Below are 71380 nucleotides of genomic sequence, written 5' to 3'. Positions count from 1 at the left end.
ATTGAAGGTGTAATGGTAAGAGTTCTAGATTTGGAGTCAGAGGATCTGAGTTCCAGTCCCAGCTCTACCATTACCTATCTGTGGGACCTTAAATCAGTCACTTAATTTGCTCATTTTGAAAACAAAGGTATTGGACTAAATATCTTTGAAGGTTGTCATTGTTGATAGTGATAGTGATAGGATAGTGTTGAAGACACTATCCTAGAAGGAGCAATTCCAGCTAAACAAGGGAGCAACTTATCCATCCCTATTGCCATTCTTTGATTGAACCTTGGTGAGACTCCTGGAAGGGAGAAAAGGACTCCCAGGGCCAGGAGTTATAAAGTTACAAAGGCTTTGGGTTATCCTAAGCATGGTGTTTTTTTTTTTAGCTCTTTTTCCTCCATGGACTCTGTGCATGTGTGTGTGCGTGTGTGTACATTTATGTACCCCCTGGTTTGTGGGGATTATTTTGTGATTACTATTCTCATTGTAACTTCTCAATTCCTTTTTGGAAAAACTAAATAATGTCATCTGGTAGATCAATATTGGGTAATATAGTAAATAGGAACTTGTGAGCAATAGTGTTAGAAATTCCAGCTACTCAGGATTACTCAATTAGAGAACCCGGAGGAAAGGAGTCATCCATTGCCCTCTGGGACCTAGCCTGCCTAGGTAAATGGATGTTCTTCTTTCCTTCCTTCCTTCCTTATCAGGATTCCTAGCTGTGGAGGGAATTGCCAGTGTAGTGAGTAAGGCCATTCACTCCTGGAGTGAAAGGAAGGTGTGATTTCCCATGGAGACTCAAGAGAGTTACTGAGCTACCTCCCACCCAGGAATGACCTCCGCAGGAAGAGGTGTCTCTAGAGGAAGTTGCTGTGAACCAAATAGAACAGGAAATTATAAATTCATCAACTTGATTTACCAATTGGTTCCTTATCCTGACCAAGTGTCTTTCCTTTTCCCTAATTTGCCAAGAGATTTCTCCAGAACTGCCACATTCCTGTTGAGAACTGAGTAGAGGTTGATGCTGTAGTGTGGAGAGGGTGAGAAGGAGAAACACCCAAATCAATGCGTGGCCCCCTAACCTTTTTGGAGCCCTTCTTAGGACAAGCCCATGGTCATTGTTGGGTGCAAACAGTATCATAAAACAGTAGTCACTCATTTCCCCAGAGAGGGGAAAATTATCTGAAGCCATGAGCACACATATGGTCCTATGTGGGGAATAAAGGCAACTAACAGCTGAGGATGGGGCTGTGGCTGGAATGGCTAGGCAAGAAGGTTCTCCTCCTTAATAGCATCTTATGGTGGTTTCCGTAAGTTGGTGGAGATTGCACAACTGTTACCAACTGCCATGCCGGATATGTTTTGCAACCCAGCCTTCTATGCCACGTGTAGTTTGGTGTGCCAGGGCCTGAGGAAGTCTGAGAGTGAAAAAAAAAACCCAAACCCAAACAACTTGACAGTTCTTCCAATAAATTCTTTCAAGCTGAGGATAAGCCCTTCAAATCATGTCATATGATGAAGTCCACTGGCCATTTTGAGGAAGGCGATATCAAGAGTACCACCCTATAGTTCAAGAAAGAGTTGGAAAAGCATCCCATTGACTGTTCTGAGGGGATAAGTTCCAGCAGCAGCAAAGGGAAAAGTACAAAGAGTCCCATCACTCCCAGGTAGATGTCAATTAGCTACAACAAAGGAAAAATACAAGGAGTTACATCAACTATTTTGAGGAAGGATATGCAAACAATTCTACTGACCATCCTGAAAGAGATACAGATTACCACCTTGGGGGAATGGAAGATTCAAGTGCTGGTCTCTTACCAATGGAGCAACCACATGTCAAGAAGTACTTATATCTATACATTTTTTCCAGCTATATAATTGATGATGTCAAGTGGGTGAATAAGATGAGCCATCAAATCTGTCCCAGTATTCTTTATAGAATGGCATTCACTGCTCTAGATCATACTTTTTGTGTATTAGTAATGCCATAACCTTGAGAATGGATAGATTTTGGATGATATTCATACTAAAGAAAAAGGAATATAGAATTTTGGGTTAACAGGAGACCAAAATAAGATCTTAGAGTTAGAAGGAACTTTAGTGATGATAGATGGTTAAGACCACAGAGTCCTTAAAGAAGGAAGAAGAAAATCATTTCATTGTGGGTGCCTTCTTTGGCTAATTAATTCTAGATGAACAAGGCAAAAAGCCATAAAGATCAAGAGACTTTAATCTAGAACTTCAATACTTCATGAGAACAGTTTCTCCCAGGAAAATGAGGAGGCTTTAGCATTAGTGAATATTAAGAATTTAAAAATACTCTAAAATTGGGATTGATAAGAGGGGATGCATCTAATGTTAGGAGAGACAGGAACTAGAGTCATCCTGGTTATGAGAACAGGGACATGGCATTCCTACTGTAGCCACTTTCCAGAATCCAATATCTGGAGCAGCTGGGAGGTGAACTTATAAAGAGGAGAAAAACCATAGGGAAGAAAAACAGCTCCTCCAAGGAGGTTAAATACACAATTGTTTTTCATGATGCTCTTCCTTCCATCTAAGAGGGACTACTATGTTCAAAGCTTTGTTCTAGATGCTTTGGGTGGTACAAAATGAGTGTGAATCATCATTATTGTCTTCCAGGTGGTAAAAGTCTAGCTGGGGAGACAAAAGACACACAATAAATGCAATTAAAGGATAACAGAAGGTAACCCGTTATTAAGGGCAAAGGTTAGGATACAAACAATAAATGTCATAAGAAATCAGAGAAATAGAAACCAATTCAGGAATATCAACTGCAATAACCTGGATAAACTTTATGGAGAAGATGCCAGTCAAACACTGAGTAAAAAAAATGTATTCACTGGCCCTTGAATGTTTTTTGTTCCTTCTCACATTCAAGCCTTTCATTTTTTATGCCATTTCTCTCCTCTCTAATTCTTTACATATCTAAATCCTCTCCATACTTTAAGACAGATCAAATATTTTTTTTAAAACTCTGACCTTCTGTCTTAGAATCAATATGAATAGAATCAATAAGAGTGGTAAGGACTAGGCAAAAGTGACTTGCCCAGGGTCACACATCCAGGAAGGGTCTGAGGACATATTTGAATTCAGATCCTACCATCTCTAGTCCTGACTCCCTATCACTGAAGCATCTAGCTGCCCAGACAGATTAAATCTTACACACCTTCATGAAGGCCTTTCCAACTATCCCATACAGAAGTATACTTTCATTCCTGCCTCTTGGCTTCTATAGCTTCTATTGTTTATGCCTTCATTTGGTATGCAACCTATAGCCCAAGGTCTTCCAGTCCCCGGGTGGTTTAGTCTGGGAGACTACCCTAAAAGATGAATATTTCTTTGACTCATTACTGTCCTCCACCAAGAGTTACTCTGGGAAATAACTGATAAGAGTTTATATCTAGATTTTCACAAAGGCGGGTAATAGAGTCCCCAGATTCTATACAAGCTCTAGAGGTAACAAATGTATATTGAGTTCAGGACAATTTTTATTTCACCCCATAAAGAATGAAAATAACTAATGTAAAAAACCAAAATTTCATGAGAGCCCTTAGGTAATTTTCCATCTGATAGAATTTTTTTTTTGTCCTACTGGGAGACATTTTACAACCAGGATACTAAAATCCTTCTGACAACACCATCCTGGTTAAATCTTTTCTCAGAAAGATGTTGAAATTGGGATTGCTAGGACAACACCTTGACATCCTGGTGAAGGCAACACCCTCTAAGGCTCAGAGGATCTCCATGTGGTTTGGACTCCTCCAGAAGAAATATCAGTATGGAGCATTTGGAAAGGCAAATACCTTCCCAATGCGCCTACCACTGTCTGAATGTCTCCTGGTAATAATGGAGAACAAAGTTCAGGTCTTAACTCCACATCCTGGCTTTAATTCCTTATTGATCCTTCAGTTTCAGGTACCCTATGGGTTGCTTCTTGCTCTCTCCAAGAGGTATATTTCACAAGAACTCTCTTTCTCTCTAATTAGAAGGCCAGAACTTCAAACTCTTGAATTTGAGGTTACTTTCTAAGTAACCCAGAAGATAGACCTGACCTTTATTCCAGTTTCATACTGCCTGGGAAATCAAAATGAATCCACACAGAAGCAGCGGGTTTAAGAATACTGTCCATGGGAGGGGAGGAAAAGAACATGATTTTTGCAATCCTGGAAAAATACTCTAAATTAATTAATTAAATAGAATTTGAAAACAAATAAATAAAATAAAAAAAGAAGTGTTAAGAACTAGGCAATGGGAATTATGTGACTTGCCAACAGTTACACAGGTAGGAAGTTGTCTGAGGCCACATTTGAACCCAGAACCTCCCATCTCCAGGCCTGCCTTCCTATTCACTGATCTACCTAGCCATCCTTATGGAAGTCTTTTTTGAAATGGGTGTGGAGCTGATAACACATAGAGGGTTTTAGTATTTCAATTTTCCCCTCTGTATGTTTTTATTATTTCTTTTATATTTTTTTGTATATGAGGGGGTTTCTTAATCAAGAAAGAAGTCAAACTATTTCCTAAAAATTCATTCTATTAGACAAGACTAAATGATTTGTTTGTATTTTCTATTGAGGGTGTATACATATCAGTATTTAAAAAAACACACACTTGTCTTTTGTCTGATAAATTATTGAAACACAAAGTGGTATTTTGGAAAGACTTATGGGTTTAAGGTCATAGAACCTGAATATAAATCCTGTTTTTGGCCCTTAATACTTATATGACACGGGGCAAGTCAAATAGCTTCTTCTTGCTTCGTTTAAACGTGTTATAAAACAAATAAAAACAATTGAACTAGATGATCTCTAAGGTTCCCTTCAGCTCTGAATCTAGGATCCTGTATGTTAACAAAGAGTTGGCATTGTTAGGAAACTGGTGGTGTAGAGCCACTAGTATTTTGATTTGTTCTTTAATTGTAGAATTAGAAACCTAATTCTTTGACTTCTTTCCTTGTGGACCTTCTAGTGTTCATTTTAATAAATGTAAAGAAGATAATAACTACATTCACTTTTATATCAAAGCCTTTGTGAGTGAGCCAATTTGGCTCCTGTGGCATTATGCCTGTGTTAGGACCACTACTCGGATTCAACAAGAAAATACCTGCAAAAGAGGCAAAATAAAGGTGGAAATGGCAAAAAAAAATATTGTCCATGAAATATCTCCTCTCAGACATGTTGGCAAGAATGTGTGCATTTCCATTTGTGTTCTGGCTACTGCCATCTTTGGGGCTGGGGATGTTTACTCTTAGAACTTTCTTCTTTTTTTATTTTTAAAGATATTTTATTTTACCACTTACATTTAATAACAAATTTCCATATAAGTTTTCTGAAGTTATATAATCCAAAATTGTCTCCCTCCCTCCCTTCCCTGCTCCTTCCTGGAGCTGGCAAGCACTTTGATCTGGGTTAAAAATGTATTAACATGTAAAATATATTTCCATATTCATTATTTTTGTAAGAGAATAATCATGTAAAACCCAAACCCCCAAACAAAAACCCAAGTAAACTAAAGTGAAAAATCTTATGCTTTGATTTGTATTCCAACTCCAACAGACTTTTCTCTGGGAGTGGATAACATTCTATGTTATAAGTCCCACAGAACTAGCCTAGATCACTATATTGCTGGGAGTAGCTAAGGCTTTCACAGTTGATCATTCCACAATATTGCAGTTAACTATATAATATTCTCTTGGTTCTGCTTATTTCACCCTGCATCAGTCCATGAAGGTCTTTCCAGCTTTTTCTGAAATCATCCAGTTCATTATTCCTTTGAGCACAACAGTATTCCATCACCATCAGATACTACAATTTGTTCAGACATTCCCCAGTTGAAGGGCATCCTTTCAATTTCCAATTTTTTTGCCACCACAAACAGAGCTACTACAAATATTTTTGTACTTTTAGGTCATTTCTTCCCCTTTAAAAAATCTTTTTGGGATACAGACTCAATAGTGCTATTACTGGATCAGAGGATGCATATTGCTATATAGTCCTTTGGGCATGGTTCCAATTTGCCTTCCAGAATGACTGGATCAGTTCACAATTCCACCAGCAACGCATTAGTGGTCCCAAATGTGCCACATCCCCTCCAATATTTACGATTTTCCTTTATAGTCACATTTGCCAATCTGATAGGTATAAAGTTGTTTTAATTTGCATTACTCTCATCATGAAGGATTTAGAACATTTTTTTCATATGATTATTGATAGCTTTGATTTCTTCATCTAAAAACTCTTTTTTTCATATCCTTTGACCATTTTTCAATTAGGGAATGACTTGGATTCTTATAAATTTTACTTAGTTCTTTATATATTTGAATAATGAGATTTTATCCCATTTACTCCCATTTTGTTGTTTCCCTTCTAATCTTGATTACAGTAGTTTTGTTCATATAAAAACTTTTAAATTTAATATAATCAAAATTATTCATTTTATATCTTGTAATATTCTCTATCTCTTGTTTGGTCAAAAATTCTGCCTTTTTTCCATAGATCTGACATACAAACTATTCTCTGTTCCCCTAATTTACTTATAGTATCACCCTTTACATCTAAATCATATATTCATTTTGACCTTATCATGATATAGTTGTGAATGCTGATCTATACCTTATTTTTGCCATCCTCTTTTCCACTTTTTCTAGCAGTTTTTGTCAAAAAGTGAGTTCTTATCCCAAAAGCTGGGATCTTTGAGTTTATCAGACATCATATTGCTGCAGTCATTTACTTCTAATCTTTTCCATTGATCCACCATTCTATTTCTTAACCAGTACCAGATTGTTTTGATGATCCCTGCTTTATAGTACAGTTTAAGTTCTGGTACTGTTGGGTCATCATCCTTCTTAGAACTTTCTTCTTGAGCCACTCCAGTATTATATATAATTCTCATGTGCTTCTGCCCTATACCAGCTATTTATGACTCCCAGTTGTGAAGGAATCTTCTATTTCCATCCCATCCCCACTCCAGGACTTAGGTTCACTTGTAACGAAGCTGCTCTCTGGATCTTTCCAGGAAAAAATAGAAAAAGGTACCTGGACTCACTTTTATTGGCAAGGAAAAAGGTGTATCCTATCAACAGTGTCCTTCTTCCAAGAGTCAGCCAATCAAGACACCTTGAAATAACCCCTAAGTAAGCGCCAAGGAGTGGCTACAAAACAACGAATTCCTGGGAGGGCAGCCCCAACCACTGAGAATTAACCAGAGACTCTTTTGTACTCTTAACAGAGTGACAGCAGATCTGTCCTGTCCAGTAAGGGAAGCATGGACAAGACAACCAAGCTTTCAAAGACTCACAAACATATGTGAGCATCAAATCGAATTGACAAGTCCTTTAACCTCTTTCAGTTAAAACTTTTAATCTTGGACAGCTGGGTAGCTCAGTGGGTTGGGAGCCAGGCCTAGAGACAGGAGGTCCTAGGCTCAAATCTAGCCTCAGACACTTCCCAGCTGTGTGACCCTGGGCAAGTCACTTAACCCCCATTGCCTAGCCTTTACCACTCTTCTGCCTTGGAGCCAATACCCAGTACTGACTTCAAGGCTGAAGGTAAGGGTTTAAAAAACAAACAAACAAAACAAAAAAACACCTTTTAATCTTGTCTTAAGTCTAATACTGTCACTTAGTGGAAGCATTAATAGAATACTAGGGGTGGAACTTTCTAGAAAACTCTGGGAGAAGTGGAGGGTAGCAGCTGCAGCTGCCCAAGCTCAGCCCACAAGACCTTTCCCCTTCCCACTAATTTTCTCTTTCTTCCACTGACTTCCCCCAACATCCCAAGCGATTCCTGAGGGGGTGCCCTTTCATCCCACCCAGAATGTGTTCATTATGTCATACCGAGAGCATTGCTCCCTGGCTATAGAAAACGGTGAGGGGAACCACTTATTATGATGTTTTGAGGGTAAAACCCAATACCTCTCAGGACGAACTCAAAAAAGGCATATAGAAAGCTAGCCTTGAAATATCACCCAGATGAGAGTCCAAATGAAGAAGAAAAGTTCAACCAGATTTCTCAAGCTTCAGAAGTGCTTTCTGATGCAAAGAAAAGAGACTTCTAGGACAAAGATGAAGAACAAATCATCGGAAAGGGTGGTTCTTTTTTTTTTTGTCAAAAGGATTTTTAAAAATTTTATTTAATTAATTTAGAATTTAGAATAATTTAGAATATTTTCCCATGGTTAAATGACTCAAGTTCTTTCCTTCCCCTCCCCTAAACCCCCTCTCGAAGCCAACAACTCCACTGGGTTTTACATACTATTTCCTATTTCCATATTATTGATATTTGCACTAGGGTGATCATTTAGAGTCTACATCCCCAGTCACATCCCCATTGACTCATGTGATCAAGCAGTTGTTTTTCTTCTGTGTTTCTGCTCCCACAGTTCTTCCGAAGGATGTGAATAGTGTTCATTCTCATAAGTCCCTTAGAATTGTCCTGGATCATTGCATCGCTGCTAGTAGAGAAGTCTCTACTTTTGATTGTGCCACAGTGTATCAGTCACAGAGGGTGGAGGCTTTGGTTCTCCAATGAATATCTTCGATATGTTTTTTGGAGGACATGGAAGAATGCAAAGGGAATGTAGATGTAAAAACACTGTTCATCAGTTGTAGGTGACCTAAGAAGATTTATATAATGGTGCAACAAGAAAACTGACTTTGCAAAAGAATGCAATTTGTGATAAATGTGAAGGAGGGGATGGTAAGAAAGGAGCAGTAGAATTCTGTCCCAATTATAGAGGTACTGGAATGCAAATAAGAATTCATCAGCTAGGACCTGGAATGGTTCAGCAAATTCAATCAGTTTGCATGGAATGCCAAGGGCATGGGGAACAAATCAGCTCTTAAGATAGATGTAAAAGCTGTAATGGAAGGAAAATTGTTGGAGAGGAAAAAATTCTGGAGGTTCTTATTGACAAAGGCATGAAAGATGGGTAGAAGATAACATTCCATGGTGAAGGTGACCAGGAGCCAGGACTTGAGCCAATTGTCATTGTTTTGGATTAGAAGGACAATATCAACTCCTGATAGTAGAACTATAGTCATTACTTCTCATCCTGGTCAGACTGTCAAACATGGAGATATCAAAGGTCTACCTAATGAAGGCATGCCTATTTATTACTGACCTTAAGAGAAAGGCATTCTAATAATTGAATTGGAGGTAAACTTCCCAGAGAATGGCTTTCTTTCATCAGATAAGCTATCTTTGTTGGGAAAGTTACTGCCTGAAAGAAAGGAAGTAGGGGACACTTTAGAAATGGATCAGGTAGAACTGGTGGACTTTGACCCATATCAAGAAAGAAGGCACCATTACAATGAGGAAGCTTATGAGGACTATGAGCATCATCCCAGAGATGGTGTTCAGTGTCAAACCTCTTAATGGGGAGCCAGTGAATACTTTTCATTGTAATGCTGGATTTTGTTTGCAATAGTGAGGGAGTGAAGGACTACAATCATCTTAACACACTCTCTACTAGTTATTTTTGCCGTAATAGTCAACTATAGTTGTGTTTTTAAAAGTTTTTTTTTTAAACTCTCACCTTCTGTCTTAGAATCGATACTATGTATTGGTTCCAAGGCAGAAGAATGGTAAGGGCTAGGCTATGGGGGTCAAGTGACTTGCCTAGGTCACATAGCTAACTCTATGCCTGGCTCTCAATCCATTGGGCCCCTGTGTTTTAAAAAGTTAATAAGGGGACAGTTGGGTAGCTCAGTGGATTGAGAGTCAGGCCCAGAGACAGGAGATCCTAGGCTCAAATCTGACCTCAGACACTTCCTAGCTGTGTGACCCTGGGCAAGTCACTTAACCCCTATTGCCTAACCCTTACCACTCTTCTGATGGCCAAAGCAAGGGATTTGTGGAAGGGTAACATCCTCAACCTAAATATTGAAGGTGAATTTGCTTCCAATCCCTTCCATTACCTGAATAATTCACAATGCAAGAAGATAAGAAACAGCTTAGGGACACAATTGATAGGGCATTAGCTCTAGAATCAGAAAGAACTGAATTCAAATTGAATCTCAGGCATTCTGTGTGTTCCTAGATAAGCCACTTAATCTCTGTCTGCCTTAGTTCAAATGAGGTAATATTTGTAAAAAATATTTAGCACAGTACCCCATTTACAGTAGATGTTTAATAAATGCATTTAAGAACATTAATTCATCTGAACCAGGGATTCACATGAGAGTTCCTTCTTAAGCATTTTTGATAAATATTTTATAACTATTTCTATTAGAACTGGCTTCCTTTGTAAGAAAATTAACATTGGTGTAAGAATATTAATAAACAAGCTATAAGAACAACATATTAAAACTATTCTGTATTATGAACAGGTTAAATTTATACTAGACATGCAGGATTGGTTCAATATAAGAAAAATCACAAAGATAATAGGCCATATTAATGATAAAAATAATAAAAACCACATGGTTATATTAATAGATATCTAAATGGTATTTGTCAAAACCCAACATTGATTTGCTCCAAAAACATTAGAATGCATGAGAATAAATGGACTTTTCCTTAAAATATATGAATGTAAAATTTCTATACTTGCAAAAATATTATATGAATGTGCTTTAATTCCATTGTACTGTAATAAGTTATAAAAGAAATGGGTTCAAAGAAAAAAAACTTGGGAAGACTTGTGTAAACTGATGTAGGTGAATTTAGTAGAACCAAGTAGAACCAAGTAGTAATAACTTTATAAAGACAAATAACTTTGAAATATTTTAAAACTCCATTCAATATAATGACTAACCATAATTCTAGAGCAAATAGCCAAACATGTTATTACTTTCTGACCAAAAGATCTGAGGAGATGGGATGCAAATTGAGACATGTTTTGGGGCATGATCAACAGGGTAATTTGTTTTGTGTGACTATGCATATTTGTTACAAGGGTCTTATTTTTCTTTTTAATGGTGGAGGAGGAAAAGAGAGACAATGGATTTTTCTTCATTGAAAAAAAATAAATTTATAATGCCAAAAAGTAGATAAATTGGGGCATTTCCCACCATCTAGAATCCACAGGATCACCTAACTCTATGCTCAGAAACAGTCAATTTGAATCCAAATCTTAGGAATTTTAATTGGGATTGTCTATGAGGCCCAGAGCTTCATGGGAAATGTAGTCATATCTCACTTTGCAGTTATGATTTATAGATCTATTTCCACACTTCATGTACAGATAAGAAATATAGAAACACAAGAGAGGATAACTTCTTTGCTACACTAAGTTGAGAGTTTCTTAAATTCACAGTGCACTCTAAGGCTAAAGTTTCTTTGGTTCTTTGGGAGAAGCTGTCCGTGGTAATTCTATTGTATTGTCTCAGTCCTTGGGGTTTCTGAGGCTCTTAGGAAAGGGACAAGAAGTGTGATACAGAGTATATAACTCCAGAGTCAAACTGTTTGCTCCTATTTTCACCAAGAACGAGTCAAGATACTTGGATTTTAATTTTGCCTCAACTACTAACTTTCTTAGACATCTTGGGCAAGCTACTAGGGCTCTCTAGACTTCAGTTTCCCTATAATTTTATATAGGGGATAATGTTAATAATAATATCTGTTCATATCAACAAACCAACAAGAACCACATGATTATCTCAATAGACGCAGAAAAAGCATTTGATAAAATACAACACCCATTCCTATTAAAAACACTAGAAAGCATAGGAATAGAAGGGTTGTTCCTAAAAATAATAAACAGTATATATCTAAAACCATCAGCTAATATCATCTGCAATGGGGATAAACTAGATGAATTTCCAATAAGATCAGAAGTGAAACAAGGATGCCCATTATCACCTCTACTATTTGACATTGTACTAGAAACACTAGCAGTAGCAATTATCGAAGAAAAAGAAATTGAAGGCATCAAAATAGGCAAGGAGGAGACCAAGCTATCTCTCTTTGCAGATGATATGATGTTCTACTTAAAGAATCCTAGAGAATCAACCAAAAAGATAGTGGAAATAATCAACAACTTTAGCAAAGTTGCAGGATACAAAATAAACCCACACAAGTCATCAGCATTTCTATATATTCCCAACACAGCTCAACAGCAAGAATTAGAAAGAGAAATTCCATTCAAAATCACCTTAAAATACTTAGGAATCTATCTCCCGAGTCAAACACAGGAACTATATGAACACAACTACAAAACACTCTCCATGCAACTAAAACTAGACTTGAGCAATTGGAAAAATATTAACTGCTCATGGGTAGGATGAGCCAATATAATAAAAATGACCATCCTACCCAAGCTTATTTATCTATTTAGTGCTATACCCATTGAACTTCCAAAAAATTTTTTTACTGACTTAGAATAAACCATAACAAAGTTCATTTGGAAGAACAAAGGGTCAAGGATAGCCAGGGAAATAATGAAAAAAAATAAAAAATACAAATGAAGGTGGCCTTGCAGTCCCAGATCTCAAACTCTATTATAAAGCAGTGGTCATCAAAACAATTTGGTACTGGCTAAGAGACAGAAAGGAGGATCAGTGGAATAGACTTGGGGTAAGTGACCCCAGTAAGACAGTATATGACAAACCCAAAGAGCCCAGCTTCTGGGACAAAACCCCCACTATTTGACAAAAACTGCTGGGAAAACTGAAAGACAGTGTGGGAGAGATTAGGTTTGGATCAACACCTCACACCCTACACCAAGATAAACTCAGAATGGGTGAATGACTTGAACATAAAGAAGGAAACTATAAGTAAGTTAGGTGAACACAGAATAATATACATGTCAGACCTTTGGGAAGGGAAAAACTTTAAAACCAAACAAGACATAGAAAGTGTCACAAAATTAAAATAAACAATTTTGATTACATCAAATTAAAAAGTTTTTGTACAAACAAAACCAATGTAACCAAATTGAGAAGGGAAGCAACAAATTGGGAAACAATTTCATAACAAAATCCTCTGACAAATTTATATCAAATTTATAAAGAGCTAAATCAATTGTACAAAATCAAGCCATTCTCCAATTGATAAATGGGCAAGGGACATGAACAGGCAGTTTTCTGCCAAAGAAATCAATACTATTAATAAGCACATGAAAAAGTGCTCTAGATCTCTTATAATCAGAGAGATGCAAATCAAAACAACTCTGAGGTATCACCTCACACCTAGCAGATTGGCTAACATGACAGCTATGGAAAGTAATGAAAGCTGGAGGGGATGTGGCAAAGTGGGGACACTAATTCATTGCTGGTGGAGTTGTGAATTGATCCAACCATTCTGGAGGGCAATTTGGCACTATGCCCAAAGGGCGATAAAAGGATGTCTACCCTTTGATCCAGCCATAGCACTGCTGGGTTTGTACCCCAAAGAGATAATAAGGAAAAAGACTTGTATAAGAATATTCATAGCTACGCTCTTTGTGGTGACCAAAAAATTGGAAAATGAGGGGATGCCCTTCAATTGGGGAATGGCTGAACAAATTGTGGTATCTGTTAGTGATGGAATACTATTGTGCCAAAAGGAATAATGAACTGGAGGAATTCTATGGAGTCTGGAACAACCTCCAGGAAGTGATGCAGAGCAAGAGGAGCAGAACCAGGAAAACATTGTACAAAGAGACTGACACACTGTGTGGACTTCTCCATTAGTGTCAATACAACATTCCTGAACATTCTGCAGAGGATCCAGGAGAAAAAAACACTATCCATAAGCAAAGGACAAACGGTGGGAGTAAAAACACCGAAGATAAGCAACTGCTTGACTACAGGGGTGGAAGGGACATGAATGAGGAGAGACTCTAAATGAAGACCCTAATACAACAACATGGAAATGGGTTTGAATCAAGTACACATGTGATACCCAGTGGAATCGTGCGTTGGCTAGGGGAGGGGCGGTGGGAGGTGGGGAGGAAAAGAAAAGGATCTTTGTTTCCAAGGAATATTGTTTGAAAATGACCAAATAAAATAATGTTTAAATTGGGGAGGAAAAAAAGGCTATCTCCTAAGGCTCAGAGTATTGGGAGTTTGGCCCTTCACAATAAACCTAGTTGGCTTGGAAAAAAAATAACAAAAAGTAGCAATAACCAATGTTATATATATAATATATATAATAACCAAAAAGGTTGTAGGATGATAGGTACACTAGTTTTGTTGTTGAAGCTAGGAAATGAAACAACCATTTTGAATAGTTATTTGGAAATATCTAAATAAAGTGACTAAGTTCTCCATAAAAAATAATATCTGTTGTGTGTCTCATATTGAGTTGTTTTGAGAATAAAAGTCTTGAGATTATGGCAATAACTAGCAAATACATTTCACATCTTTAACCTCTTTTCCACACTTTTTTCTTCTATCTCCAATTGCATTTCTATTTAGCTATCTCACCATTATATTAAAAAAAATCAACAAATATAAAAGTTAAATTCATCTTATACTCCCAAACTGGCTCCCCTCTCGACTTCTAGTTTTGACTAAAAGTCTGATTATGCTTTAAGTTGTCTAGGTTTTAAACCTTGAATTCATCTTTTATTTTTAAGTTGTCTCATTCCACACATCTTATAAGTCCTTAAGTCCTTTTTATCTTGCTTTTTCAATATCTCTGACCTTTTTCTTGTTCATTCCTATTATGAAATGGCCCTCATTCTACCTCTTATAGCTTGTTGCCCTATTAAAAGCCCTCTCATCTTGTCTTTGTCTCCATTCCTCACCCTAGTCCACCTCCACCTTCATTTATTACAAAGTAATTTTCTTAAAAGAAAACTCTACTTAAGTCATTCCCTTACTCAGAAGTCTTCAATGGTAGCTTAATGCTGACAGGGCAACCAGGGAGTGCAACATGGCAGGTCTGGGGGAAGCTAGACTGCCAGTCAGTTGTGTAAGTCCCCAGAATAGGCACTAAAGTTGGATGTGGAGAATGAAGTACCACAGCATGGAAGGAAGATGCTCAGAGTGCCAATAGTCAAATTCCTTTGTTTTTCATATTAATACCAGGCTCATTGTTGCCTCCATACCTTTACTCAGGCTATTCTCTATTCACTTGCCTTATCACCCATACCATTTTTTCCAAGAGCTGCTCAAATCTCACCTATTTGGGAAAGGATCTTCCTTGATCACTGCAACCACATTGACTTTTTCCTGCCCTGAACCCCTACAGCATATATCACAGCACTAGTGTATGACCCCTTTGGGAGATACCTAAATTAGCTTTCATATCTTGAACAGGCCTTTTCTCTCTTCCTCCCAACCCCCAAATTGTGGGCTCCTAAAAGGAGAGGAACTATGTTTTCTGTTAAATCAATCTGACATAGATTTATGGTCCGTTATGCCGGGCATTGGTGATCTAAAGATAAAAATCAAGTAGTTACTGCCCTCAAGGTGCTTAGATTCTACTGGGAGAAAATTAGTACATAGATGAGTCCATATAAAATGTAAAGGAAGCATATATATGCTAGTGTGTGTAATTACCAATGGGAGTGGGCAGAGAGTACTAAGGGATCAGAGAAGGCCTTCTTTATAAGAGGAGATCCATATCTGAACTGTAGTTTTTTTTTTCTTTAATTTAATTATTTAATTTAGAGCATTTTCCATGGTTACAAGAATCATGTTCTTTCCCTCCCTCCTATCCTCTAGCCCCCTCCCATAGCTGACTCATAGTTCCACTGGGTTTTACATGTGTCATTATTGATATTTGCACTAGAGTGATCATTTAGATTCTATATCCCCATCAACCCATGTGACCAAGCAAGTTGTTTTTCTTCTGTGTTTCTGCCCCCACAGATGAACTGTTTTTTGAAGTGTACAAATAGAAATTTGCTACACCTGAACTACATTTACCTATATAATAAATACTTTGAGTATTTATTAATTTTTTAATCTCACAGAAGGAAGCTAGGTATTCTAAGAGGTAAAAGTGAGGATGAAGAACATGACAGGTATGGAGATAATCTGGGCAATGGCATGGAATGCCAGTTACCAGGAGCAGCAAATAGGTTATTTTAACTGAAATATACAATCTTTGTCTGCAATAGGTTGGAAAATATAGGTTGGTTGGAGCCAGAATGTGGAAGGCTTTAGATGCCAAAATGAGATTATATTTTATTCAAGAGGGAAGAGGGAGCCACAAAAACTTCTTCTGTAGGGGAGTGACATCTCAGAACTGTATTTTAGAAATATTAGTTTGGCAACTATGTGGAGGAAAGATTTAATTGGTGTTGAGTGAAGATATGTTTGTATGAATGAATGAATTCATAAATCAGGTAGTGAACTGAACTACTTGACCTCTCTAGTCACTTAGAACTTGAAATTCTATTATTTCATTGTCTCCCTTACAGTTTAGCTCAAATCTTTACCCACAGGAGATCTTAGTATATATGAGTGATTAATGGGACTTTCTCCTACCTGCTTCTAACTGGCTCTCTCTACAAATTACTTTGAATGGCTCCCCCCATGAGGTTTCCTCAGTTGTTTAATTTTACATGTAGATTTCCACTGACCAACCTTCTAATTTTGTGACTCCAGAATACAGGGGAAATGTTATGGCCAAGGCTTCAAACACATGCAGAATGGTAGTTTCTGTTGGCTAATTTATAATAATCCACAAAGTTATTCTCTTTTGTTTGCTGCAAAGAGCTCTACTGGTCCTGTGGCTATTCCTGCCTGACCTTTGGAGCCTAGAGAGCTTATAGATCCTATTTACTTAGTCAGGAAATATTCTATGGGCATGAAGTCATCTTCTTGGAGGGCAGCCAGAGGACAGTGGCCACCTTCTGGTAGGCATAGTTCCCCTGGACATAGTGGGTGGTCCTGATGGTACCATCATAGTTGCTTGGCATCCCTTCCTTCCTATCACCCATTGCTGTCTTTCATTAGGTAACAAGACCCACCTGCCCTGGCAAGGAACATACAGCTGGAAGAACCATGGAAGATTTGGCATCAGCTGGGCAGGAGCTGAGAGACTGGCAGAGAGAATGGGAGGAATGCCTAAGACTTTTGGATTCCCAGACAGAAGTGTGGCAGCCTTGTATGAGAGCCACTGGCACATCAGAATAAGGAAAAAGGTTGCCTTTGAAATGAGATGAGGGTCAGAGGTGTATAGGATTTTGTCAGGAAGAGGAAGCTGCTTATAGATTCCAGCATGCCCTACCTCAAGCCTAGCACTTCTTCAGGACTTGATTCTCTCCAAAACCTGAATGCCTATTCATTGGCATTTCTCAATCACACCCAAGGTAGGCAAGTTGGCCTTGATAAGTCAGTTAGGCACTACCATCTCTTTTCAGACCTTGAGGGGACGGGCTTTCTGAAGCCATCAGACCTGCTCATAGATCAGCCCCCACAGTCATTATTAAGGAGAGAAATATTTGTGGAAGGGAGCTAACCTTCATCGCCACCAGCAGTAGCTGTTGACCAACTTCCATGAATAGGGAGATGGGCACAGGAGCCCTAAGAGTGGTAACTTCCTACCATCAAACCTGCTTGTCCTGCAGTCCAACTCTCACAGCCATCTTCCAAGGAAGCAACTTCTATGGAGAAGGGAATAGTCATCCCTACCAACTGTCAACCAGCTGCCACATACACAGGACAGACAAGCCTGAAAGAGCAAGGTAAGAGGGAGAGAGAGGAGACAGCACATGCTGGACAAGTCAAGCCATTGCCTCCACCTTGGCAGCCATCTCTCTTCAGACCCTGGGGGGCAACCTTGGAATCTGTATCTATTGGAATCTGTAGCTATTACTATCAATTACATTTTAGCCAAGTAAGACAGCTTGCATAGGATAATTTATGTTTCTATAGTGCTTTAAGTTTTACAAAATGTTTCCCTCACAAAATCTTGTGGGATAGGCAAGCATAAAAATTATTAACCTTACTTAACATTTGGGGAAAGAGAGGCTGGAAATATAACAATAGCTAGCATTTATGTAGCACCTTAAAGTTTGCAAAGCACTTTAAGTATATGATCTCATTTGAACCTCACAACAATGCTGGGAGTTGTTATTCTCATTTACAGATGAGGAAATTGAAGGTACGTGACTTGCCCAAGGTAACAAAGGTAGTTAGTGACTGAAGCAGGATTTCACATCTTCCTGATCCTCAAGTCCAGCTCTCTAACCACTGGGCTACCTGGGATCATGCTGTTAGTAAGCAATGGAGCCAATAACAACTCAAATCTTCTGACTCTAGGACCATGATTCTTTCCACTACAGTATACTGTCTCTCACTTGGAGGAGCACAGAAGCACACAGGAAAATCCATCCAGAAGTGCCAAATCCTCAGAGCTACACTGATTTGCCCATTAGAGATTTCACCTGGTTTTCTTATTCTTCCGCTTTCTAAAACAATCAGCTCTGCACTTGTAGCACAATGGGCCAGCCTATATCAAACACTATCCCCAAGGTTCTAGTTCTCCTAGCTTTTATCTAGCAGTCAGCCTTAGAGTTGAAGAAAGGCTGATGCAGTCCTTAGGGCTATTAGCTGTGGCTGCTGCTTTCTGACTGTATAGTTCAGCTGCTCTGGCTTCCTTAATAGGGTAACAAAAGGAGTTCAGAGGAAATAGAGATCACTGAGGGCTAGGGCAGCCAGAAAGGAATTCATGGAAAAGATGGGATTCAATTTGAGCCTTGTAGGGAGGAAGAGATTTAAAGAACTAGAGAAGGGAGGAGGAGGGCATTTTAGGGAAGGGGAACAGCATGATCAAAGGCATAGGGGTAAGGATGCATGCGTTGTGTTGTGTGACTAATTCCTCTAGAGGAATAGTGGAAGATAAGATTGAAGAGGAAGGGAGCAGCCAGATTGTGGATGGTCTTGACAGCAAGGGTAGAAAGAAACCCAGCTTGTAAAGGGTCAAATCCTAAGTCATGTAGCCCATTTACCTACCCTCTTAGAAACTGAGGCAGTAGTCTGATGCTACTGAATAAAAATGGTCTCTGTTTGACTAATTACAACGTTGGTTATGAGAATGAGAAATGCCCACAAGAACTATGGAGCTAGGAGATTGAACTTCCCTAGTCCAGCTGCACTGGGATATAAGATGAAGTCCCACTTTTGGAAGCCAGGAAGGGTGTCATTTTGAACCAGCAGTTGAGACAGGAGGTAGTTGTGGTCAGTTAGGAAGCAAGTTGGGTCAGTCAGTCAATCAGTCAGTCAGTCAGTGTTGGGGCAGTTGAAACCAGAAAAGTGAGGGACATAGGCAACCATAGACAGTAGATGAGTCATAGCATTTGAGAGGGCTTTGGCCTTCTGGATCAGAGAGGGCTGTGAAGGAAAGCGTATCAGGACCTTGGAGAGCTCAAGAAGGAAGCTCCGTGCTTTCTCTGGCAATCCAAAAGTCGATGACTACTTGATGAGCTCTGCCGTCTTTCTGGAAATCTGGAAACCCTTTTATCTGGGGCTTATTGTTCCTAGAACTGGGAAGTCATCCCCATATCTCCAAGAGCTCTTGGATTCTGGATTTCAGATGGGCAGTTTACATTTTCTTGGAGCTATCCATTAAAGACCATGCCACACTGGTCATGAGAGGTCCTCATCCTCTTCATCTCAGTTCATCCTCTGGGTGGGGACAAGGGCTCATTCTGAAGCTGGAGCCCTGCCTAAGCATTCTCTTGGTCAGAGATAAAAAGAAATGATTGAACTGAATAAACTATTCAAGGAGCAGAAACTTGTAGACGAACAAAGAATAACATTATTGCCAGGTCAAGAACTCTACTTTTCGCTTATCTAGCGCACCTTGGTACTTCTGTGTCCTTGTCTAAACTTCCTAAAAGTCCTATGGTGCACCTGTCTTCTAGCTCTTTTCCCAGTTTTTGCCCTGCTTACTAAGTTTTAGCAGGAACCCGCGCCTCCCCCCCACCCCCACCCCTGAAAGTAACTATATATACTTAGAAAATAGCTTTTCTTCAGGTATGAGAACTTGGGAAAATCATGCCAGGCTCAGGCTTTGGGGTATCCCACACTGTTCAACAATGATTCCAATGAGGCAGCTGGTAGGGAAGGTGGTAATTTTTCCAATTGACACTCAAAAAACCCCCAATGTTCCCCAGTCTATAACTCCCTCTCCCAATCACCAAGACAAGAGGAGGGTAGGACAGTCCCTCCCCTTCCTTCCTCCCCAACTAGGCTGGCCTTGTGTGATTTCTTTTTCCCTTCAAAGCTGCCCTTGTATTCACTCCAACCTGATTTCATTTAGATAAAAATGGTAGAGGAATGGGAGCAAGCAGGATGATTTGTACCACAACCTGCATTCCCCCTAGGGATGGTCTGGGGCCCTAAATTCCCTAGAGACAGCCCTGAGTCCTGACTCCATGCCCCACCCCCAGAAATAGCCCCAGACCTATACACCCTAAGAATAGAATTAGCTCTTTCTTTTCCCCTTGCCATCTCTCACTAGTAATTTTAAGGTTTTTTAAACTATTGTCTTATCCTTACAACAACCTTAGAGGTAGGGTCCATTATTATCTCCATTTTTAAAATGAGGAAACTAAGACAGAGAGAGAATAAATGATTTTACCAGAATCACACAGGGAGTTTGAGTCAGGATTTGAACTCAAATCATTCTGACTCCAGATCCAATATTCTATGTAGTGTCACGTAGCTGCAGCTATTTTTTCCCCTCTATGATTTTAGAAATTCTTCATTATTCTTTTAATTTCAAAGAGCTTTTATTGGTCTAAAGAGTTCCCATCCAGCATCTTATATTTAAAGAACTTGATTCTGTTTCACAGGAAATAGTACCAGTTCAAACCTACTTAATTTTCTTCCACTGAAGTCCTACTCTGATCCCTAGAGCCCTAGTAGGGGTGGCCCTGAGTTCTTAAAAGCTATTCTAGTAGAAAACAAACTGACCAAGTTATAAAGGCTCCAAATAGGGGGTCTAGTAACATAGTGTATGGCCGTCCTCCCAGGATCAGATCAGCTTCATCAGGTGCAGAATAGCTAATCAGCAGTTGACCACTGGGAGGTGAAATATTTGGTCACAGAACACTTTGAAAGCCAACGAAGTCACATAAGGATTGCAACCTGCCCCAGTGAAAGATGCAGCATTATGAAACTATAGATCCTTTAAATTTTTTTTAAACCCTTTCCTTCCATTTTAGGATCACTACTGTGTATTGATTCTAAGGCAGAAGAGTGGTAAAATCTAGGCAAAGTGGGTTGTGACTTGCCCAGGGTCACACAGCTAGGAAATTTTAACCCAGGACCTCCTGCCTCTAGGCCTGGCTCGAAATCCACTGAGCCACCCAGCCGCCCCCAAAACCACAGATTCTTGAAAGTTTTGAAGATCTAAGCATTAGTTTATGGTTCTGTCCTATTAAATACTAGTACTTTAAACATGAGCTACAAGACTAGTGTTACATGATCATTGTTTTCAAAGATCAGGAGGTCATAGATTCATGGATGGTGAGAACTGAAAAGATTATCAACTAGGGAATCCTGGGAGTTGATTAGTTCAGTTGTTTCCATTGTGTCTGACTCTGAGAAGATCCCATTTGGGGTTTTCTTAACGGAGATTTCAGAGTGGTTTGCTATTTCCTTCTCTAAGGGAGTCCAGGAACAAGAACTAGATCTGTTCTTTATGTCATTATGTGGGGAAAATTCTCCTATCTTATACATTTCACAACTTTAGAAGTCCTTTCTATGGCCTAAAAGGATCCTTATTTAGAGTTAATCTAGTCTAGCCTAGAGCAAATAAGTTAACATATATAAACCATTTTGCAAATGTAAAAGCTATAAATGTTAGTTATTAGTATTTCATTTTACTAGATGAGGAAAATGAGATCCAAAGAGAAGGGACTTATTCAAGGTCAGACATGTAATGAATAGCAGAACCAAGATTAAAATCCAGGACTTCTGGCCCAAAATATAGCACTCTAGGCAGGGCTATTACAAAACCGTTGAGCTATTCACTTGGATTTATATGGGATCTTATTGGAAAATTCCAGTCTGTTTCTGGTATGGATGTTATAGATCCCATATGTTAAATGAGAGAAGTACAGTGGTTTAATGGAAAAATCACTGGACTTAAAGTCAGAGGGGATGGATTCAAGTCCCACCTCTACTCCATAACCATGTAGTTGTGAAGTTACCCAATTTTTCTGAATCTTAGTGTCCTCATCTATAAAATGGGCATAATAATTGGTATTTCTCACCTCATAGAGTTGTTACAAGTAAACCATTTTGTAAACTATAAAGTATCATATGAATAAGTGAATGAATAAAACATTTGGGGAAGTGCTTCCTATCTGTAGAGCACTGGGGACGAATAGAAAGGTAGCAGAAAAGACTGTTCCCAAGGAGATGACATTCTAATGATGGAGACAATATATATGCAAGGTTTTGCAAGGTTTTCATTGAAAGTGAGCTGGAAAAATCCCATGGTCCTTAGGGTATAGTGGCAAAGCAGATGTAAATATTTCTTCTTTCATAATATTCCCATTGATAAAATCATACCAATTTCTGATGCTGAATTATTTGGCAGTGCCAGGGAATTGGGTGATGAGAACCTCCCTTTTTGACTCTTCAGTAGATATGGCTATAGAACTCCTGCAGGAGCAGTTGCCAGGATGTAGGTTTGCTTCCTCAGAGAATGGCTTGGATTCAGGAAGCTCCAGGCTTTCCTCAACAGGGTTTGAGAAGAGATGAAGGCCAAGGTAAGGGCAGTGACCTATCCTGCTCAGAACATTCTACCTCCTCTTTCTCTCTCAGTTGCTGTTTCAGTTAAATTGGTTTGTCTGTCCTGTGTGTGGCAGCTGGTTGACAGTTGGGGGGATAGCTGGCCACTCTTCCACAGGAATGGTTTCCCCAGATGATGACTATGAGGGATGGAATGGAAATAGGATGGGGGTAGTAGTGGTACCACCATTCTCGGGCTCCCACGACCATCTGCTCATTGGCAGAAATTGGTCATCAATTGTTGCTGGTGGTAATAAGAAAGGTAGGTCTCTGCCACAATTCTTTCTCTCTTCAATAATGGGGATTGAAATGTGAACTTATTTGAACCAAAGAAGCATTTTCCCAGAGGGAAGCAAATGTCTCTAGTTGAGATGACAGAGGAAAGACATCTCTTACCATTAGTGAGTTGAGTTCCTTGTAGTTTATATAGGCAGCCCACTGTTACCCCAAATTGCAAACATATATTAGAGGAGAGATCAATTAGATCACTGATATAGAGCAAACTATCAACCATCGTTCCAAGATGAATCAACATGTAATAGCTGTCTTAGGGTTCTTTCTTGATACAGACAAGCAGGTACTTCAAAGAAAATATTCCTTGCTTCAAACCTATAATATTAGGAGGAGATTAGTCTTCCCCCCTTGTCCTTTCCTTGGGACACATGCCAAAAGGGAGCCAGAAGAAGAATATTGCCTTGCTCAAGGAAGCTTTGTATACCCAAGGGGAGATAAGGATCTTTGTACAGTAAGAGATAGGAGTTCTGGTAGTTTTGGCAATTACTGAAACCCCTGAGGCAAGCCAGAATGGAATCTTTCATCAAATACCAAATTGGTGAAGAAAATGAACCACTCTTAGAAAAAACTCAAAACAAGTTTTGCAGAGGGCAGCTGGGTAGCTCAATGGATTGAGAGCCAGGCCTAGAGACGGGAGGTCCTAGGTTCAAATCTGACCTCAGACACTTCCCAGTTGTGTGACCCTGGGCAAGTCACTTGACTCCCCATTGCCTAGCCCTTATCACTCTTCTGCCTTAGAGTCAATACACAGTACTGACTTCAAGGTAAGGGTTTAAGAAAAACAAAAAACAGACAAACAAACAAGTTATGTAGAGTATAGATGAGATTATTGTTGGAGATTTAGGGCTGGAAAGGAACATTCACCTACTGAGTCAGAGGGTGTTTTTTAAAAAACCTTTATCTTCTGTCTTAGTATAAGACAGAAACATGACTAGGGCAAGGTAACTGGGTTTAAGTGACTTGCCCAGAGTCACACAGTTAAGAAGAGTTTTGAGGCCAAATTTGAATTCAGGTCTTCCCAACTTCAGAAAGAAGGTCTTCTAAATGAATTTGGGACAGAGAAAGAGCTCAGGCAGATCGTAGACAGAATTCTAGTCCAACTACTTCATTTCACATTTGGGATAATAAACCCAGATTTCTTTCATAACATGATTCCTATGGAAATATATTTTACATAGCTGTGTGTATATAATCTATATAAATTGTTTGCCTTCTCAGTGAGAGGGGAGGGAGAGAGTTTGAAACTCATTTTTTTAAACCCTTACCTTCTGTCTTAGAATCAATACTATATATTGGTTCCAAGGCAGAAAAGTGATAAGGGCTAGGCAATGAATGGGGTTTAAGTGACTTGCCCAGAGTCACATAGTTAGGAAGTGTCTGATGTTAGATTTGAACCTAGAACCCCCCATCTCCAGACCTGGCTCTCAATCCACTGAGCTACCCAGCTGCCTCTCAAATTTTTTTTTTTAATGAATGTTAAGGAGTAGCTAGGTAGCTCAGTGGATAGAATGCCAGTCTAGAGTCAGGAAGATCTGAGTTCAAATCTAGCCTCAGGCACCTCCTAGCTGTGTGACCCTTAGCAAACCATTCATCCTCAATTGCCTATCCCTTACTGCTCTTCTGCCTTGGAACCAATATTTAGTATTGAGGGTAAAGGAGAAAAGAGAAAGAGAAAAGGAGATGGGAAGGGAAGAAGAAAGGAAGGATGGAAAGAAAAAATGTTAAAATTTCATTTTGAATTTAGAAAAAATATTTTTTAAAGAGAGTTAACAAACTCCAAGCTATGAAGTGACTCCCCCAAAGGTCACAATGAATTATTGTCAGGATCAAGACATGAATTTAGGTCTCCTAATTCCCTTTCCCTTACCTCACATTGACATCCTGAAATTTAAGAGCTGTATTGGGTATCAAACTCCAGAACTTGTGACTCTCTGGGAGTTTATTAGAAGCAACAAAGCCCAGAAACTGCCCTACTTTGCCTGATAGCCATAGTATCATAGGACTCGGGGAAGAAAGGAATCTTCTAATCCAACCCTGTCATTTATCAGAGGAAAAAACTGAGGCCAAAGAGTTGGTGTGCCTTGCCCAAATTCACCCTGGTAGTAAATAAATGCCTGAGCTGGAATAAAAACCCAGAGCTTCTCCTTCCAAATAGAGTCCTCTTTCCACTGCACTCTAGTCATCAGAGGCTGATGTCAAGGACAATGGGAACTTATTGTAACAGGCCATTCCATAAAGTTAGAGCAGGCTTTTTCTCAAGCACAGCCCACAAGAAGCCAGAAGCTTTGAGATAAGAGACTTTGAATTTCTGGGTTTATGAGAGTCAGTATACTATAATGGATAGAACACTAGATTTGTAGTAAGGAAGAACTAGGTTATAATCTCCCTCTGACACTTACTGAGTGACCTTGGGCAAGTGACTTAACCTCTCTGATCCCCCTTTCCTTATCTAGAAAATGAGAATAATAATGCCTACCTCACTGAGTTGTAGTAAGGATCTGGGAGCATAATATATGTAAAGCATCTGGCAAGCCTTAAGGCACTAAATAAATGTAAGCTATTATCATTTCCTTAGGGGTACATTCTGACTTGGAAGAGCAGGCTGATAGGAGAGTCGTCTAACTGGTTGGAGGAAAGAGTCTTTTCCCCCACCATGCCACCTGATGGGAATTGACCTAGTTGAAAAGTTTCTTGGAATGCTGTAAGACATTACCACTGATGGCAAAGGACAAACACACATGCAGTAGGGTCATAGAATTGAGAGGGACAGAACTTTTTTATATTACCTAGTACAATTTAGCACCAGGCCTGGAATCAAGAAGATATGAGTTCGAATTTGACCTCAGATACTTACTAGCTATGTGATCCTGGGCAAGTCACTTCACCCCATTTGCCTCAGTTCCCTCATTTATAATTGAACTGGGGAAGGAAATGACAAACCATTCCAGTGTCTTTGACAAGAAGACCCCAAATAGGGTCAGGAAGAGTCAGACATGGCTGAAATGACTGAACAATGGTACAATGTCCTACTGGATAAGGAATTCACCTTTGCAGCACCTCTGAGAGATACATGGCCACCCAGTCTATGCTAGATGATAAAGTTCTCACTGCCTCCTGCCAAAATAGTCTCTTTTTAAAAGAGTATATATCTTTCAATCAATGAAAATCTGACTTCTCTTTTTCCCACCTACCTCCACTCTTACTGAGAAAGCAAAACAAACAAACAAAAATCACCACAATCTTTGTTATAGACGTTAGTAAAACAAAATAAATTCCTTCATGGGTGGTGTCCAAAAAATGTTTCAATCTATACTCTGTCTGCCTTTCTGTCTGGAAGTAGGAGATATATTTTGTCACAGGTCTCCTGAAATTATGGTTGTTCAGAGTTTGTAAGTCCATCAAAGCTGTCTTATTTGTTATAATATTACAATTATATAAAGCATTCTTTTGGTTCTTCTCCTTTCAGTCTGCATCAATTCATCTAAATCTTCCTAGGTTTCTCTGAGGTCATCCCCTTCATAATTTATTACAGCACAATAGTATTCTATCATATTCCTATATCATAGACCTATACTTGTTTAGCCATTCCTCAATTGATGGGCACTACCTCAGTTTCCAGTTTTTTGCCACCACAAAAGGAACTGGTTCATTCTCTTCCATTGCTAGAAAGTTCTGCCTCATATTGAGCTGAAATCTACTTCCAGAAAACTTTGATACTGATTGAACAGCTCTGTGCTCTCATATAAAATATGAATATAAATATAACAAATACATATTATATATGTATATATAAATAAAATATAAATAAATATAAAATATAAGTCATATAAAATATCTGCTTCTTTCCTTTGGCAGCCCTTCAGATATTTAAAGGTAGTGAGCAGGAACAGCTAGGTGGCTCAGTGGATAAAAAGTTAGACCTGGAGATAGGAGGTCCTGGGTTCAAACGTGTTCTCAAACACTTCCTTGCTGGGTAAAGCTTGGCAAGTAAATCACTTAATGCCAATAGGTTATCCCTTAGGGCTCTTCTGCCTTGGAAATTCCTAGGACAGAAGATAAGGATTTAAAATAAAGAAATAAAACATAGTGAGCAGATCTCTGCTAGGTTTCTTCTCCAAACCAATTAGATCCAGTTTCCTTTGAGTACAGCTATATCATCTATTTCTCTTGTTTGACAGAGAGATTTCTCACCATCTTGGTCATCATCCTTTGGACAACCTCTGGTTTTTCAGAGTGATCCAGTAACTAATTTATCCCAAATAGTTGTTCATCAAGTTTACCATCATTTCCTGGAGAGAAGAGTGAAAGAATAATATCTTAGGAAAAACTGGATTATGAATAACATAAACCAGACTTGTCTCTTTGTCCTTCTAAGATGTTAAAATCTAACTAACCCTTCAAGTTTTCTCTTCCCTGTGTAGTTTTCTATGATCATTCCCAGGCCATGCCAAGTTTTCCCTCCTTGAAATCTTATGACACTGTGGATTGTCATTCATATGATATTCATGCATTATTTCTTCATCATATTGTTTTTCATTTGTAGTAATCAAATCCCTCCAGCTAGACTGTGAGAACCCAAAAGGCAAGGGTCTTACTTTCATTTTGCATCCTGCACACCTGCACAGTGCCCAACACGAGAATGGATACAAAGAAAGTCAAGAGATAGTGGGGCAACTAGGGAAGATGCTCAGTGAATAGAAAATTAGGACTTGAGGTAGAAGGTCCTGGGTTCAAATTTGACCCTAGACACTTCCTAGCTGTGTGACCCTGGGCAGGTCACTTAACCCCAATTACCTCACCCTTACCACTCTTGGAATCTTACCTTACCTTGGAGTCAATACTTAATATTGATTTTAAGACAGAGGGTAAGGGTTACTTTAAAAAAAGTCGAGACATATAATTAGACTAAATAAACAAATACCTAATAGGTGCCAGGTGTTTTTTTTTTACATTAATTTATTTTAGGTTAATTGCTTGGAATGGAATGAAAAGGCAAAACAGTCTCTGCCTTCAAGGCACTTACATTCCAATGGGTGAAGACAACATATAAAGGGGTTCTGGAAAGTAGGTTTGGATCTAGGGCCGAGGAAGGGAATAGACACTTGGGTGGCATGTTCTGGAGATGACTCAGAAATGAGATGATAGCTGAGAACGAATGTGAAGTCATGAATTGAGGGAGATAATGTGAGAGATCACCTGTCATAGCTTGATACTCAGTAAATAATTGTTAATTATATGACCTTTGGGTGTATGGGGGAATATAAGAAGAGAGAAAGGAGAGGAGAACAAAGGAAGGTTCATTTTGCCTTGTGGAGTTGGTTCACAAAGTTGGACAGGGAGATTAATAACTAACATAAGCACAAAATATAGTTTGGCATTCAAAGCCCTCCATAATCTAACTTCCTCCTACTATTCCCTGACTTTTTCTTATACCTTCCTCCCTAATGCACCCACTTAGATCCAGTAACACTGATCTGGATATTTCACAAACATGATGTTCCAGTCCTTGATTCCAGGCATTTCCCTGACTATCCTTCATGCCTAGAATATTCCTCCTTATCAATTCTCACTATTGACCTCCTTGATTTCCTTTATGTCCCAACTAAAATCTTACCTTCTATAGGAGGAAGTCTTCCCTACTGCTTCTTAGTTTCAGTGCTTTCCCACTTCTAATTAATTTCTATTTATCCTATATCTAGCTCGCTTGGTTTGGGAAAGATGAAGGGATCAAGCTATGTAGGGCTTTAAAAGCCAAACAAAGGATCTTACATTTTATCTTAGAGGCTATAGGGAACCATTGAAGTTGTCTGAATTGGAGGGGAGGTAGTGACAAAGTTAGATTTGCACTTTAGAAAGATCAATTTGGGCTCTGAGAGGATGATGGATTGAAGTGGGGAGAGACAAGAGTGAGGGAAACCAACATGCTACTGCCATAGTCCAGGGTGATGGCATTGTCTAAGAGAAAAGGGAATATAAAGAAACGTTATTAAAGAGAAATAGGACTTGGCAACTAATTGGATATGGAGTGGGTGAGAGAATGAATCAAAGATGATAGCTAGATTTCAAACTGAGGTATTGGGAAGATGGTACCCTTAACAGAACAGGATGTTAAGAAAAGAGGAGGGCTTCTGGAGAGGGAAAGATAAATGAGATAATTGTTCCCACTTTACAGATGGAAACAGACCAGCAGAGCTTCAATGACTTTCTCAGGGATGGATGAGAGAAGGGTGTGGGTCATCATGAACTTATGACCTCCCCCACCCCTTCCTCTAAGTATAGAATGCTATCAGGGTAGCTATATGATAAGGTGTTTAGAGTGCCATGCTTGGAGGTAAGAAGACCTGAATTCAACTCCAGCTTCAGACACTTCCTAGCTATGTAACTCTAGACAAATCACTTAACTTTTGTTCTTGTTTCCTCATCTATAAAATAGGAACAATAATAGCACCTACCTTCTAGGATTGTTATAAGAATCAAATGAGAGAGTAATTGTGCCTGGGACATAGAAATGCTATAGAAATATTATTATTATCACTTTCTAGCTCCCTTTTCTCCATTTCCCCCAGACCTGGGAAAGTTTCAAGGAGATCTCTGAACTCTTGTAGCATCTCTCCTATATCATGTAATAAACACACATATGGGCTCACATAGCCTGCTATTCCTACTTTAGGATTCAAAATAACTTGGGAATGAATTTTCCAAAAGGGCAGGTACTGTGGCAAAATTGGTGCACTAATGCATTGCTGGTGGAATTGTGAACTGATCCAACCATTTTGGATGGCAATTCGGAATTATGCCCAAATGGCTATAAAACAATGCATGTTTTTTGATCCAGTAATAATACCACCACTAGGTCTGTATCTCAAAGAGATAAAAAAAAGGGTGGGGGGAAGGACCTGTTTGTTCAAAAATATTTATAGCTGCTCTTTTTCTGGTGGCAAATAAGTGTAAACTGAAGGCATGTTCCTCAATTGGAGAATGGCTGAACAAATTGTGGCATATGATGGTGATGGAATATTGTTGTGCTATAAGGAATGATGAACAGGATCATTTCAGAAAGACCTAGAAAGACCTACATGAACTGATGCAGAGTGAAATAGGCAGAACCAGGAAAACATTGTACAAAGTAACAGCAATATTGTGGAATGATCAAGCTGTGATAAGACTTTGCTCCTAACAGCAAAACAATGATCCAGGACAATTCTGAGGACTCATGAAAAAGAGTGTGACCCACCTCCAGAGAAAGAACCATTGAAGTAGAAATGAAGATGAAAACATATGAATCATCAATTGTTTATTTGCATATATGATTTGGTTCTCATTTGCATTACTCAATTGCAAAAATATATAATATGGAAATATATTTTGTGGTAATACATGTATAATGCAGACAGAATTGCTTGTCAGCTCTGGGAGGTGGGAGGGAAGAAGAGAGGGAGACAATATGGATCATATAACTTAGGAAAATGTATGTAGAAATTAGTTATTAAAATAAAAAAAGGTAATGAAGAAAAAAGAGGAAATCCAAAAGAGCAGAAATAATTAGGGTCACAAGTCAAGCCAACAAGCATTATTAAGCCCCTACTAAGTACCATGCACTATGCTAACTGTCTGGAATAAAGGCAAAATGAAACCAAACAAAAATTAGTCTCGGCTTTCAAAGAGCTATTAAAGATGAAGCACTAGAAAGGACCTGAGCTCATCTAGTCCAACTCTTCCCTTCCCTATTTTAGAAATTAAAGTGAGGTCAGTGAGGATGTGACTTGCTTGTTTCACCAAAGAAGAAAGTAGCATACTGAGAATTTGAATAATTAAATAAGTATATTCTCCTCCGGTTTGGGAATTATTTTGTTTTTGTGTTGGTATCCCCAGTACCTAGCACAGTGCTAGGTGCCTAATTGGTATTATTAAACTAGTTTCAACCCAGGTCTTATAACTAGAAAGAATTCAGCTCTTGTGTCTTATCCCTCATCCCATCTTGGGCAGTCTGTTGAAGCATATGGACCCTTTCCCAGAATAATGTTTTTAAATGCATAAAATAAAATATCTAGCATTGCAAAGGAAACCAAATATATTTAATAGTTATACAAATATATACATATATGCATATGTGAAAGTGTTTTTTGTACTCAGAACTTTAAAAAAATACATAGATGCCCATACTCTCAGCTCAGTTGTAATTTATGTTTATGTATATATGTATATATAATATGTAAATATCTTCTATATTATTTATATTGTCTAATATAAAATAACAGAATAAAACTAAAATATAATTATATCTAAATTCTACATAATATTTTATAGATATAGACGTCTTTATCTAAAACCAAATGTCCCAATCTGCAGGTTAAGAATTCCACTGCCATCCCAGCTGAGTCAGCTGTCAAGGATAATTTGAAAGGGAAAGAAACCCACCATCTAGTTTTCTAGGGGTTTAAACGGCTTCAGAGTCTTTAAGTTCCCCTTCAGTCTGGACATCATTTAGATCCCAGGGAAAGGTTGACTATCAATTCAGGTCAAGGTGCAGCTTACAATCAGGAACACAGGATATGTATGGGCTTTGCTGAGAAGCCTGATGGAGAAGAGTGTGTTGGGGCTCTCAGTCTGACGCCAAGAGAAAAGCGTTGCTGGAACACTCTGGGATGGGTAAATGCTGCTAGGATAAGTGTATTGCTAGGAGTGTGTGCTAGAACATTGGGGTGTGTAGATATATAGTGTCCCAAAGGTCTTGGTGTAGTTGTAAGCTTATTGAAGCTTTTGGGACACCCTGGATATGAGGTAAGGTCGGGGGTTGTGGTGATCTCTTGACCAGTCTTTCATTCTTATCCTTTACCTGGACAAGCCAAAGCAGAGGAGAAGGTGGTGATGGCATTTCCCTCCAGAAAGTGATGGACCTTGGTACTCAAATCAATGGAGAGAAGGAGCCTCAGGGACAAGACTGTAGATGTGCTCTAGTCACATATCTTCAGAAGGATAGAAAGCAGAAATTGAGGTCTCCTGTGGGAAGTGGGAAAAGGATTTGGGGCAAACCAGTCTGGAGGAACCAGCCCTACTGGAGGTGGCAGGTGGAGGATGGGGAGCCAACGGTGAGACTTTTGGAGGATGTCATTTCTTTTCCTCAGATAGATGGAGACCAGGAAGATGGGGTACAGATAAAGGAAATGGGGGATGGGTGGGGATAATGGAGATAAAGAGATAGGCAAGATAGAAATGGAGAGCAAAAGGGATGAAAGAGATGAGGATTGATTGAGGAGAGGAGGGATATTGGGAGCCTAGAAAGATGGGGTACAGATAAAGGAGAGGAAGGAGATGGAGGATGGAATGGGGAGGAGACAGACAAGCTAGGGATAATGGAGATGGGGACAAAAGAGATGAAGGAGAGAGGGCTGACTGAGTGGGGATAAGAAGGAAAGAAAGACCAGGAAGATGGGGTACAGATGAAGGAAATGGGAGAAGATAGGGTGGGGATGAAAGCGACAAAGTTAACAGACAAGATGGGGATATAAAGGAGATGGGGAGCAAAAGGAGATAATGGAGACAAGGAAGATGGGTTAAAGGTAAAGGAGATAGAGAAGATAGGGGTGAGGGATTAGGTAGGGAAGAGAGAATCATTTACACAGACTCGGGGAGGCTTCGGTGGGGAGGGGTGTCGCCAGCAGGTACCTCAGCAGAACTAAGATCTGGACAGCGATTTCTGTGCACTCCAGGTCCCCCTTCCCCCTTCCTAGTCCTCCCACCACCTCCTTTCCTCCTCACAGGCCCTCCCTGGGCTCTCCTCACTGCTTCCAAGGCCGCCAGCCCGCGGAGCACCCCCAGGGGCCGAGTCCTCCTGTGCCCGGCAGGTGGCGCTCGGGGCCCACGAATAAGGGGCCGCTCTTTTCCTCCCGCGCCCTGATTGCGGCCGGGAGCGGGATAAGGGAACTTTGGCCGAGGCGCTCTTTGCGCCTCTTGGGCCCCGGGGCTGGGCGTTTTCGAGCGAGCTTGAAGCAAGGCCTGGCCGGACCGGGCCAGGCCAGGGGGAGGGGGCTAGGGGCAACAACCGCGGCGGCGACAGCGGCGGCGGCTAAATATTTCAGGTTGTTTGACTTTGTGTTTGACCTTACGAGGAGATGAGCTAATCCCGCAATATAATAGACTTTCATAGAGATATGGAAAATGGCTGCTTCGTTATCTGCGTTGCCATGGGGACCATCGGGGAGCCGGCCGCGCGGAGAGGGGGGGGGTTATTAAAGGGGCGCTCGTGGATATTGGAAAAATACAGCTTTTGTCGCCGCGTGTCAGTCACGGGCCCGCACGTAATGTCGGGTTATTAATAACCGAACACGGCCCCTTCCTGCAAGAGCAGCCGCGGAGGGGGCCTCCGAGGGCCGGGGCTGGGGCAAGTTCACCCCAACTCCAGCCGCGGCCCTCTCTGGCTGTGCCCTCCCCCACCCCCAGCTCGTACCCTAATCGGGGGCACAGAAGGAACCCCATCTTAACCACACACACCTACTGCCATTCACCATCCTTCTCCATGCTTATCGCCTTTGTCCCCTGTCGCATCACCCGTATCCCCCACATCTCTTCATCTTTCCCCTTATTCTCATTCCATTCTCCCAACTCCAACTCAGTCATTCTCTTTTCCTCATCCCCTTTATCCCTATTTTTCCTGTGTCCCTTATCTCCCTTATCCCTACTGAATCCTTCCAGTCTTCTCCAACTCCTTTATGTCTGACCTATCTTCCCTGTCTCAAATGTTTCCCTTATCCCCCATCTCTTTCATCTTTCTGTATCTGTACCCCATTTTCCTGGTCTTCTATCCTTATCATTCTTCAATCCCCCATCTCCTTTAACTGTACCCCCATCTTCCTGGTCTCCCTCAATTCCTCTTATCTCCACCTCATCTCTTTCATCTTTATCTGTACCCTATCTTTCTGGTCTCCCATTATCCCTCTTATCCCCCATTCAATCCTCCTGGTCTCCTTTATCCCTTTTGCTCCCTATCTCCATTATCTCTATTTTGTCTGTCTCTTTTATCTCCCTTATCTCCACCCAATCCTCTCCATCTCCTCCATCTTTTATCCCTACTCCATCTTCCCTGACTCCTCCATTTCCATGCACTTCATCTCCAAATGATTTTTTCTATCCTTTTGGTCTCCTAACTCCCTCACTTTCCAAATCCATCCCTCTACTGTTCCATCATTCTTCTTGTCTGCCAATTCCCCTAATTCCCAAACCCAACCCTTTTAATCCCAATCCCTATCACCCCATTCCCTGTCCATCTCTTTCACTCTTCCTATGTCCATATTAATTTTATCCCTTTGTCCTGATATCTCACCTTTCACCTTCTATTGGCACCCCTATCTAATCCTCAGACTATCTCGTGGAGTTCCATCACCCTTTTTCTGGCCTCATCAACCCACAACATCATCTCTATTGCCTCAGACACAGGTCAGAATTCTGGATGATGTTAAGAAATCAGGAGAGAGGTCCCTAGAGGATTGGGGGAAACCTAGAATTGGTGTATGGGAAATGAAGTCTCTGGAGAGAAGGGAGAGAAGCAGAGACTGAGGAGGAAAGGAATCATCTAGTGGGGAGAGTAGTAATGGAATAGGGTGTTGCCAATGAGACTGAGCTAATGTTCTGTACTTAACTCCTCCCAGTGGCCAAAAGCCTGGAAAGCTAGGAACTAGGTAGAGCCAGGATCCAGATCCAAAGGGTCCCTACTAACTCCAGAAGGACAGCAAGGAAAGGGACAGAATTGGTTCTCTCCATTTCCCCCCACCCCTACTTCAGCTCAAGCCCCACTACCCTTTTAGCCCCCTGGACTCTCTGGCTCCTTAGGCACTCTAACCCTTCTCTACCCCACTCCTTGCTCAGACAGGCAACCCATTTCTTCCACCATCCCCAGAGGGAAAGATCAAAGATTGTAGGCTTCCAAAGAGGGAGAAACCCTAGAGAGTATATACCCCTAGTGGACCTGTCTCAAAGTAGAGGAAAGAAGGTCATTCTTTTCTAATACCTCTCCCTATTATGCTTTGATCAACACACTCAAACAGAAATCTGCCCATCACTCTGATTCCCTGGGAGATTGCTGAGACTGGTTGTAAAGGAGAAACTGTCCTGTCAAGGCATCTCTGGGTTGCCTTTTTACCTTCTCATGGTTCACAGTCAAAACTCATTTATTAAACACCTACTACGTGCCAAGGACTGTCCTAATGACTAGGGCTATAAAGAAAGGCAAAAACAATTCATGTCTTCACAAGAGGAAATGTACCTGGCAGACCCAGATCTGTTCTACACAGATGCACACCCCCTTCTATATCATCACATACACCTCTCTGTCTTATACACCCTGTGTCACCTCCAACACATACCTTATTCATGTCTCCTTCCTATGTTACCCCCCCCCCCCCACACACACTCTGGGTTATGTATAGACAGCAAAACCCTCTTTTTACCAACCAGGCATCCACCCTTCCGAGTCACCCACCCACACTTCTTCCTGTGTCCCACATAGGCACACCCATCCACCCCTATCACATGTCCCATCCCGGTGTCACACACCCTTTCCCTAAATGATCAACACTCCCCTTATCATATAAAAATACAAACTTCTGGCATCACACTTCTCCCTTGTCACATATATACCCTCATGACACTCAACACAGACCTTCCATGACCCTACATGCCTCATTCTCGGTTTCTATCTCTGTCTCAGCCTTTCTACCTCAGTCTCTCTGCCTAGTCTCAGTCCAATCTCTCTCTCTCTCTCTCTCTCTCTCTCTCTCTCTCTCTCTCTCTCTCTCTGACACAGGCACACACTAGCCACCCTTTCTTTCCCGTGGACTGTGTACTTAGCACCCATGCCAAATCCTGTAAGAAGACTCCGGCTTTACTCCGTCACAACTTCACAACGCAGTGGCATCTTTCATCCTCAAAGAAGATGTACCCCGACCCCACTCTATTTACCCAGGTCACCCTTCCAAAATACACCACATCCGTGTTTACCCCAACCAGGGAAAGCAGTGTACCCCCCCCCCCATCCACTCCCCAGTGCGCTCTCTCGATCGCCCAGCCCTGCCGTGGCTCAATCGCGAGCTTGCATGCTAAGTTAGGCGAGACCTACATAGATTTTGCCTATCTGCCCATCAGACGCGAGGATCTGCACTAGTAAATGATGCATTCGATGCAGTGGCCGTATTTGTTGTGTGAGTTTTGAAAGGGTTCTGATAATCTGGAAGCCAGAGATAAGGAACACCATTTATTCAGCAGCACTTTGGAAACAATTTCCAACCCTGTTCAACCCCATTCTCCTGCAGCCTCCAGGAGCCGGGCAGATAACGATTGGCTATTCATTATCTTCGCCGGGAACAAAGATTAGCCGGCCGAGATGAAAAATTACCCCCGGATAGCAGCAATAAGGAGAACCTCTGTAGGCGCCCAGTCGGACCCCCCCCCCCCTCCCTCTGTCTCTGGGTCTCTGTCTCTTTCTGTCTCTAGGTTTCTCTGATTCAATCTTTAGGGTTTCTCTCTCTCTCTCTCTCTCTCTCTCTCTCTCTCTCTCTCTCTCTCTCTCTCTCTCTCTCTCTCTCTCTCTCTCTCTCTCTCTCTCTTCTCTCTCTCTCTCTCCCCCCCGCCCCCAATCTGTCTCTGCCGAGGTCTCTCTGTTTCGGTTAATTCGCTTTTCCAATTTCTGTTCCCTCGTTTCAATTTCTGTCGGCCACTGTATGCTTTGCCCATGTGCCTAGCTTTGCCGGTCTCTCTGGCCCTTTCTCTTTGTGAGTTTCCCTGTTTCTCTCCAGCGTCTCTCCTCTGTTAATAAACGCACACTAAAGAAGTGTTGGGGCGAAAGAACTACTCTAAGGCCACACGATGTCCATCCCATCTCTCCTCCGGTGCAGGGGCGGAGAGAGAACGTGCCTAGACCCTTCTTTCTTTAATTCTCCGACATCTCTTTAGTAGGTATTAGACGCGGAGCTCTTGCTCCTCCCGGTGTCCTCCGCCTTCCCAACAACCCAGACCTTGGCTCCTTCAGACACCGTCCTGGAAAATGAGGCTCGAGGCCTGAGAGAGGAGGAGGGCACCAGGCAGTCTCCACGCAGATTTGGCAACTCCCTACCCGGGCTTCCCCTGTAATCTGGAGCCCGGAGCTTCCAGGCCTTAGACAGGATCTGAGCTGCGCTGATTTTCAAACATCCCTTCCCCTCCCCTCCCCCCCATTCCCCTCGAACTTGGAAGAATTAGCGAGACCTCTCTGCGAGGTCTCCAAGTCTCAGCCTGCTTGGAAAGACTAGGGCTTCTCTGTGAAGAGGAAAGCATCTTCATTTTAAGAGCAAGAAAGCGAGAATTAGGGCAGAAAGCCTCTACCACTTCTTTGAAGTACGACCTTGGCAAGCCCCTCCCCAGCGCTGGGCCTCGGTTTGCTCATCTGTAAAACGAAAGGTTTGCACCAGATCATCTTTGAGTCCTTTGGATATGTGAGTCTGTCTGAACGTGAGGCAAGGAGCCCCTTGGGGGGGGGGCGGCTGTGGTTCCTATCTCCCCACACCGCGGCACCCTGGTTCTGGCCCAGCAAAGCCAGCCGGCCCGGTGTGAGCCTCCAGGTTCCCAGCCCCAATCCCGCTGAGGGATTCTCGTCCCTCCGCTCCAGGGGCCTAAAGTCCCGGGTCCTGAAGACTAATTAAAACAGTTATTTTGGAAATGTGCTGGTGGCTGCAGATAAGCTTTATCGGCGGCATATCTAACACCCGCCCCCTCCCCCAACCCTATCACAAAGACAGACAGAAAATGCCAGCGAAATGGGCCTTTAAATATATTTTCCCCCAGGCTTTTGGTCACAATTTTTTTAGCCACCATTATGATGGTAATGCTTTTCCAGCGCAACTTTTCTCCTCCCCTGGGCTTGGGTTCCTATAAAGTTGTCGGTCTCTGCAGTGGACGTTCACACACCAGACAGACACAGACACACACAAAGTATATTTATATAGAAACGGTTATACAGACCCAGAAAGACACTTCTGCAAGCACACAACACATGCACCCCCCCAAACGCGGAGCTCTCTACAGATGCATGTATGCACGGACACCCAGAACACGAGACAAGCATGTGCAATACATGCTCTAACACATCTTTGTGGAAGCAGACACTACATGTATGAGCTGTCCATGCATGTTACACAGACACGTCATCCGTGCACACACACACACACAACAGGCACCCAAACGTAATCAGACACGCACAATGTGCATTGACAAGTGGGCAAACTTCCACCTTTCCTTACTTCTGGGGTGCATGTCTGTGCTTGTGTTTACACACGTGTGTGTTTTCTTAATGATAAGAGTTCGATATCTCTGGCTGCCCTAGCTGCTCCGAGTGCAAGAGCAGCTTAAGTGGTCTCTGCCTCCCCAGCCCAGCCAGACAGGTTCTTTGCCTGGACTCTTGGTCTAAGTGCGGCTCCCAGGTCAAGGAGAGGCCAGCGACTTCTGCACTTGATCCTCACTCTTTCTTTCCCTACCCTCAGGTAAAGCTTCCCAGGCAGCACCCAACTTTGGACAAATAGCGTGCCTCCCTCACCCCCAACTTCCAGTAACGGACCTCCTGGAGACTCTTTCCCCTCCTCTCCTCAGGTGAGGGTCCCCACGCTGCGCTGCAAGCTAGGCTGATTTAGCTAGGGTGCCCGGAGAGTTGCCCCCTACTTGATCCAAACTCATTGTTACCGATCTGGTTGGCCCACAGAAAAAATGCATAAAAGTCTGAATGTGTTTAGCGGTGCCTGCGTGTGTCCATCCGTGTGTAACTACATCACTATGACATGTGCCTCTCTCCGTGGACATGTTTGTCAGAGTCTCTGAGCTTGTGCTCTCATGTAGGTGTGCATGTGGCATTATGTAGGATTGTGTGTCAGTGTTAGTGATCAGGAAGCTGATGAGTGTTGTCTTTGGGAGTGTATGTGTTGATGTGTGTGTGTGTGTGTGTGTGTGTCTGTGAAGCTTTGGAGGGAACACATTTGGATACTTATTGACACGCATGCCTCCTTCCATTTGATGATATGAGTATGCATGTATTTGTGTGAATAGATGTGTGTACATATATATATATATATATATATATATATATATATATATATATATATATATATATATATATATATATATATGCTTGTGTTACGGGGTGTGAATGCTGCCTATCTATGGCACTACGTGTGTGCATCCCTCACTGAGATTGTGCGTGTCCAGAGGGCTTTATCCTCAACAAAGTCTGGAGGTGACAGATTCTCTGATGAGGGGAGCAGGGCAGAGCCCAACGGCTGGACTGGGCACATTCTGGGAAGACATTCGTTCCCAAGAGCAATTGGAAACCGAGTCGCTGCCCCCCTCTCCAGTTCCCCTCCCCGCCCCCTCAAAGTGGGGTTGAAATAAATAGAAAGAAGGGAAGGCGCGGGCCAAGGGAAGGGGAAGTCGAGCGAGCAGGGTCCAGCTCTCCTTCTGAGGCGCTTGGAGCTTCTCGCTTGTTCGCTCTCTGGTTCTCCCACCGGGTCTGTCTCTCTCTCTTTCTCCTCCTCGGTTGTTGCTATAATATCAATTCATTTTTAAATATGAAAGTCAAGTCGCGTAGCCTGTGACAGAGCCCGATAACAAAAGGTGCACGAGGCGGACAATGCGGCGGGCTTGTAGCAAGATCGTCCTCATGCAAATGAAGGCGGCGAGCCGGGCGCGCTCATTGTGTACATAAACACGCGCCGGCTCCCGCGCCGCGCCGTCCAGGGGAGAAGGACTGAGAGAAAAGCAGTCGGGAGCATTTCTGCCAGTTTGCAACACACTCCCCTGGCAACCCCTCTGCTGGCCGGGTGGCGCTTCTCTCTGTGCAGCCGCCTGCCAGGAACCCTCCGCAGCATCTCGGCAACCCCGGCGCTTTGCGCTATCCCCCGCGCCTCCCGGGAGCGGCCCGAGGCCGGCCGGGACCCAGGGGAGCAGCCGAGAGGCCCCCCGGAGAGGGAAAGAGAACAGGAGCTAGCCCAAACATCGGCCGAGAAGACCCGCAAAGGGACCTGCGGACCACGTTAGCCTAGCTCCCAGGCAAGAGGTAGGACAACTGGACTCTGAGCGCAGGCGGAGAGCTGCGCTTTAGGGACATTGGGAGTTCAGGGGTGGCGCTAGTTAAAGGACAGGTGTGCAGAAGACGCGGGTTGCGGGAGGCTCTGTAGAGCTCAGCGAGCTTGCTGCAAGGTTCAGGGCTTTGGGGAGCCGCCGAGACGGGTCACTGTACCCCAGGCCCAGTGCTGTTCTTCCGGGGCCCTGAGCCCAGCCGCCCGCGTTCCTTTCCAGCTGAGATCGCGGGAGGTGGGAGTCAGCAGCGGGTAGGAGAGAGGACCCCTTGGGAACCGGAGTCTTCGATCCCGGAAGGTCAGGGTTGGGGGAGCCACACATTTCTTAAGCAGCGCCCAAATTCTGGAACTGGAACCTGGGGAGTGCGGGGTGAGGGGGGGTGGTGGGGACAAGCAAAAGATTCGGCCTAGTCTTTAGCTGTCCAGAGCAGGGATTCCCTTCTCCCCCGGGGTCATTTTTTTTGGGGGGGGAACTAAGCTAGATCCCGAATAAATAAATATGTGGTTGGATGTCCCGGAACTCGGGATGGGCTTGGCCTCCTCTTCCATGCAGGGATTTAGAATCGGCGCCTGCGGGCCCTTTCCCCACACTGTTCTTCCAGGCCCTGGCCGGCCTGTGGTTCCAATCCCCCAAAAGTAAAGATCCTGGAAAAGCTGAGGCCTCAAGCTAGAGGCTTTAAAATAAGTGTCCGGACTATGAAACCAAAGCTTGGGGGAGGGGGACAGTTCTCAGGCCGAGCTGGCCGCAAGGAGGCAGCTGGCAGGGACCAGAGGCATGCGGGGACTGGGCCTCTCGGGAGCAAATTTTTCCTCGGGTTATTTAGCGAAGAAGGACTATATGCGTGTGTCTAGAGTGGTCGGGTGGATAGGTTAGGGCGTTTATTCCACACTCGGGCCCTAGACTGAGGTCTTCTTTAATCACCTCAATATAGAGTAACTCGCCACTACACGGCCTCAGTCTGGGAGCTGTCAGGCTCTGTGCTCTTTTTCCCCTTGTTCTGTCCTCCTGGGAGTTGGGCGCTGCGGAGCTTACTCTCTATCCTTTCTGACCCATTTCAGGAGGAGGCCCCTGGGGCCTTCACTGAGGCCGACTCCAGATCTGTGACTGTAACCCTCTTCCATCCACCCGAGTAGCCCTACACCCGGCCCCCTCCTTCTTTTGTCCCATCTTCTACTCAAATCCTCCCCTCCCCCTCTGGCTGCGACAGGGCAGTCCTCGGGAGTCCAGGCCCTCCTGGTTGCTGGCTCTCCCTGCACCTGCCAGGCCCGGTCCCGTGCGCTGGCTTATTCGGCTTTGCATGACTTAACCCCGTTCACTCCTTTCTGCCTTCGCCCGCTGCACCGGCGGCTCCTTTCAGGCCACTAGCCTCTGGGGGCTCCTTCCCCCCTCCCTCTCTTTTATTTTTCATTGCTGTGGGGTGCAACGGGAGGGGGCGAAGAGCTGGGACTCCCCCTTCCCAGTTGGGCGCCTGAGCCGGAATCCGTTTAGAGGGATTTCAATAAGAATGAGACCAGTTCAGGACCTGAGGTAGAAACTGCCAGTTAGGAGAAGACTGTGACTCAAGTTTATGTCTTGCTTAAGGGGAATTTATTAGGGTTGTATTGTTTGACTGTGCCAACCCTGCTGCCAGCCGGGGCTGGCCCAGAGATATTCGATGGCGGCCCAGAGATATTCGATGGCGGCCCAGATGCGGCACATCTGGAGAGGCTCACTGGAAGCAAGGAGCCCTGCGGTTCCCTACAGGTAGCTGGTTCCTCCTACTGAGCCGCAGGCCCTACTCCTGCCGGGGAACCTAGGGCCCTGGCCAGCTGGCATTTGGGAAATTTGCCCTGAAGTCTAAAGTGCTGGAATCAGACTGGCCTCTGAGGAGATGAGCCTTAGGGTCCCCCCAAAGTAGCCTTCCTTGGGAAATTCGGGGCTCCAGATCCTACACCCGGCCCTCGAGGCCAGGGGGAGTCACTTTCTTGGAACAGCTGGGAATTCGTTGCATCGGAAAAAACGAATTCTCCTGTGACCAGAAACATCTGGCGATTCGCTCCAGTCCCTATTGTTACCAGGGGCCCTGTCTGCTGGGTGGAGGGGTTAGCGCTAGCCTTTAGAGGCGTCAATATCGGGCTCCCGATAATCGAAATGGTTACAAACCGGTCTCAATCGAAATCCTGGCCCTGAGTGCACGGTTAAGAGGCTACACCGGTAAGGACGCCAAAGCTGCCAGCCTCTTCGTTTGGGGAGCCTACTTTGGCCCTGCAGCTGCAGAACTGATCGGTTATTGGTTAAGCCGGGAAAGCCAAGGAGAAGAGCTGGGGGCAAGAGAGTCCTTTGGGCCGAGCCTCCAGGGCTGGACATTGTTACATTCGCCTGACTGACAAATTGCAAACAAATTGCAGGTTAACGAAATGTATTTACAAGTTGTCAAGGCAAATTCAAGGCTTGGGCCCCCATTGGGCCAAAGAAAGGGATTGGAACTGGGAAGAATCGAGCACAAACACCCTGGTTGGGGGAGAAAGTCCAGGATAAGAGATTAACAGAGTCCAGACCTGCAGACTCTCTCCCCACCCCACCCCACCCCCCAGCCACATTTGAATTGGGTGAATTGCCGATGATTTATTTGACCCTTTTAAATACCTTAAATAGGGTCTTTGCGGTTGAGAGGGAACTGTCATTTTATAACCCTATTAGTAGCCATTAGTGGTGTCCAGGGCTCGCAGCCTTGGGGAAGGGCGGCAACCCCAACTCCAAGAAGCAGCCCAGAACGGCACATCTGCCAGGGAGGGGGCTACTGGCTCCATGCAGTAAGGAAGGGCAGAGGCTGCCGGAATGGCTGCAGTGAAAGTTTCAGGGGCTCAGTGTTTGGGCCTCGGATACTGGCAGTGGAGGATAGCCGGGGCCAGGGATACCTCGGCCTAAAGGGAGGCGGGGTGCTAGGGAGAGAAGCCCGAGTCTGGTCTCTACTGGACTGGGAAGGAGAGGGGGCAACTTGAAATAAACCCGGAAGAGAGAAAAGGAGAACGTATGTCTTCTGACGCCAGTTATACGTGCTTCTCTTTCTGTTCTGGAGAGCCGCGGTGACTGGGAGGCTGCGGGCAGCTGCAGTTCGGGAGAGCTGCGAGGCCCCGCTGCGTTGCTGGTTTTTATATCGCTCCGCACCCCGCAGTCCACCCTAGGCCTTTTGCCTCTCCCTTCCTGTTGCGCCCCCAGCAGGCTCAGGCTGCCGTGGAAACCCTAGCCGTGAGTATAGGGACTAACCAAGCAGTTAGTGAAGGCCAGGGGGCGGGGGTGGGGTAAAAAGAGAAGGAAAAGATCGGGAGATACCGGTGAGAACTGCCAAAACCTTGTTGTGCATGCAGGATCATCTTTTCCATGGCCTGTTAGGGGTTAATCAAATATATTCATTCTCCTTCTCCCCCTCTCTCTCTCTCTCTCTCTCTCTCTCCCCCCCCCCCCATCTCTTTCTCTCTTCCTATTCCTCTCCCCTCTCCGTTTGATTGCAGCACCAATTAGCTGCCCATAGGAAAAGGCGAGAAGAATAGGGTTACAAAGGGAGGAAAAACTTATGGTCCCAGTGGGGCTGCCTCAGGATGAGTGAAGTTTAAACAAAGAGTAAAGTGGCCGGGGCTGTGGGCTGAACAATGCGTCTTCATTCCCCGGAATGGAGCTGAGCTGAGCTGGCCGGGACCGCTGGATGGGCCGACCTGGGGCTCAGCTGGGGGAGGGTGCTCTGGAGAGCCGTTTTGGTAAACGCTGAGCGGGGCTGGAAGGGACTGGGCGACTCAAGCCCGTTTGGGGACCGCGGCTTCCCAGAGTGGGGTGCTTTCGGTTCTTGAGGTGGAAATCATCATGGATAGTTTCTTTTTGGTGGGGGGGAGGGAGCAGTTTACTGGGCCTCTAGATTGCAGAGATAGTCATTGGAAATCTTTCTCAAGTGTCAGTAAAAGCCCTTCAATGAAGGGAAGGCTTGGATCTTTGGGAGTTTAGGAGAGCAAGCGAATACAGACATCCCCAAGCTTCACACCACATTGAAGAGTGAAAACACAACGGTTATTTACACATATTGCCTGGTTCTCCGTGTAACTTTGTTAAAGATATTTTTATTCTTTCAATTCAATACCAGATGTCCCCTTTCAGCTCTAATCCTCCCAGTAAGTACTTTGCTACTTGAGTCTGTACTCCTTTAACGAATGTGAACGCCCTTGTCAATCAAATCAAAGACAGGCTGGGCTGTCCGCATTGCAAATGCTTTTAAAAGCACTTCTCTCTTCCAAAAAATAAGAAACATTAAGCTGAACAAGTGCCCTGACCAAAAGGGCCAGGAAGCTCATTTCTACCTTCTGCTAAGAAAGAGGCTTGGCGTGTTGTAAAAGCCAGTTCTTGAGGACCCCATTGCCCATGCTCCGTGCCAGTTCTGTGCGTTGCAGGGTCTCTTGTTCCTTCTACCTGGAAGATTTCATTTCTTCCAATCAGCCCTCCTGCAACCAGCCAGCCAGGTTTCCAGTTCTCCTGTCTCTACAGATGCTTAAAAGCAGAACGCTTGATTTGCCAAGCTATTCAGGAGGCATTTCCCCCCTACTCTGCCTAACCCGCATAGAACGCATTAGGAAAGAGCCCCAATCTAGAAAGACAGCTTGGAGTTCTGGAGAGGGGAAAGCACTGCGTCTCTGGTCTCATTCTTGGACCCTTCATCTTTTATGAAATTATAAAGAAGGCTTAGTTTCCTGTAAGGGCAGACCTGGGGAAGAATGAGGCCCGAATTGCAGGCTGTGGGGACCCAGTTCCTGTAGAGAGGCTCCAGCCATGAAGGGAAGAGTGTTTAACCAGCCGTGTTCCCTGACTGCCTGTGGGTCCTAAGCAGCCAAGGGCCGGCTATTTTCCGTTCGGTTGAGCGAGGTAATTAAATTCGAATCCCCCCTCTCCCCCACCCCCTTGTTTGTGAGCCCCTAGAGAGGACAGCTCCGGGAAGGGTGATAACACCCACACCACGAACTGGTTAGGTGGATTTTGACAACAGGGAGTCCAGAGTCATTTATAAGAACGAATGGAACAATATTGGCTTTAACTTCGGATTGTGGTGGGAGTTATAACAACAACGGTTATGATTTCTGGTGACAAGGGCAATATATTATTAATTACAACCGTATAAGAAATTGGGGAAAATAATCGGCCATTTTTCCACTCACAGCCTAATCAGCAGCCAGGAGCCTATCGCTATCCTCTCCACTCTTTGCACCAGCCTGGGTCACATCCCCACTAAACGGAGGAGCAGACCTACCTGGCTGCACACTTTGGAGGCACCTTCTAATTCCAGTTTTGGGTTTTTTTTGGGGGGGGGGAGTAGAAGAAGTCTTTAGCTCCTCATCCCTAGTCCTGGGATGAAAGGAAGTCTCCTTACTCACCTGGAAGACTTTTCAGCCAGGCAGAAAAGGAAGCAAAGGATGTGGGGCCGTCGGCCTAGGAAGAGATGGAGGGGATTGAGGGATTGAGGAGCGGGGGAGAAAAGATATCACCAGGAAAGAGAAAAGGGGACTTCAGTATGGCGGTCCGGATCCGTTCTCTGTTCTGCGGAGATTTCCTCCCAGGGCCCAGGAGGCAGAGGACCTGGTCAGCTCCCCATTTCAAGGACCAATATTCCTCTCTTTATTTTTGTGGGAGAAAGCATGAAAAAGAGAGAGTAGTGAGACAAAATGCATCTTTTTTTTCTGGCTCGATTTTTATCACCTGCTTTGGAAAGTAGGACTACAAGGTCTAGGAGAAGTCCCAGCGCTGGCCCCTGGAGCCACAGCTGTTAGGATTTGCTACGAAATCTTTCCCCAGAAGGCGCTAGCGTCGCTTTAAGAGGAAAAATAATTTCAAACAACTCTTCTCCACCACCACCCCCTCCCGGCTTTTCCCCCGGCCGCCCGCTGCGCGACCTCTTGGGCTCTGACCCCGGGGGCCGCAGCCTAAGACCGCCCGAAAACGTGTCCCTGCTCCTGGCGCCTGGTTTCTCCGCCTCAGACTAGTTATCGGTTCCCGGAACAAAAATCCCGGACTGGGGACGGGCCGAGTTTCTCTTCTCCCAGGCTCCCGGATCATTCTCTACCTCTCAAATACAGAGTTCTGGGGAGCAAAACTTGGGGGAGACAGATGGAAGGGGCACGCAGGGAAATGTTTTTACCTTTCTGCTTCCCTTCCTCCTTTCTTCCCCTTCCTCCCCTGTCTCCATTCCCATTGCATCCCACCTCCGGACCCCAGCAACCGTGGCTGCCGTTCCTTCTCGAGATCCTCGGCTTCGGGGACTTGCGGCGCTCTTCGGTTGGTTTTGTCCCCAGCTCACCCGTGCTCTCTGCTGACCTTCGGTCTTAGGGCCAGCTGGGACTGAAGTAGCCCGCGGCGATCGGCGGTCGAGGAAGAGAGCAATGTGCTAAGGAAGGGGACAGGGGATAGAGAGGACTCTGAAACCCACAATAGAGCCCAGGCTCCCTACCTCCATCTTCCACCTTTTCTTCACCCTACCTGGTCAGGCCAACAAACCGAGCGGGGAAACCGAGTTGCAGAGAAGAAAGTGGGACAAATGTTGGTGTCACGCGCCTCCGCCTCCTTACTACGAGAGAGGTCGGGAACCCAACCCCTTGGGGCCCCGGTAGGGGGTGAAGTGTCCTTGGAAGTTCGGTCCAGCCCCGGGGAGTCCGGGGTATTGGCCCCGGGTGCGGAGGGGGTGAGAGGGCTGAGGGTCTTTTCCTTCTCGGATTATTAAAAAGTTCATTTCCTGGCGAATCAGGTGACGTCAGGGGCCCGGCGTCTCAGTGGCGGGGCCGCCGGGCAGGGAGAAGCCGCCTCCAGTTACCCAATTACGGACTGTCAATCCTGCGGCCGCCCCCTCCCCTCCCCCTTTCCCCTCCCCCTCCCCTTCTCCTCCCCTAACCCTCGGAGAAGGCTAAAGAAGCCGGGCCCCGCGACCCGCTCCGCCACACACACCACCCCCCCGCCCACCAGTTTAGGGGCTCTGCTACTCTGTCCTCAGTGCATCATGCTCCCTCTTAGAACACCCTTCTCTGACTGCTTATTCCATGCCCATCTAGACCTTAATGTGAGCAGGGTCTTCTCGGGTTAAAAAGATGCGGGTTTCACGTTATCATAACTCTCCTATCCTGGGGAGAGGAGCTTTCTACTTAAGGAGATTTGAGCAAACCACCCAAAAGAAAGCGGTAACCACTTATTTCCCGCTAGCATTCTGCAGGCACCTGTTCCTGGGTGTTTGTCAAATAGAGGTCACCTAGTCACCAGAACCCTCCACTCATCCCCAGTCCTGGTTCCCATACACTTTTTCACTCAACTAATACTTTGCTTGGGGAGAAGTGGCCCCGAGAACTCTCCTGGCTAGCACTTCTCACTCCCCAAAAGACGAAACTCAAAAAGCAGGGACCGTTCTTCTAAACCAGCCTGGCAACTGGATGGGTGGTAATGAGCGTAGGATCTATCTGCAACAAAAATTTTTCCCCATGGTGACAATTCTCACGGTCACGTCTAAACTCTGTAACCACCTAGGTGGGGTGGGGTGGGGGGATCTTGCCTCTGCTTCCACCTGGGTGGGTAGGCCTTTATGTACCGCAGACCTGTAATAGTGGCTTGGAGTCTTTAGCCTGAACTGAGAGAAGAGGAGATGAGAAAATGGAGAGGAATGGTGCCTATGTGCGCAGAGATGCCCATGGCAGTTCAGAGACTAACTAGGTAACTGGCAAAGTTGGGGCTAGGGAAGAGAAAAAAGTGAATCCCGAAGTACCTATGTCCTCCCCAAGCACTTTTCCTAGGGATTGGATACGCCTCTGGGCCCTGGGGCAAGACGACCGTTGGGGCCCCCAGGAAATACCGCCTCAACCCAGCCCAACCCAGCCCGACCGGCGTCTCCCTTTGCGCCAGTCGCCAGGGGCTGGACTGCTGGCCTGCCTTCGGGTCTGCGAAATCTGGACCTTGGTAGTGGGTACACCCTCTTTAAAAAAAAAAAAAAAACGCCACCCTCTCCTGCTTGGCCAGGTCCACCTTGAGGCCCACAGCGACTTAAGTGCCCCAAACCAAGCCACAACTACCCAGGGGCGACATTTGTTCCCGCCCCTCCGCCCCCCAGTTGCCCTGGTCATCACCCTCCCACCCCTTAGGCAGCAGCTGCTTTCACATGTCCCCCACCCCACCCTCTACGGCGCCTTAACCTGAGCGAAAGTGAGAGGGGGAGGGGAGTTAGGGGGCATAGGGGAGGGGGATAGTTTTTGAGGGCGGGTGGGGGAGGTTGGACTCCTCTCCCTTTGGCGGGTTAGTCTCTTCAAGATATTTGGAGTAAATTAGAAGCTTGGAGTTTCTGGGGTCCAGCCAATGGCAGCCGGAGGCAGGGCAGCGGATGCCGCTGATTGGCTGGCTAGAGCTTCTTAGCCGTGCGCGTCCCCCTATGTCCACTGAAGGGAGTCCTGCTGGCGCCAGGGCCGCCGACGATGATGCTGTGGGGATGTTACAAAAAAGGCGAGAGTCAGTGGAGTTTGCTTTCTGAGTAAGAACCTCTCTCCCTCCTCTCAGTCCAGCCTCCCCCTCCTCTCTCTTCCTCCTCTTTCAGTTTACACCCTTTCCCCGGCGCTGGCCCCCCAGCCGTCCCCAAACCTGCCGCCTTTCCAGCCCCACCACCCCCAACCCAGCGCTTCGTTTACAGCTGGGATTAAATTCTCTCTGAGGCGCCAGGGAAGGGTGGTTTGATCAGCGCTCCGGGCTTCCCCGTCTCCTTTCTGGCCTCTTCGGGGCATGGTTTTTGGTTCTTGCCTGGTGTTTTAAAACTTATTTCTTCTTTCTCTCCCTTTCCCTCCCGCCCTATGTTAGTGTGGCTCCAAGGTATTTTAGCTTTTTAATTAAGCTTCACTTTTCTTTCGCTTTAAGCCTTCATCCCAGGCGGGTAGGAGGACTCGATTTCCCAACTTTGGGGGGGGGGGGGGGAAAGCTTCGTTCCTGATTTTTAGAAAGTTATCTCTATGGCTTGTCCCATTCAGGGAAGGCCAGAACCCTGGACTGTACCCGAGCACTGTTGTAGAGGGGGGGAAAAAAGTGGACGCTCGGGGAGGACTTAGGGATTTGTTTTGTCTTGGTTTCGGCCTGGGGGAAAGAGTCTCAGTCCCTTAGCTGCGGAGGGCTTTTGGCTCTAACCAGTATCTCCTTCCACTCTTCCCCCCACCCTCGCAGGTGGTGCGTGTGGGTTCCGAGCTCTACACTGCACTCCGCATCCCGATAGAGGCAACTACTTTCTACTCCGGCGCCCGGAGACCCCGACAGCAGCGCAGCCCCACTGACTCAGCTCTCTACTTTGCTGGAGGCAGTTTCCCTGACCCCTCCACTCCAGTGACCGAGGACTCTCGGACTCAGGCGGCCACAGGGAGGGCCAAGAGTGGGGCCTGAGGGCACCATGGAGGTGGCGCCGGACCAGCCCCGCTGGATGGCCCATCACGCAGTGCTCAACGCGCAGCATCCGGACTCGCACCACCCGGGCCTGGCGCACAACTACATGGAACCCGCGCAGCTGCTGCCCCCAGATGAGGTGGATGTGTTCTTCAATCATCTGGACTCACAGGGCAACCCTTACTACGCCAATTCGGCCCATGCCCGAGCGAGAGTCTCCTACAGCCAGGCACACGGTAAATTCCTGGGGGCCAGAGAGAACGAGGGCCAAGGGGAAAGGCTGGGGGTTGGGGGGGGGTTGGGGTGTGGAGTGTGAAAGTGACTCTGGCCGGCCGGCTTCCTAGTTAGTTTCACTGGCTGTGTGTCTGGGAGAGAGGAAAAAGGGGAAGTAGATTTAACCCTAGAAAGACGACGACGAAGGGGAGGGGGACATCGGGAAGGGGGGAGTGGAGAGGTGGGTGGGGACGCAGGGCGGCCGAGGAGCTGGGCATATAACTAGAAACTAGACACGTCCGTTTCCCGGATGTGAAATCAAAACGAATCGAAATCGCTAATAATTTTGGGGGCTGGGCGGCCAGAGGGAGCAGCGGGGCTGGGAGAGGTGGAGGAAAGGGGCCTCTCTCTCTGTCTGTCAGTCACCTCTCTTGCCGCTTCCCTCTGGCTGCTCTGGGCTCTTGGGAGGCTTTCCTCAGAGGGGAGTTGTTGGGGAGAGGTAGCGGTTTCATTCCCTGGCTTAGCTTCCCTTTCCCACTCGGTCCCTCTATCTTCCTCCAGCGCATCGTCCCCCCTTTTCTTTCCCCTCCCCACACCCCCTGCCAGTTAGTCTCGGACTAATAACTGTATCTCCTTCGATAGGATTGGAAGGGAAGTGTTTTTTTGTGTGTTTGAGAGTAGTTGTACTTTTGTGTGTGAGCGCAGAAGCCGGGTTTCCGCTGTTCTCTACTGGAGTCCCCAGCCCTAGCTTCTTTCTTCCACTGTAATCCCGGGCCCTTTCTCACCTCCTTGGGCGTTCCCTAAGGTGACTTTTTGGGGCCTCGGGATATCTCCCTACACTGTCTATGATTTCCTTCCCCATCGATGGCTGCCTTCCCCTCTACAGCGCGCCTGACTGGGAGCCAGATGTGCCGGCCTCACCTTCTGCACAGCCCCGGAATCCCGTGGCTAGATAGCGGCAAAGCGGCGCTGTCGGCGGCTGCGGCCCACCACCACAACCCCTGGACCGTGAGCCCTTTCTCCAAGGCACCCCTGCACCCATCGGCAGCTGGTGGCCCGGGCACGCTCTCGGTGTACCCCGGCGGAGGCAGCGGCGCCGGCAGCGGCGGCTCGGTCTCCTCTCTCACGCCCGCTTCACACTCGGGGTCTCACCTCTTCGGCTTCCCCCCGACCCCGCCCAAAGAGGTGTCCCCGGACCCCAGCGCCAGCAGCGCGGCCTCGCCCGCTTCGTCATCGGCCGGAGGGGTCCGGCCAGAGGACAAGGACGGCGTCAAATACCAAGTGACCCTGTCTGATGGTTTGAAGATGGAGAGCGGCAGCCCCCTACGGAGCAGCCTGGCTTCCATGAGCGGGCAGCCATCCACGCACCACCCTATCCCCACATACCCCTCCTATGTGCCCGCTGCCCACGACTACAGCGGCAACCTCTTCCACCCCGGCGGTTTCCTGGGCGGCCCCGCCTCCAGCTTCACCCCCAAGCAGCGCAGTAAGGCCCGCTCCTGCTCAGGTAAGCCTTCTCCTCCTCCTAGCCCTCCCCTGACCTCCCCGCCCCCACCCCTTCTCTAGCTGCAGGCAGCCCTGGCGCCACCGACTGGGGGGTGGAGATGGGGCATTTGGCGTCTGGAAGGCTTTGCCTGGTTGGAGGTGTAGAGAAGGAGACAGAGTTCTTTCGAAGCCAACGGATAGAGAGCTTGGGCACAAATGTTGTTTGGAATGAAGAGAGAGTTGGTCAGTTTCACACTAGGGACCCTCAAACAGGCCCCTCTGCCTAGCATCCCAGTACCTGGACCCTGTGCAGCCTTAAGAAAGGGCAGCTCTTAAAAGGCACCTTTTTCAAAGGGAAAATGACCTCTAAGAGAGTGGAGTAAGATGAGCCGCAATCTAAACCCTCTTTCCTCTCATTCCCGCCTTGAATAAGTTTCCATGTTTTAATGCTTTCGTTTTAGACGGGAGCTGAGCAGTCTGCCCCCAATCTCCTAATCTCTTAGAGTCCAGTTCAAAGTTCCCAGCAGAGCCCCTGATGGTTCCTCCAGAATCCCGAGCATGATCTCACGTACCTCTGCACCCCCAGGTTCCTAAATTGTTCCTAAATACAGTCTAATCTTTGAACACTGCCAATATCTTGTGCCGGCTACCCTTCACTTCCATTGGAAAGTCTCTAGGTCCTTTTCTAAAGCAATCAAATCACCAGAATCTCTTCACCCCAATGTGTGGTGATATGGTCCTAGCCGTGGGGAAGACCCTAGGGTCTACATTTAGGGAACACTGTCAGGGACTCCCCCATTTGGCCAGGCCCAGAGTTGGAAGAGCTGATCACACCAAACTTTAAAGGAAAAAGAAGCTCAACTTCCTGAGATCCCTCTTCAGGCCTCCTCTTTTTCCTTCTGAAACTCCTGAGACCCTTCCATTCTTCCTTTAAAGCTGGAGAGAAAGTGGCTCCAAAGTTTTTTAAGTCTCTGAATCCCAACTTGCCTTTTGGATCCCAGAGGCATTTGGGGGAGTTCTAAACCTAGCCCTATTTGCATAAAATATATTTGAAGGAATTTCTCAGGGTCCAGATCTCACTGCCTGAAAGCTTCATGACCTAGGAAGGCTTGAGAGTTCCCAGAGAAATTCTACTGTTGGCAATTGTTCTGTCATTGAATCAGACCTGATCTGGACTTGAGCTGGGTCCTCCGTCTTCCACCTGGGATTCTGGATAAGGATCCCAACTTAGATTGTAATCATTTGAGAGTGTATGTGTGTGGGGTGCTTTCTCCCAGTAGGTTTTACATTTTCATTTGGATTTAGTTATTTTGTTAATGGTCAAATTTAGGTTATTGAATTCTAAAACCAAATAAGATATATATTTGTTCTGAATTCATGAGTCATTGGACACAAGGAACTCCTGGTGTGGAAACTCCCTCCCCTGATGTAAGGCTTTGTACCAACAAGTCCACAACTATGATATGCCTTTACTTTGCTAGAACTCTTTTTAGAGAGAAATTAAGGAGGATTTCAATATTGAGCTCAGAACCATGGGAGGAGGAAGGTATAAGGAGGTGGAGAATTAAAATTATTAGAGAAACTGGAGGAAATAATGGGAAGAGAGGCCAGAGAGAAATGGGCAGAGATGCTGTGACTATACAGCTATTTGGGAATGTTAGTGGAAATTCCATTTCTCAGAAGAACTTTTTCTTTGCATGTCTAAATGACTCCCAGTTTTGTGGGCAATTCTCTGCTTTTCTCCTGTCTCCCTTTTGGTCTCATACCTAAGATGATGATATTTGGTTTATGTTGCCTTAAAGCTTAACTTTTAGGCAGGAACAATGTTCCCTGAATCCTGGGAGGTACCATACTCCCCCTGCCATATCCCTGGGAAAGTTGGGGTTAATGCCCTGGGGTAATTTCCTGGACCAAGGACAACAGTAAAAAGCTTTTGTGAATTTGTTTTTAAAGAAAGACACCCAGTGTCTCTGTGTTTCCATTTAGAAGGCCGAGAGTGTGTGAACTGCGGGGCTACAGCTACCCCACTCTGGAGAAGAGATGGCACTGGGCACTACTTGTGTAACGCCTGTGGGCTCTACCACAAAATGAATGGACAAAACCGGCCACTCATCAAACCCAAACGGAGACTGGTAGGTAGCTACAAGGCTTACTCTGGTGGGGATGGCTGAGGACCTAAAGCTCAACTGTTCATCTTGGGGAAGGATGGCTAGATTAGAGATGTGTCTGGGTAGGATCACTGGGAGGTCAAAGGGCTGGATTCTGCCCCAAGGATTGTCATAGGAGTGAGTGCCAGGAGAAAAAAAGTAGAGCTAGAGAAGTGTCCAATGCAAAATTGCTTTTATTGGGGATAAATAATAATCAGAGTCCTGGAATCCTAAATTGAGATCTAAGCCAACCTTAGTCATTTTTGCACATGAAGAAACTGAGTCCTGGAGGGCAAAGGACTTGGACAATCTTCTAAAATCAGGTCTTTTGGACTTTCCTATCAGTGATTTCCATTCTGCCATATACTAATCTGTCCTCCACCCTCCCCCATTATGATTAAGATCACAGCTCCAGTAAACTAAAAGCCAGAGGCTGAGAAACCAGTTATTGGCAGAGCAGACATTGTTTGGCTCATTTTAAAAAGCATTTATTTATCTAGCTGGCTTGTAGGCATTTGGGGAAGCTCTTTGGCCATGAAAGAGTTACTGTGACTAGCACCCCCCCCCCCCAGTCCCAGGAGACCTCTGTGGGGTCCAACTCCCTGTCCTCTATTTCACTTTTAAAAATAGGGCCATGAAGCCATTTTCTCTTATAGCCCAGGGCAGCCCTCACTCTGGTTCCCAACAGGGCACACAATTCCTGGTGCTTATTTAAAACACACACACACACACTCACAGACAAACCCTAACCACCAAAAAAACCTTCCCTTTATTATTTTTTCCATGGAGTCACCTATACTGTGTATTTTCATTTGAGTGATTTTTTTTAAATGCCCTTTCTAAGCTCCTGGCCAGAGTTTCCTATCCGGACATCTGCAGGCTGAAGATAAGGAAACTTAGTGTATCTGTATCCGGACTCTGCGAGCTTTGAGAGTGTCTCCTAGGCTGGGCTTTGCCTCTTGCTGGGCTGTTTTGAAATTTCTAATACCCTCCGCTCTGCAAATAATGTGTAAAATGCTAAGAATAATAAATATATTTTTTCAGGGAGATGTGATTTACGAGGCCTAAATCGTTTTGCCGTTTTGGGGACATTTTCTCTCCCCCTCCTGGAGCCAGGGGATGGGAGGCTGAAGGGTGAAGGTGGGGGAGGGACCTAGGTCGACTGTCCCGGACAGCCAGTGAGTCAGAATTTCAGCTATGCAGCTGCTTAATTAGTCGCTTTTCCTCCTGAAAAGCAGAGGAAGGAGGGATCTCAGAGTACCCCAGGCTGGCCGGCCGGCCGCCGTCCCCTCTCCCTGCCAATACTTTGTGAGTTCAGGGTGAGGGCCCTGTGTGGAGTGGCAGTCAGGCTAATGGAGTTGAATGCAGAGAAAGAAGTATTTGCAAATAAGCCCCTGGCCTCTCAGCCCAGCAGCTTGTGCTGGAAGATTCCAGCCCGGTTCACTGAGAGGGGATGGGGGAACCCGTTCTGTCAGTTTTTCTCCTGGCCTGTGGCTGGCTGGGAGGTTGGGATAGGAGAGGTGGTGGGAAGAGATCTTGTTTTCTGAGCTGACGACTGGGGGGAGGCCAGTGATATTCCTTGCTGGTCTTTCCAGGGCAAATCTGAATTTCCAGGGTGGGAAATTTCTCCCTTGCCCCTTTTTCTCCCCGACCCCCTGGTTAGCAGCACCCTTAGGCTGGGGTGTGGGCAGGCCACCATTTTTCACATTATTCTCTGGGGCAGGGGGGTGGCTCGAAGTAACAGGGTTCCCTTCCTAGCACTGCTGCTGGCTTCCTAGTTGACCTTCCCTCGGGTCACTTCTATTTTCTTGCCTGTAAAATGAGAGGTTGGGTGGCTAGGTGTGCACTTTTCTTATCTCTGAAATTCTGGGATTCTCTTAAGGGAGGTCAGCTGCTATCACTTAGCTGGAGGGTCTGAGCCTAGGGCTTAGACACCAGGCTAAATCAGAAGTGAAGACACTTGGTGCCTCTCCCTTCTTGCCCATTCCGTGCCTGCCTCCCCCTTCCCTCCTTAGAGGCTCTCATCGCCATCCCTAGATAAGGCAACCCCTGGGTCCTGTGGATGCTCAGGAGTCCTCCTTTTTCTTCCAAAGCTGAGGTCATCTCACTCTCTTCTCCTATCAGCTTGGGCAGTCCATGGGTCAAGATTAGGATTGAGGGGAGGGAAGATGCTGAGTCCATGCCATCGAGTTTACATTTTGAGAAGGTAGTTGAGTTGGGGAGGCCCCACGGCCGGGCCTGGGTTTATTGTTGGTATGTGGATGGCATTTCTCTTGGGCTGCCTGACAGAGGCAGGACTGACTTTGCTTTATGGCAGGGGAAGGGCCGGGCTAGTAAGAGAAAGGAGTTCAGAGGTTGGGATAGGAGCGAGTTGGTATGACTGAATTGTCTAGTCTCGTTCTCCAGAGTCAAGGGCTGAGGACAAGGACTTTAGTCAGAATGAGAGTGAGTTGGGGGGATCTGGGACCCACCTAGTAACTCCTCTGCCGCCACCGCTGAAAGGATATTGTGTGATTTTTGGACAAGACATTTCCTCTCTGGGCTTTGACCTGGAGAATGAGGTTGGATGAACCCATCTCCAGTTTAGGTCTCTTCCACCTCTTCCACCATTTTATGAGTAATTTTCTAGGATTCTAACTTTTTCCTCACCCAGTGTGATAGTGTTTGGGTTAAAAAGAATTTGGCTGTGTCCTTAATGATGGGAGTAGCTTGAGAGCCAGGATAACTGAGCTTCCTCTCCTTCATCATCTATCCCTCTTCCCTCCCCCAGTCGGCAGCCAGGAGAGCTGGGACCTGTTGTGCCAATTGCCAGACAACCACCACCACCTTATGGCGCCGAAATGCTAACGGGGACCCCGTCTGCAACGCCTGTGGCCTCTACTACAAACTGCACAATGTGAGTGTGCCCCACTCCAGTCCGCCCCTTCCCCCTCCCAAGGGACCCCAGGCCATTCTTTGCTGATGAAGAGTGATGCTGCCTTCTAAGCCTGACAATGCTTGCCTCCGCTTGGCTTGGGAAGCCATCAGGAGGGACCCAGTCCCTGCATTTTCCTCCTCCCCCTTCTCTCCCCCCCCCCCCCAATGGCAAAAGGTTGAGGCCAGAGAAGCTGCCTACAGGCAGAATTAGTAGTGGTCTGAAGGGCATCTGTGGTGGAAAGGAAAAACTGTTTTGACCTTTTTAAAAGGAGCAAAGGACCTTTTAGAAGAGCAAATCCTTGCCCCTCTGCTTTCCTCCGTGACCTTGGGCAAGTTACTTTTCTCTTACTGGGGCTCAGCAAATGATCTCTATAAAGTTCTCTTGACTCTGAAAAAAAAATTCCTGCAATTCCAAACAAAGTAATTGGAAAGGACAGTTAGTTGTTATGATCCATTTGAACTCTGGGGATGTGAGAAGGGTCACTTTCCGACCCTGGGGAAAGCAAGCTTCATGATGGGGGTAAGGACTGCCCAATCCCAGGCTGTGTCATTCCCTCCTCCCCCATTTAAGAGGACCGAGCTGTTTAATGAGACGATAAGAAAGAACAAGAACCCAAACTCATCCATCTTTGCTGAGGATCCAAAGTGGTTAGTTACCAGACCAGGATTGTAGGAGGAAGTCAAGATAAGTGTAGCCCAGACCATACTCTGTGGAGGGGTAGGAGATTTGGCTGTCTGAGCACTGCATGATAATGCCATTATCCCATAGGTGAATCGGCCACTGACCATGAAGAAGGAGGGTATCCAGACCCGCAATCGGAAGATGTCTAACAAATCCAAGAAGAGCAAGAAGGGTGCCGAATGCTTTGAGGAACTGTCCAAATGCATGCAGGAGAAGTCCTCCCCCTTCAGTGCTGCAGCCCTGGCCAGCCACATGGCCCCCATGGGTCACCTCCCACCCTTCAGCCACTCGGGACACATCCTGCCCACACCTACTCCCATCCACCCTTCTTCCAGCATCTCTTTTGGACACCCCCACCCATCCAGCATGGTGACTGCCATGGGCTAAGGGCAGCAGCCAGGGTGCGGGGCCTCACCCAGGACATGGACAGACAGGATGGATGGATGGATGGATGGATGGATGGATGGATGGATGGACAGACCTCGATGTCAGGGTGTGAGTTGGGGGGTGGTTTGAAAGCAGGAGAGCGCCTGGGGTGGGGAGAGGCAGGGATTAAGGCTCCAGAAGGGGTTTGAATTCTGGTTAAGGCAGTGATGGGCAGCCACCCCTCCCTTTCCCTCAGGGATAACAACTGAGAAGACATTGCCTGTGTCATTCCCACTGATGGGACTGGCAGTCCTGGCTTGGGGCTCAGCAAAGCCTCCTCCCTCCCTCATTCATTCCCATAGCCCTCCATGCCTGTCCTCCTCCCCCTCTGGCCTCTCTGCTATTACTGTGAATCTCATAAACTGGTCTGAGAAGGCTAGCTAGATTTCTGTCTTGGACACTTGTTTGGGGGGTATAGGATGACTTTATAAAAAGGAAAGGGGGGAAATGAACCTTCATTGTTAGAAAAACAAAGATGGATAAAGGTAGAAAAAAATAATTTATTTTGTTCTTGTTTCTAGCAAGAACTTCGGGGTTTTGCAAGGGTCTCAGCCATTGCTGCAAAAGCCCTTCCCCTCCTGACCTCCTCCATGTTTTGTGTCCTCTACTCCCTTTTGTGGGGGGACGTGGTCTCAGTTGAAAAAACACTGATCAATTGGAAACCTGCCTCATTTGGTCTAGTGACCCAGCTCATTAGCTTTATGGGAAGGGCACTTCCACCTCCACTCAAAAATAGGGAGAAATCATGAGTCTGCCTCCCCAGGGAGGCACCTGGTAGACTAGGTTCCAGTGGCTCACTGCGTTGGGTGTAGGGAAAGAGCACTCACTGGTCCCTGGGGAGGAGTCATATCCTCCCCTCAGCCCAATGGGTATTATTGGGGGAGGAGGGAAGGCTGATATAGAGGAGATAGGAGGAAGGCAGGGAAAGGGTGTCAGCTTAGCAGGGAGTGGGGGACACTTGGGAGGGAGAGACAATCACAAAATGGTCAGCATTGAGGCTGAGGAGGGAAGGATGGGTCAGAGGAAGGAGAAGAGTTTCCCCAGAACCTGTTTTGTTGTTTTTGAAGGGAAAGGGGGGAAAAAACCCCTACAAAGAAGCCCTCCTCTGACTAAAAACCAAGTTGGACATAAACACCAATGTGGCCAGTGTGAAGTGTGTCCTCCTGCTGGTGGGAGCCATGCCCCTGCAGTGGGTGCAGGCCTAACCCCATGTACATACTTAGCTATTCTTCTGCTGACCCCTCCTTTCCTTCTCAACTCCAATTGCCTCTCTTCTCCCCTCCCAGCTAGGGGATAGAAAATTGCATAAGCTTAACTCACCAATGAGTTGGTCTTTATTTTGTTTTTTTTTTTCAATTTCTTTTTGGATCAAGCCAATTGTATATTATTGCAAAAGTCCTGCTAAGAAGGAAATAAAACATAAGAAAATGGATGTACTTTCCTATTTTTTTTCCTGACTATGTAATTCAGAAGCATTAGCTACAGAGCAGAGAGCCAGGGACCGGAAGGGGAGAGAGAAGGCTTCCTGGCTTTGTTCCTGTTGGTCTGCTTGCTTTTCTCTGTCTTTGGGGGTTTTCTGGTCTCTGTCTGGACAGGTAGCTGCACTTTGCAAAGAAGAGAATCCACAGGGCAATGGGGTCCAGGTGTGGGTGTCTGGTTCTGGGTGTTGTTGGGAGGATGGTCTATCCTGGTGCAATGGCACTGACCTTGCCTTGGTGTTCTAGGAGAGAAATAAATCCTGGTGCTATGAGGCAGATGGCCCCTGGTCATGGAGATGGCCTGGGCCAGGTCTCCTGGAGGGGCTGTTGATGTTAGGGAGCTCATCCTGGACAAAGGGTTCTCTTGGACTGATACCTCCCAGTGTCAGAAGGGAGATGCCCTTCTGAGGATGGGATTAGAGGGGAGATGAGCTGTTGCCCAGGTATTGTTCTACTGAGCTACAAAATTGGTCCTGTGCTTGTCTGGATTCTTTCCATGGTACAGCTGTACATAATCTGTACGAGGCGGGGCTAGGGGGTGGGTGGTGAGGGGCGGAGAAGATATTGTCCTGATACAGTGATATATTGACAGAGTGCAATATAATCAGTCGCTACAGTGGGCACACCACAGTTGGGAATAACTTATTTTGTACTTGTATCAGCATAAGAAAAAAAAATAAATCTGCAGTATTTTCTGTTTTTATTTTTTATTTTGCTTGTTTATTTTGGATTAGTGAACTAAGTTATTGTTAATTATGTACAACATTTATATATTGTCTGTAAAAAGTGTATGCTATCCTCATATTCCTTCAAAGTGAATACTGCTAAGAATAATAAAATTCTTTTTTTGTGAGATCAATGGGTCTGTTTTGTGAGATCAGGCCAGAAAGTGATCTCCCATACTCCCTGATGCCCCCTGGAGCCTTTTGGGCATTTGATGTCCGTTTCTTCTCCCATCCTGCGAATGGGAGTTGAGTAGATCACTCCATCTTTTTCTTGAACCAGTCTGTAGCCAGCAGAAAGCCTGTTGTAGAGGAAGCCTACACTAGAGGCCAAAGCTGCTACTGACCAGAGAATGCTAGCCTAGGAGTGGGGATGATGGAAAGGACCCTGATCTTTGAATCTGAAATTCAATTCTTGGTGCAGACATAAGACTCTCAAAGCCAGAAGGAGGTCTTAGATACCATCTGGTCCAACTCCTTCATTCTGTAGATTAAGGAAACTGGCTTCTAAAGGTCAAATGATTTGTCCAAGTTCACAAGGCAGTAAGCAGGAAAAGTGGGATTCAAACTCAGGTCCTCTTTCTGCTACAGGAGCTGTGTGATGCTAGGAAGATCGGCTCTCTATAAATTTCCTTTCCACCATCATAATAGAGGTGTAGACTGAGTTACACAGGGATAATGCTTGATTTTCTCATTTCACAGGATTGAGGGAAGAGCTTTGTAAACCTTAGTTTATAAGGTTTAGATTTCTAAACTATTGGGGTTGAGGGTACAAAGAAGAGAATGTAACCAGGGAGGCCTGAGGAGTGTATAAACCAGCTAACACTGAAGAGGGTTGTTAGTGACCAGGGAATAAGGATTCAACTTTGATGAGAGTTATCTTGAGTCCAAGAAACAACTCTGATCACTTGACATGCTCCCTTCCCATTGGACTTGAAGAGATCTGACAAGGAATGCAGACCTACTATAATAAATGCAAAGACTTGGACTCAGTAGTCAGGGGGTCTGAGTTTCTTTCTTTTGGATACTGTTTTAGGGTCTGGGGTTCAGTGTTGGATCTGCCGCTTAGCACCTAAGTGGCTTTAATCGAGTTTTTCATCCTCTCTCAAACTTCATTTCCTTAAAGGTAAAATGGGTGGGTTGAATTCTATGGTGTCTACAGTACCATCCAGTTCAAAATTGAGTAATAATGTAATCCCTGAGGGTTTCAGGTGGAGAAACAGGCAACAATCCCTCACAGAAATAAAAAAGTCACCTTTCATCTTTAAGCCCATAGAAGGAACCTACAAGAGAGCCTGATGCCATTGATATCCAGCTTAACTGATACAGCCCATCATTGATTTTACTGATGGCTGATATTGCTGATTTGTTCTACCACAGGTTCAAGTAGAAGGCCCAAGAGAGCTCTAGTTTACAGACTAGCTCTATGGTTTTGTGTGGATGCTATCCCTAGAATCTCCTAATAATTGCTCCCCACCCCCATTCCAGGCTCTAGACCCTACATAAGTTAAAGACTATTAAGAAGGGGCAGCTGAGTGACTCAGTGGATTGAGAGTCAGGCCTAGAGATGGGAGGTCCTAGGTTCAAACCTGGCCTCAGACACTTCCCAGTTGTGTGACCCTGGGCAAGTCACTTGATCCCCATTGCCTAGCCCTTACCACTCTTCTGCCTTGGAGCCAATACCCAGTATTGACTCCAAGACAGAAGGTAAGGGTTTAAAAAAAAAAGACTATTAAGAGAAGAGATTTTCTGACCCCCTGACTTGATCAACTTCTGCTCCTGAACCAACATCTGCCATCTCCCTACACCAGCATTTGTCACTAGCCACTGACTTTATTCTTGTGAACAAACTATTTTGTGATATTATAGAGAAAATAAAAGTTGCCATTAGGTACCATGACATCCCTACAATAGGCAAGGTGAACTTGATGGGACTCTATAAATTGACTGACACCGAATGGGCAGAAGCTAGGTAATGTAATGAACAGAGTACTGGACCTGGAGTCAAGAAGACTTGAGTTTGAATCCTGCTTCAGACACTTGTTAGCTTTGTGACTGAGGGGGAGTCATTTAATGCCTCAATTTTCTCATCTATAATATGAGATGGTGGTACTTGATGCATTCTAAATTCCCCTCCAGATCTAAATCCATGATCCTATAAAGCTGTAAGGAGTATCTACAGTGAGTCCAAGAGAGGGACATTTTCCTGAATGAAAATCCTCTTTAAACCTGAGCAGTGGAAAGAATTTGGATGAGAACATAAAGAGAAAGAAACAGAAACAATATTACTAGCATGTTCTATAGCCTGCTATGCCAGATGGAAAATATGGATGATACTTTCTTAATACAGATGATCATCAGTTGACTAGGATGACCAAATGGTCATGTAGGTAACATAAAAGTGTTGGAAATTTTTGAATAGTAGTGATGGAAATTCTGACTGTTCAGACACCTGATGAATAACTCATTTTTTGCTAAAAGAGTATCTGACATATTTCTGATACCTTACCTATAGCTTAATATCTCCAAAGATGGATTAGGCTATGAGAGAAACTACTATTATGGACTTAATTTTAGCATCATAATGGCAAGGCAGAATCATTTGGTGTTGTGAAAATAACAGGAACCTTGATAGAACGTGACTAAATTACCTTGGAATTCATAATATCAAGGAAAGGAAATGCTAGGCACAACCAAATAATTACCTCATCCTTTAGGGAACCAAGTTTTTAAAAGGTATGAGAGCATATGATTCTCTGAACTGAAGCTTTAAAGGGACATCTAACACAATGGATAGGAGGTTTAAAAAAGAAATGAAATTCTAAGGAGACAATTGTGAATGAATCCAAGGAAGAGGAAAGGAAGATAGCTAAAGAGATGAATGTGGATGCATGGGAAATTATCCAGCAAGCTTAGATTTTTAAAAATAGGATCAGACACATAGACCTGTAGAAAGAGTATCAAGACAAACAAATTTAGAAACTCTGAGCAATATAATGGGGATTCCAGAGGACTAATGATGAAACATGCTCCTATCTCTAAGTTAGAGAGGTGACAGACCCGTGACTGGGTGCAGATCGAGACTTGTTTTTGGACATGGTCAATGTTAGAATTTGTTTTGCTTGATTATTCACATTTGTATTTAAATTTTTAAACTTGTTATTTTTTAAATTGATTTGTCTTCTTAATTTTATTTGTCACTCCCCCTTCCCCCCCCCCCCCCCCATTACAGGTAAAAATAATTACCATTTAAAAAAGAATTTTGGGTCTTGAATCTTCCTCTTCCCCTCCCCTACCTCATAGATTTTACATGTATTATCAGATTGTACATATTTGGGGGGGGAGAAAATAAGGGTTAGATTAATTAGGGAATGAAAGTGACTAAAGAATAGTCAGTAAGATACCTGACCATATCTAACTCTTTGTACTTATTTGATATTTTTCTATGCCCTTGGTTTTAGCAGGCACTTACAAAATGGTGAGTTTGGGGGGAAAAAAGTGTTGAGAAGAGTGATGTCCAAAATGAACAAGGGTCATAAAGGTGCTAAAGAGAATGGGGATGGAATGGATGTATTAAACTATGAAACAAGAAAGAGGAAAATATAGACCCCTTGCTTGGTCCACATACAATAATACTGTTTGTAAACAGATGAGTGAAGGCAGAACTACTCAGTTCTCTCAACACCCAAGACAGTTATCCCATAGTATTTTTTAACAGTATCCCATAGTTAAGCACTTAATTTGCTCTTTCATTATTTCTAAAGTGTCAATCACAGAAAGAATGTAAGCAAGAACCTGATCTTATGCAGTATGTTCTTTCTCTTCCACTTGTCCTGTCTCAGTGCTAGCCACTCTCAGAAGTGTGTTGGCATTAGTTCCTACCCATGATTGTTAAATTTTCATTGTGAACATTTATACTTCAGAAATTGACAAAGACTACAAATCTGGGTTTGATTTATTATTTTTTTGATGTGTCTAGACTTAAGAAAATGATGGAGAAAATGTTAATAATGCAGATTCAATTTAAAAATGCATTGAGTATACTTCCTTACCACACACAGCTGGTTTTACTAGCATACCACTGGCAAAGTAGACTTTTTGAGAGAATGATTTCCCAAGCAACAATAAGAGAATGGAGACTTTGACTTGGGAAGAGTGAATTGAGATAGTAATAAGACTAGGGGTTCTACTTTACCCTAAATTCTTGGTTTCATAAATATAAAATAATCTTATCCCACTGTGTTTAGTTTCTTCAAGCCTAATGCCACAAGAAAAATTAACAACAACACACTATTGACTTGAGTCCTCCTACCCCAACCTTTTCTTTTTCCCCAAGGAATTCTCCTCATTTTTTCTCTCTGCTTTGCTCAAACTGAATAGATCAAATCTGACTGGGAATTTTATTTTCAGTGAATCATAAAATCTTAGTGTTGAGAAGGACCTCAGAGATCCTTTAATCTAACCCCATTTTCAGATAATGAATTCTGTCTATAAAATCCCCTATAGGTGGTCACCCAGTGTTTGTCTAGTGATGAGAAACTCACTACCACTTGAAATAGCCCATTCCAATTCTGTGTAACTTAAACAAAGAAATTTTTCTTGCTGTTCAGCCAAAATACATCTCCATGTAAAGTTAAACTCTTGGTCAGCTTAGTCATTAGTCAGCCAATATCATGTGCTCTTTAGTTAAGAGGGGAATTCAACTTGATTTAAGAAGCTAAGGACCCTTTAGGTGCAAGTCTTTATGTTAAGCATGGGTAATAAAGATTAAAATATACCTAATTCCCTCTCATCATCTTTGTTATTCTTTTTCTTCCCTTAGGGAGCATAAAACTTGGAGGGGTGGGAGTGGAAGGCAGGTGAATTATGCAAATAATCATAATATAAACTTAGAAATCTGCATTTATGTGGGAATTCCTGACCTTGCCCTTCCCTAATTCCCCTCAGGTAGATTACCTACTCTGTAACCCTAGGCAAATTCCTAAGTGAATTAATGCAATTTAAAGCATTTATTAATTGATTACCCTGGGCCAAGAGTGGACTGAGTTCTGGGTATATTCAAAAAGAGAACCCTCAAGACTAAAGATAGCCACTGACCTCAAAGTGTTTACCTCTAATAGGAGGAGACCTCACATACAGGGAGGGGCACTTTGGTGGGAAAGTTACAGGGATAATGAATAGATTGTCATAGGCCTTCCAGGAACAATTCTAGAATTATGGGTTCCAGAACTGGATGGAAGGAGGGCAGGCATTCTGCAAGATGGTTGTCTAGACAGTGGAGATGGTCAGGGAGGAGGGGATGGAGTGAAATATGCCTGGGCCCCTCCAAAAATAATGGCCCAGGTGAAGTAGTTCTTGAACAGTAGATTCAGGGTAGGAGTTTCAGAGATGAAAGGGTTACAATTGACTCATCCCTAAATGGAGGATCAGAATACTTTCCTGCCCCCCCCCCCCACTGACCTCTCAAGATTGTTATGAAGGAAGTACTATATAAACAATGGTTCATCTGATCAACCCCATGACCAACCAATTCCAGAGGACCATGATGAAGCACACTCCCTACCTATGACAAAGTGGATAGACTCAGCATGCAGGAGATAGACATTTTAGGACATGGCCGAATGCAGAACTTTGTTTTTCTTGACTAAGCATATTTATAACAAGGATTTCGTTTTATATTCTTCCAATTGGGAGGGAGGATGAAGAGAAAATAAATTTGTTAATTAAATTTAATTTTACAAATAAATGGTATTCCACTTATCTTTTAAGCTGAGGGAATTTTAGAGATCAAGTCAAACTAGCAGTGGGGTGGTAGACAGGGTCAGTGTGAAGCTCTGGAGTTGGGGGACCTAGGGTCAAATATTGGCTAGGCTGTTTTCTTCTTCTCTGGGTGACTTAGGTTCACTTCTCTGGGCCTCAGTTTTCTCATCTATGAATTCTGAGTCTCTTCCATCATCCTATGTGTTATCCTTTACCCAGTAGCTGAACTGGACAGCTGGCTACTCCCCCAAATCCCTGAGGTCTCTTCCATCATCCCATGTGTTATCCTTTTCCCAGCAGCCAAACTGGACAACCGGGTGTCGTCTCCCCCCCCCCCCCAAATCACCTCATGTCCTCAGGTCTCTAGGCTTTTGCTCAGGTTGTTTCCTGTGCCTGAGGTGCCCTTCCTTCCTCTCTTGGCCTGTTGTACTCCTACCCTCCTTTTAAATGGCTCCTCTCCAGGAAGCTCTCCTTGAGCTTCCTGGTAGGTAACATACTCTTTCTTCTTCCTGCTCCCCCATGGGACTTTCCTTTTCCCTCTTTAATGCATGTATCATGTCAGGCGATACATTGGCGTCCTGACCCCCTACTGGATTCAGTTCCATGAAGGAAGGAGCGAGTGGTGGTCTCATGCTTCTTGGATCTGACTCTGCGTGGAATGTGCATGTACATGCATCTGTACCACCTCTCTTTTCATCCCAATGCAGGAACTGGAGAAGAGGATCTAAGTGGTTTCACTTAGTCTACCCTTTGTACAGGGAAAAGTCCTTTGGAGCTGGAAAGGGGTGGGGGTCCCCTAGGGCCAAGGCATGGCCCTGAGACCAGCAGGGACAGGACTTCCATGCTGGGGGCTGGGAGAGGCTGCCCTAAGGAACCAGCAACTTCTGGTTCTTCCAGGCTGACCTCTAACCCCATGACTCTGGCCAGACATCACTCCAGGCAGAGTGTTCAGTCCTACGTGCTGTGGGTGTTGAGTGCCCTGAGCATGGGTGGGAGTGGTAACCAAAGGACTTCTGCCTCTGGCCAGACTAGCCCAGCCCAGTCCAACTGTATCCTGGCTGACTGGACACTGACAGGTTCTGAGTTGAGAACAAGTTTCAGGAAGGTTCCCACCAAGGGCTAGAGGCAGTGGTACCACCCAGTGACCTGGGCTACCCCCCTCCTATCTCTCATTGAGGGGAAGAACAGGTAAAGCTGGGGTTCAAGACTTTTGGGGTCCAAGGAAGGCAGCCTGTTTAGTGAAGAGAGCAACTGACTGAATCAGATCTTGTCCCAGCTTTGTCACTAATATGGTGTATCACCTTGAGTAAGTCCCTTCCCCTTTTGGCCCTCAATTTCCACATCTGTCAGCTGAGGGAGTTGCACTAAATAACACCCAAGGCTTTTTCCATCTATAATGTGATACGATTCACAGATAGATGATGTAGTAGAGAAGAAAAGTGGAATTGAAGACCTGAGGTCTAGGTTCAACTGGCATGGATCCATTCTTTCTGGGTGATCATGCAGCTTGCTCCTCCTCAGCTTCTCTGAGCAGCCCCTTGTTCATCTTAGAGATGAGGAGAATGATGCTTGGGGGAGGTCACTCTCCCGGGCTGTTAGACCTCTGACCCTTCTTGGCTCTGGAGGGAAGGCCAGGCTTCTAGTGCTTACCTCATGGAGTTATCTGGAGCATACCATTTCTTCAGCCTGAAAGTTCTGTGGAAACCTGAGTTGTTGTCCTCCATAAAATGAGGTCAAATTTGATGATTATTTAAGACAAGGGTTATTAATCTCTTTGGTATTGTGGACCCTGTTGGCACTTCGGTGAAGTCAATGGATTCCTTTTCAGCATACGGTTCTTATTTTTAAAAATTCTTTTTAAAAATCAATTATATGTAATAACAAATTTCCACATAAGTTTCCCAAAGTTATATGTCCCAAATTGTCCCTCTCCTTCTTTCTCTCCCCCCTCCTGGAGCTGGCAAGCTATCTGGATTATCCACGGGCACACTTTTTTAAATGCATAAAACCAAATACCTAGAATTACAAAGGAAATCAGTTATCAAAATATTTCTTAAAACAAGTTCAGAGCCCCCAGATTAAGAACTCTTGGTTGAAGCCTTCTTCTAGTCCAACTCTTCAAAAATGTTCACTTTGTATTTTGTGTTTCCAGAAGAGAGAGAGATGGAAGGCTGGTCTCAGAGGCAGGACTATGTGGGCTCTTGACTTGTCTCTGACACCCACAGTTTGGGTGGGGGACCAGCCACTGAATTTGTCCCTCAAAGATGATATTGCTGAGTGAAAGCTGATGTGTACTGGCAGAAGGAGTTTTCTTGTGTAATCACACTTTGGGTCCAAAAAAAATGTCATTGGTTATTGGAAAGTCGGTTCTGGAGCTCACTGGAGGTTAGTGAGAAAAGGGGTCACAACAAGAGGCAGGGGAGCTGGGTTTGAATCCTGGTTCAGCCACTTCATAAGTTGTGTGGTCAGGAGATCATATCATCTCTCCTTCAAGCTTCAGTTTTCCTTATCTAGAAGATTGGGCAATAATACTTTGTTCTACCTACTTCTTAGTGAGAAAAGAGTTAGAGAACTCAGAGCTGGTCTCCCATCACAAACTGCCAGTAGGACAGTCCCTCCTGGATATGCCACAGGCAGTGAAAATTCAACTTTTTACTACTACAAAGCTCATTAACTTTCCCTCCAAGCATATTCCTCCTACTGAAGTCCCTTCTCTAGCTTTAAAGCAGTGAACCTCTAAAGAACCTAATCTTAAGTACCCTATTTCATCAACCTTTGTCTACCATGTTCCTTCATCCTCGGAGAGCCCTCACTCACTTTTCATTCTCTTTCTTGCCTCTCCCCAACCCCATCCAATTTGTTGCCAAGCCTTATCCATTCTACGTCCACAATATCTCTGGTATGTATTTCTTCTCCCCTCACCTATCCACCACTTTAATTTGGACCCTCAATATCTCTCCCCTAGACTAGTGCAATATTTTCTCAATCTCTCTCTCCCTCCCTCTCCCTCTCCTTTCTCTGTCTCTGTCTCTGTCTCTCTTTGTCTCTCGGTCGCTGTCTCTCTCTGTCTCTCTGTCGCTGTCTCTCTGTCTCTCTCTGTCTCTCTCTGTCTCTGTCTCTGTCTCTGTCTCTGTCTCTGTCTCTGTCTCTGTCTCTCTCTCTCTCTCTCTCTCTCTCTCTCTCTCTCTCTCTCTCTCTCTCTCCCCCTCTTTTACCTTGTGTCTTAGAATAAGTACCGAGCAACAAGGGCTAATTGATGGGGTTAAATGATAGGGTCACATAGCTAGGAAGTTTCTGAATTCAGATTTGAACTCATATCTTTCCATCTCAAGGTCTGACATTCTATCCACCGAGTTTCCTTTTATCTCTCTCTCTCTCTCTCTGTGTGTCTCTCTCTCTCAAAATTATTTTATAGTTCCCTTTTTTTATATTGCATCCTCACCAACTGAATGGAAGTTTCTAGAAGACAGAGACTATTTAATTTTGACTTTATATCCCCTATCCCCTATCATGGTATCTGGTATAGGTAACACATGTTTGTTGAATGGAATTGAATTAAATCTAAAAGGAATGGAATTCAGGCCTAGAGATGGGAGGTTGTGGGTTCAAATATGACCTCAGACACTTCCCAGCTGTGTGACCCTGGGCAAGTCACTTAACCCCCATTGCCTAGCCCTTACCACTCTTCTGCCTTGGAACCAATACTCAATATTGATTCTAAGATAGAAGGTAAGGGTTTAAAAATAAAATAAAATAAAAAGAATGAAATTAAAATTAAACCAATTATGAATTAAATAGACATCAAACTTTCTTAATTCTAGTGCTTTCCCTCTCCTAGGTGTCTCCAATTTACCCTTTAGGTAGCTGGTCTTCACATGGTTATTTACATGTGGTGCCACTTATTTCACTGGGACATCCTTGAGAGCAGACTATTTTTCTTTTCTTAGCACAGTTACTGGTATGCAGTAGGAGCCTAATAAAATGCTATTCGACTTAGAGATAAAATCTGTTTGTTTTTTTAAATCCTTGCCTTCCTTCTTAGCCTCATTCCTGTGTGTAGTTCCGAGGTAGAAGAGCAGTAAAGGCTAGAAAATGGAGGCTAAGTGATTTGATCAGGGTCACACAGTTAGGAAGTGTCTGAGGTCACATTTGAACCCAGGATCTTCTATTTCCAGAGCTGGTTCTATCCACTGAGCTTCCTAGCTGCTCCTGTTGATAAGATCTTGACTTAAGATATGTATGCATGTATCTATCTAGATAGTAGGATGTAAATTCTTTGAGAGTAGGGATGGTTTCCATTTTTTTCTTAGTATCTCCTGCACCTAGCACATAGTGGGCACTTAATATATGCTTATTGACTGATTGCATTGTTCTCATTTGTAGAATTGCATTGAAGACTTGAAATGGAGGCTTGGAATGGAGATTGGTAGAGGGAATGAATGCCTGTAGTGATTTTAAGCCACCTTAAGAAATGGAAAAGATTTGACTTGGAGAAGTTCAGGGCTCAGGGTCTGACCCTCTCCAGTCAGAAACCAAGGATTTTTAAATCCAAAAGGGGTAATTAAGTGCTAAATTAGCAAGCATTCTGCCATGGGGGCAAATGGTAAATATGAATCACTTAACCTCTCTGGGACTCAAAATAATTGGATTGGACTAGAGGACCTCTGAGGTCCTTTTTAGCTCTCATTGTAGGAATGCTGTGAGGGGTAGTACAAATATACCCATTTTATGGAAGAAGGCACAGAGAAATTAATTGCTCAGAGAAATTAATTGCTCAGAGAAATTAATTGGCTTGCTAGGAATCATCAGAATTTTGAGTCAAATTCAGGCCTCCAGTCTTTAATCTCTTTGCACCATCCCATTGGACCTCATGGAAGGAGAGGACTTGAACTCATGCTTCTGGCGAGAATTAAGAAAATACAGTAGGGTAAAAAAGGCTACCTGTGGCCATAGCGGGAACTAATGGTCTGAATCAGATTGAAGCACGTGCCATTCTTCATTTTATTTCCTCCATGAATTTTTCTCTAGTGTAAGTGTTAGGTGTCTTCTTTCACAACATGATGAACATGGAAATATGTATTGTATGATAACACATGTACAACCTATATCAGATTACCTGCCATCTTGTGGAGGAGGGAGGCGAATGGGAGAGAACATGGATAGCACAATGCCAGAAAATGATGACTAAAAGTTGTATCGATATGCAGTCTGGGAAATCTAAAAATTAAATAACAAAAAAGAAGGTACAGTAAATGGGGGTAGAGAATTGGGGGGGGTGAGAGAGTAAGAGAGAAAAGAGTGAGAGAGAAAAAAGGTAAAAGAGTGAGAGGGTGAAAGAGTGAAAGAGAAAAAGGTGAGAGAAAAAGGGTAAAAGGGAGAGAGAATAAAAGAGGGAAAGGGTGAAAGAGAGAGAGGGTGAGAGAGTGAGAGAGAAAAGGTGAAAGAGTGACAGTGAGAGAGTAAGAGTGAGAGAGGAAGAGAGAGTGAAAGAGAAAAAGGGTGAAAGAGAGGGTGAGAGTGAGAGAGAAAAGAGTTAAGGAGTGAGAGAGGGTGAAAGAGTGATGGAGAAAAAAGGTGAGAGAGTGAGAGAAAAGGGTAAAAGTGAAAGAGGGAGAGAGAATAAAAGAGGAAAAGGGTGAAAGAGAGAGAGGTCGAGAGAGTGAAAGAGGAAAAGGGTGAAAGAGAGAGAGAAAAAGGGTTAAAGAGTGAGAGAGAGGGTGAAAGAGTAAGAATGAGAGAGGGAAGGAGGGAGAGAGAGAGAGAGAGAGAGAGAGAGAGAGAGAGAGAGAGAGAGAGAGTTGAGGTAAGAAGGAAATTAGACTGTCCAAAGGGGGCTATTTAGGGAGAAGTACAGATAAAATTGTAGAGGTAGGAAAAATCCTAGTGAGGATAAATAGGTTGGGACACAGGATTATCAATTTAGTTCTTCAAAGAATATTAGAGATCAGTGACTTCCCTTTTACCATTTTACAAATGAGAAAACTGAGTCCCAGATAGGTTCCTTTGGGTCCAAAAGCAGCATTCTTTCTTGTTATTCCAAATGAGCCTATCCTCTTTCTTCAGTCTGTCTCTTTCACTGGATGTGAGAAATATGGAAGTAGAGGAAGATCTTACAGCTGAATTGTTCCTTT

At 44.5% G+C, this 71380-nt stretch overlaps 1 protein-coding gene, 1 long non-coding RNA gene and 1 pseudogene across 4 annotated transcripts; 2 read left to right on the top strand and 1 right to left on the bottom strand.

The window, feature by feature from the left end:
- The first annotated feature begins 3675 nt into the window (after positions 1–3675).
- Positions 3676–9383, top strand: LOC100619559 (dnaJ homolog subfamily A member 1-like; annotated as a pseudogene).
- A 34707-nt stretch (positions 9384–44090) lies between these two features.
- Positions 44091–46764, bottom strand: LOC103100744 (uncharacterized). Its single transcript, XR_470832.3, has 2 exons — positions 46508–46764; positions 44091–46415 (listed from the first exon to the last, which is right to left on the bottom strand). It is a non-coding gene; the product is annotated as an uncharacterized LOC103100744 (long non-coding RNA).
- Positions 46765–48394: 1630 nt separating this feature from the next.
- GATA2 (GATA binding protein 2) lies at positions 48395–59620 on the top strand. Of its 3 annotated transcripts, none has more exons than XM_016424531.2 (6): positions 48395–48530; positions 49208–49656; positions 50520–51140; positions 53072–53250; positions 56036–56161; positions 56951–59620. In XM_016424531.2, the coding sequence occupies exons 2-6, from the start codon at positions 49428–49430 to the stop codon at positions 57248–57250; spliced, it is 1455 nt and encodes a 484-aa protein (XP_016280017.2). In that variant the 5' UTR covers positions 48395–48530; positions 49208–49427; the 3' UTR covers positions 57251–59620. The 3 variants fall into 3 exon arrangements, with proteins under 3 accessions (XP_016280017.2, XP_007500381.2, XP_016280019.2); XM_007500319.2 differs by having other exon boundaries at positions 48410–48530; positions 53105–53250; XM_016424533.2 differs by lacking the exon at positions 48395–48530 and adding an exon at positions 48539–48862.
- The last annotated feature ends 11760 nt before the right edge of the window (positions 59621–71380 follow it).

The sequence above is a fragment of the Monodelphis domestica genome, chromosome 7, assembly GCF_027887165.1.
Source record: "Monodelphis domestica isolate mMonDom1 chromosome 7, mMonDom1.pri, whole genome shotgun sequence".
In the NCBI taxonomy this organism is placed as follows: Eukaryota; Metazoa; Chordata; class Mammalia; order Didelphimorphia; family Didelphidae; genus Monodelphis; species Monodelphis domestica.
The sequence above is the reverse complement of the archived record's forward strand: the minus strand, read 5'-3'. Positions and strand labels throughout refer to the sequence as shown.

Excerpts from the sequence above, each read along its gene's own strand:
- GATA2 (XM_016424531.2), top strand. The coding sequence starts at position 49,428 with ATGGAGGTGGCGCCGGACCAGCCCCGCTGGATGGCCCATCACGCAGTG. Across the intron at positions 49,657-50,519 it reads CTCCTACAGCCAGGCACACG|CGCGCCTGACTGGGAGCCAG; the intron begins GTAAATTCCTGG and ends TCCCCTCTACAG. Across the intron at positions 53,251-56,035 it reads TCAAACCCAAACGGAGACTG|TCGGCAGCCAGGAGAGCTGG; the intron begins GTAGGTAGCTAC and ends TCCCTCCCCCAG.